Source organism: Podarcis vaucheri (assembly GCF_965113315.1).
Source record: "Podarcis vaucheri genome assembly, chromosome: 3".
Classification (NCBI taxonomy): Eukaryota; Metazoa; Chordata; class Lepidosauria; order Squamata; family Lacertidae; genus Podarcis; species Podarcis vaucheri.
In genome coordinates, this window is record NC_138761.1 from 7,585,904 (window position 1) to 7,657,992 (window position 72,089).

General features: G+C 43.7%; 6 long non-coding RNA genes across 6 annotated transcripts in view; 4 read left to right on the top strand and 2 right to left on the bottom strand.

The window, feature by feature from the left end:
* Positions 1-909, top strand: part of LOC309529018 — a 2,196-nt gene extending 1,287 nt beyond the window's left edge. Inside the window, exon 2 of the long non-coding RNA XR_014218035.1 lies at positions 646-909. This is a non-coding gene — a long non-coding RNA (uncharacterized lncRNA). The remainder of the gene's footprint in view (positions 1-645) is intronic.
* A 10,378-nt stretch (positions 910-11,287) lies between these two features.
* Positions 11,288-13,694, top strand: LOC309529661. Its single transcript, XR_014218263.1, has 2 exons — positions 11,288-11,545; positions 13,438-13,694. It is a non-coding gene; the product is annotated as an uncharacterized lncRNA (long non-coding RNA).
* A 1,749-nt stretch (positions 13,695-15,443) lies between these two features.
* On the bottom strand, positions 15,444-15,852 carry LOC309529019. The gene is made up of 2 exons (XR_014218036.1): positions 15,770-15,852; positions 15,444-15,736 (listed from the first exon to the last, which is right to left on the bottom strand). It is a non-coding gene; the product is annotated as an uncharacterized lncRNA (long non-coding RNA).
* A 6,099-nt stretch (positions 15,853-21,951) lies between these two features.
* LOC309529657 lies at positions 21,952-25,637 on the top strand. The gene is made up of 3 exons (XR_014218259.1): positions 21,952-22,186; positions 23,956-24,081; positions 25,384-25,637. It is a non-coding gene; the product is annotated as an uncharacterized lncRNA (long non-coding RNA).
* Positions 25,638-36,795: 11,158 nt separating this feature from the next.
* LOC309529252 lies at positions 36,796-39,141 on the bottom strand. The gene is made up of 3 exons (XR_014218143.1): positions 38,912-39,141; positions 37,517-37,642; positions 36,796-36,987 (listed from the first exon to the last, which is right to left on the bottom strand). It is a non-coding gene; the product is annotated as an uncharacterized lncRNA (long non-coding RNA).
* A 1,960-nt stretch (positions 39,142-41,101) lies between these two features.
* LOC309529656 lies at positions 41,102-44,398 on the top strand. The gene is made up of 3 exons (XR_014218258.1): positions 41,102-41,337; positions 43,028-43,153; positions 44,203-44,398. It is a non-coding gene; the product is annotated as an uncharacterized lncRNA (long non-coding RNA).
* Positions 44,399-72,089: the final 27,691 nt, after the last annotated feature.

The window sequence follows — 72,089 nt, forward strand, 5'->3', positions numbered from 1 at the left end:
CTCGCTGTTCTGGCTTCGGGGACAGCCTTTGAAGCCTCTGCAGGGCAGCGGGGTGAAGGCACTGTGGAGGCTGTGCGCAGCTAACCCCGAAGTCTTTGGAGCACAGTGCGAGTTCTCGCTGCGCTCCAAAGGCTTCAGGGATAGCCACCCGAAGCCTTTAGAGTGCAGTGGGAACTAGCGCTGTGCTCCAAAGGCTTAGGGTTCCTTTGCTGAAGCCAGGAGAGTCCTGCTGCGCTCCAAAGGCTTCTGGCGGCTATCCCTGAAGCCTGGAGACTGAGAGGGGTCGGTGCGCACCGACCCCTCTCGCTCTCCAGGCTTCAGCGAAATTAACTCGTAGCCTCCGGAGCGCAGAGGGAGCGCTCCCTCTGAGCTTTGGAGGCTTCGCTTTGCTTTCACTGAATCCAAGGAGCCTGCATTCGCTCCATAGTATGCACAAGTGCACAAGCATTTCCCCTTAATTTTTGGAGGGGAAAAAGTGTGTCCTATAAAGCAAAAAATATGGTATATTATGCTCTAATTTGGAAAACCTTACAGAAAAGCAGTGTCCGCTATGTTAAAGTGAGATAAGACTAAGCTAAGCTAAAGAGAGGAGAGCTACCTGATAAGCATGTTAAGGTCTCTTGCCTTTTCTTTTTTTTCCTGCAGAAGGTGTTCCCCGCCCAAGAAATGCCATGGTATGCAATGCTATGGGAGGAAATTGCCGCCCCGGATGCTATGCCAATGAGAAGTCTGTTGGAAAATGCTTTGCAAATATGTGCTGCTGTGTGGGATACCAGTAGAGAGCCTGCTCAAGAGAGATGCAAGGAAGACCAACAGCGTACGATCGGAACAGAAGAAGAATCCACCTCCCAATCAAGATGGATTAATGCTAAACCTCTCTTTTTTGATTAAAACTGAGTTTGCTTCCAATTCAGTGGCTATCTGGTATTTCATTTTTCCTCAAAGCATTTGATCACTTATAGCTATCACTAGCACCGAACTACCATTGTTGCTGTAACTACTACTACAAACTCCCCCTGTGCCCCCAATTATCTGAAACAGTCACAATTTTATTGATTTCTTGATTTGATTTATCATCTGGATGTGAACGGGATCCATGCCGAAGCCCCGTTCACATCGAGAAGCAAACGTAACTAGCGATGGCACGTCTGTGCACACGAAAGTCGCTTTTAGCTACTTCTGCACATGACGTCATTTTGAGCATCTGCACATGCGCAAGTGGCGAAACCCATTACTTCCAGGTTGCGGCAGAGCGCAACTTGAACGCGCTCATCCCGAAGCATATTCAACCCAAGGTATGATTGTCTTTCTATGCCGCTTTTCATTCAGAGGAATCACAAAAAGCTAATAAATAAACAAATAATAACAACAACATTTATTATTTATATACTGTCACTCTGACCGGGTTGCCCCAGCCACTCTGAGCAGCTTCCAACAAATTGAAACATGGTGAGACATTAAGCATTAAAAACTTCCCTGTGCAGGGAAATAATATATTGCAAGCTGATAATGGAACATGACAAATATCACTTAAATCATCTAGAACATTCAACAAATCATCAGTAAAACAATTACAGGTTAAAGCACTATTAGCAAAACAACTAAAAAAAAAAAAGCAAAGCAGCACAATTACAACAAAGGTTATATTATGGGATTCACAAAGTGTTACAGCATTCATAACCAATAAAGCAATCTTAACAACAAGGGGAAAATAGCAATAAAAAAATAAACTAAGCACTGTTGAATTCATACACTCTTATCAACTCTCATGACTCATAATATTCCGCTCATTAAAATACACATCTTTAAAAATGTTTGTTTAGGTGTTTCTATACCACTATATCATAAAATAAAACATGGTAGGACTCAACCCAATGTCTTCAAGTTACAAGAAATGAGAACTCGACTAAGCATTATTTTTGAGAGCCAGAGCAGTTCAACAGTGGAACAGTCTCCCTTGGGAGGTAGTGGACCCTCCTTCATTCAAGGTTTTTAAGCAGAGATTGGATGGCCAAACTTTCCAATACAGTATTTCTTTCATTTCTTTCATTTCTTTCCTTTCTCCAACCTGACTATATTCCTCTGGACAGCATCCTCCTTTTCAATGCGGTGTCCAGAACAAGACAAGGTTAAGGGGTGATATGATAGCCATGTTCAAATATATAAAAGGATGTCATATAGAGGAGGGAGAAAGGTTGTTTTCTGCTGCTCCAGAGAAGCGGACACGGAGCAATGGATCCAAACTACAAGAAAGAAGATTCCACCTAAACATTAGGAAGAACTTCCTGACAGTAAGAGCTGTTTGACAGTGGAATTTGCTGCCAAGGAGTGTGGTGGAGTCTCCTTCTTTGGGGGTCTTTAAGCAGAGGCTTGACAACCATATGTCAGGAGTGCTCTGATGGTGTTTCCTGCTTGGCAGGGGGTTGGACTCGATGGCCCTTGTGGTCTCTTCCGACTCTATGTTTCTATGATTCTATGATTCTAAGGCACAGCACCCAAGCTGCATAGAATACAAGTGTACAGTTAGTGTAGAACAAAGTGAATCTATGTAAAGAGATTAGACTATTTTAGTAAAAGGCAATAGAGGACATATCAGATATTAAACTGATAAGAACAGATACTACACTTGATCTTAGCCAAAAGGCCGAGAAGCGATGAGATTATACAATTTTAGCCAGCAATCTCTGGCACCTGTTCAGCTAAGACAACTGGAAAATCTCACCTGTGCCACTGCTGATTCAAGTTTCCCTGATCATGATCATACATGTGTGTATACCTGTGAAGAGATCCAAGATTTAGAACCTCAAAGCCAAAGTGAGAGCATTTGGGTCAAAATTAAGGGAGAGAAGAATAACAGAGACCTCATTGTGGGAGTTTACTATAGATCCCCAAGCCAAACGGAGGACATAGATGATGCCTTCCTGGAACAGATGGCCAAGCATGCAAAAGGAAGGGAGATAGTAGTAATGGGGGACTTCAATTACCCGGATATTTGTTGGACGTCAAACTCAGCCAAGAGCATAAGGTCAAACAGATTCCTCACTGGCCTTGCAGACAACTTCATTGTCCAGAAAGTGGGAGAAGCAACAAGAGGAACAGCCATTTTAGACCTGGTCCTAACCAATGTTGATGACCTGGTTAGTGGGGTAGATGTGGAAGGATCATTAGGCGCGAGTGATCATGCTCTTCTGAAGTTTACTATACAGCGGACAGTAGCAGCCAAGCATACTAGGACTCAATTTCTTGACTTTAAGAAAGCCGACTTCATAAAACTTAGGGAAGTGCTGGGTGAGATCCCATGGACAGCAATACTAAAAGGAAAGGGAGTTCATGATGGCTGGGAGTTTGTTAAGACGGAGATAGTAAAAGCACAACGTCAGGCAATACCAATGAGACGAAAACATGGAAGGTGCCTAAAGAAACCAGGGTGGCTATCTAAAGAACTTTAACTGAATTAAGATTAAAAAAGGATGTGTACAAAAAATGGAAAAGGGGGGAAACCACCAAAGAGGAATTCAAACAAATAGCCAGCACGTGTAGACACAAAGTCAGAAAAGCTAAAGCACAGAATGAACTCAGGCTTGCTAGAGAGGTTAAAAGCAACAAAAAAGGCTTTTATGGGTATGTTCGTAGCAAAAGGAAGAACAAAGAAACAGTGGGGTCACTCAGAGGAGAAGATGGTGAAATGCAAACAGGGGACACAGAAAGGGCTGAACTCCTCAATGCCTTCTTTGCCTCAGTCTTCTCCGATAAAGAAGACAATGCCCGACCTGAAGAATTTGAAGCAAATGATTCAGCAAAGGAAACACAGCCCAGAATAACTAAGGAGATAGTACAAGAATATTTGGCTAGATTAGATGTATTCAAGTCTCCAGGGCCAGATGAACTGCATCCAAGAGTATTAAAAGAACTGGCAGATGTGATCTCAGAACCACTGGCAGTCATCTTTGAGAATTCCTGGAGAACAGGCGAAGTCCCGGCAGACTGGAGGAGGGCAAATGTTGTTCCTATTTTCAAAAAGGGGAAAAGAGAGGACCCAAATAATTACCGCCCAGTCAGTCTGACATCAATAGCAGGGAAGATTCTGGAGCAGATCATTAAGCAAACAGTCTGTGAGCACCTAGAAAGGAATGCTGTGATCACCAATAGTCAGCATGGATTTCTGAAAAATAAGTCATGTCAGACTAACCTGATCTCGTTTTTTGACAGAATTACAAGCCTGGTAGATGAAGGGAACGCAGTGGATGTAGCCTACCTTGATTTCCGCAAAGCATTTTACAAGGTGCCCCATGATATTCTTGTAAAGAAGCTGGTAAAATGCGGTCTTGACTATGCTACCACTCAGTGGATTTGTAACTGGCTGACTGACCGAACCCAAAGGGTGCTCATCAATGGTTCCTCTTCATCCTGGAGAAGAGTGACTAGTGGGGTGCCACAGGGTTCTGTCTTGGGCCCGGTCTTATTCAACATCTTTATCAACGACTTGGATGATGGACTCAAGGGCATCCTGATCAAATTTGCAGATGACACCAAACTGGGAGGGGTGGCTAACACCCCAGAGGACAGGATCACACTTCAAAACGACCTTGACAGATTAGAGAACTGGGCAAAAACAAACAAGATGAATTTTAACAGGGAGAAATGTAAAGTATTGCACTTGGGCAAAAAAAATGAGAGGCACGAATACAAGATGGGTGACACCTGGCTTGAGAGCAGTACATGTGAAAAGGATCTAGGAGTCTTGGTTGACCACAAACTTGACATGAGCCAACAGTGTGACGCGGCAGCTAAAAAAGCCAATGCAATTCTGGGCTGCATCAATAGGAGTATAGCATCTAGATCAAGGGAAGTAATAGTGCCACTGTATTCTGCTCTGGTCAGACCACACCTGGAGTACTGTGTCCAGTTCTGGGCACCACAATTCAAGAAGGACACTGACAAACTGGAACGTGTCCAGAAGAGGGCAACCAAAATGGTCAAAGGCCTGGAAACGATGCCTTATGAGGAACGGCTAAGGGAGCTGGGCATGTTTAGCCTGGAGAAGAGGAGGTTAAGGGGTGATATGATAGCCATGTTCAAATATATAAAAGGATGTCACATAGAGGAGGGAGAAAGGTTGTTTTCTACTGCTCCAGAGAAGCGGACACGGAGCAATGGATCCAAACTACAAGAAAGAAGATTCCACCTAAACATTAGGAAGAACTTCCTGACAGTAAGAGCTGTTCGACAGTGGAATTTGCTGCCAAGGAGTGTGGTGGAGTCTCCTACTTTGGAGGTCTTTAAGCAGAGGCTTGACAACCATATGTCAGGAGTGCTCTGATGGTGTTTCCTGCTTGGCAGGGGGTTGGACTCGATGGCCCTTGTGGTCTCTTCCAACTCTACGATTCTATGATTCTATGATTCTATGTGTTTTTTTTTTCTTTTGTATGTTAAAAACAATCTTTTGCATTTCTAGCTTGATTTTGCATTTGTAGCAGCTCCTGCTGAAGCACCCATTGCCAGCCTTTCCCCCCAAGCTTTTCCCCAGAGCCCAGAACCATCACAACAGATATTGTTTAGCTGATTATGGCAAGGCCATAGGAGCCAACTCCTAGGGGCCAACGTGTTTTTTTTGGCCCCCGACAATAAAATATTTGAGGGGGATGGGTCCCCCCAAAGTTAAAGTGCATTCACAAGCAAATGGGGTGCGCGCGCTGTGCCATGTGATTGATTATACAGAGCGGGACTTACCTGGGCTCCCACAATGTTTTATTCAGGTTAGAATAAAATTTAGAAAAGGGTGTGTCAGCTGACTGGTGGAGAGATGAACAGACAAATATCTGGAGAGCGAGAGGGTTATTAGAAATACAGTGGTACCTCAGGTTAAGAACTTAATTCGTTCTGGAGGTCCGCTCTTAACCTGAAACTGTTCTTAACCTGAGGTACCACTTTAGCTAATGGGGCCTCCCGCTGCCCCTGATGCCGCGTCGCCACCGCACCATTTTTGTTCTCATCCTGTAGCAGAGTTCTTAACCCGAGGTACTATTTCGGGGTTAGCAGAGTCTGTAACCTGAAGGGTCTGCAACCTGAAGCATCTGTAACCCAAGGTACCACTGTAGTGCAAATGCAAAGATTGCAACATTGGTCAAAAGGCCTACAGATTGGGGACAACATCAAAGAGAACTGTGTTGCTAAAGATGAAGTAATCTCAAATTCAGCCTTATCTCACACACTTATCTAGAGTGCACCTTCAAAAACAATGGAACCCGTCCCATTAGGGCAGCATTCTTGGCTTCCCACCTGCATATATAGGTATGAACTCTGTGAAGGCATCACATTTGCTTGTTCATCCTTGGGACTCCTTTCAATGGCACACAAGTCTGAGAAGAACCATGAAGTTCGTCTGTCTCTTCTTTGCCTTGGTCTTCCTTGGCATTTCACAGTCTGATGAAGCCGATGTGCAAAAGCAATGGAGAAAGCCCTTGGAAGACTTGCGTGGCCTTCAGGGCCAAGACCCAGTTTTGCCAGCTGACGATGATGAAGCTTTGAAGGATGAAGGTAACTGTAGCATACATAGGAGATTGCAACATACATGGTGGGCAGGACAGCATTTCATCGGGAGGTGTTCAGTCTTTCATTGAACTCCATTGGAAATACTTCTCTTTGGGTGAATCACACACTAATGGCAGTGTTTTCAGTGGTGATCAGTAGGCTGTACATGCTCTTGGGAATGGTCTGTTTTTCTATGTGCAAAAGAGAGAGAGAGAGAATAGCATAAAATACTGGGGTAAAGTACGTCTGAATATGCACATATGAATGAAAACAGCCTATTAATAAAACATCTCTTAGGGCCTTCTGGCAGTTCCTTCCCTGTGAGAAGAGAGGTTGCAGGGAACCAGGCAGAGGGCCCTCTTGGTAGTGGTGCCCGCCCTGTTGAACACCCTCCTATCAGATGTCAAGGAAATAAACAACTATCCGACTTTTAGAAGACATCTGATGGCAGCCCTGTTTAGGGAATTTTTAATGTTTGATGTTTTATTCTGGTTTTAATATTTTGTTGGGAGTCACCAAAAGTGGCTGGGAAAACCCAGCCAGATAGGCAGGGTATTAATAAATTTATTATTATTATTATTATTATTATTATTATTATTATTATTATTATTATTATTATACAACAGGTATCATATTATGTAAAACTGCTATCACAAAATATTTTGGCTTTCCTTGCAAATATGTGTTAAGGTCTCTTGCCTTTTCTTTTTTTTTCCTGCAAAAGGAGTTCCCCGCCCAAGAAATGCATTGGCATGCAATACTATGGGGGGAAACTGCCGCCCCGGATGCCATGCCAATGAGAAGTCTGTTGGAAAATGCTTTGCAAGTATGTATTGCTGCGTGGGATTCCAGTAGAGAGCCTGCTCAAGAGAGATGCAAGGAAGACCAACAGCGTGCGATCGGAACAGAGGAAGAATCCACCTCCCAATCAAGATGGATTAATGCTAAACGTCTTTTTATTATTATTATTAAAACTGAGTTTGCTTCCAATTCAGTGGCTATCTGGTATTTCATTCTTCCTCAAAGCATTCGATCGCTTATAGCTATCACTAGCACCGAACTACCACTGCTGCTGTAACTACTACTAGAAACTCCCTCAGTGCCCCCAATTCTCTGAAACGGTCTCAATTTTCTTGATTTCTTGATTTGAGTCATTCTATTTCTATGCCACTTTTCATTCACAGAAATCACAAAAAAACTAAATAATAATAATATTTATTATTTATATACTGTCAATCTGACTGGGTTGCCCCAGCCACTCTGAGAAGCTTCCAAAAAATTGAAACATCAAACATTTAAAACTTCCCTATGCGCGGAAATAATATATTGCAAATAACAATGGTGCAATGGAACATGACAAATATCACTTAAATCATATAGGACACTCAACAAATCATCAGTAAAACAACAACAGGCTATAAAGCACTATTAGCAAAGCAACTAAAAATAATAATAAGCAAAGCAGCACAATTACATCAAAAGTTATATTATGGGATTCACAAAGTACTACAGCATTCATAACCAATAAAGCAATCTTAACAACGAGGAAAAAATAGCAATAAGAAAATAAACTAAGCACTGTTGAATTCATACACTCTTCTCAACTCTCATGACTCATAATATTCCGCTCATTAAAATACACATCTTTAAAAATGTTTGTTTAGGTGTTTCTATACCACTATGTCATAAAATAAAACATGGTAGCACTCAACCCAATGACTTCAAGTTACAAGAAAAGAGAACTCGACTAAGCATTATTTTTGAGAGCCAGAGCAGTTCAACAGTGGTACGGTCTCCCTTGGGAGGCACTGGACCCTCCTTTCTTCAAGGTTTTTAAGCAGAGATAGGATGGCCAAACTTTCAAATACAGCATTTATTCCTAGGAGATCCTTTCACCAACCTGTTCCTTTGAACAGCATCCTCCTTTTCAATGTGGTGTCCAGATCAAGACACAGTACCCAAGTTGTGGCTGATTAGAGCGTGTCCAGACGAGGTGTGGGCCCCCCTGGGGGATATCATCAATTTGTCCCTTGGCACCGGGATATTCCCAGGGGAACTGAAGGAGGCGGTGGTGCGTCCGCTCTTAAAGAAAACATCACTAGATCCCTTAAATCTATCCAATTACCGCCTGGTCTCGAATCTTCCATTCCTGGGTAAGGTGATTGAGAGAGCGGTTGCTGAACAGCTTGGTAGGTTTCTGGATGAAACATCTGCTTTGGATCCATTCCAGTCCGGCTTCCGTGCTGGTCATGGGACCGAGACGGCTCTGGTCGCCCTAACAGATGCTCTCCGCAGGCAGCTGGATCGAGGCGGGTCGGGGCTGCTGATTCTTCTAGATCTGTCAGCAGCCTTTGGCATGGTCGATCACAAACTCCTGTACCACCGCCTTGCTGACGTGGGGATCCAGGGCACAGTCCTTCAATGGCTGCGTTCGTTTCTCTCTGATCGGGGACAGAGGGTGGCGCTTGGGGGGGAAGTGCCATCGCGTCACTCCTTGGTGTGTGGAGTACCTCAGGGTGCGATTCTCTCCCTGATGCTTTTTAACATCTTTATGCGCCCCCTCGCCCAGCTTGTCCGGAGTTTTGGGCTGGGTTGCCATCAATATGCTGATGACACCCAACTCTATCTGTTGATGGATGGCCATCCTAACTCGGCCCCAGACACACTGACCAGATGTCTGGAAGCTGTGGCTGGATGGTTACGTGGGAGCCGGTTGAAGTTAAATCCTTCGAAGACAGAGGTCCTCTGGCTGGGGCGGGACGATATGGAATCGAGGGGGCAACTCCCATCTCTTGCGGGGGTGCAATTAGTGCCAGCACCATCCGTTAAGAGTTTGGGTGTAATCTTCGATACCTCCCTCTCTATGGAGGCGCAGATTACAGCTATAACAAAGGCGGCATTTTTCCATCTCCGCCAAGCTAAGCAGTTCGCCCCTTATCTCTCTCGCCCTGACCTAGCCACTGCGATCCATGTGACGGTCACCTCCAGACTGGATTATTGTAACTCGCTCTACGTGGGGCTGCCCTTGAGACTGACCCAGAAACTCCAGCGGGTGCAGAATGTCGCGGCGAGATTCCTTATGGGGTCTTCGCGGCGAGATCACATTCATCCGGTGCTGTACCAGCTGCACTGGCTCCCGGTGGAGTACAGGATCAGGTTTAAGGTGCTGGTTTTAACCTTTAAAGCCCTATACGGCCTAGGACCCTCGTACCTATGGGACCACCTCTCCTGGTATGCCCCAGAGAGAAACCTACGGTCTGCAAATAATAACATCCTCAAGGTCCCAGGCCTCAGAGAGGTTAGGCAGGCCTCAACTAGAGCCAGGGCCTTCTCAGCTGCGGCTCCAACCTGGTGGAATGCTCTGTCACAAGAGACTAGGGCCCTGCGGGACCTGACATCTTTCCGCAGGGCCTGCAAGACAGAGTTGTTCCACCAGGCCTTTGGTCAGGGCGCAGCCTGACTCCCTCCTCTGGCAACCTGCACAGAATTTTGCTTAATCGGTTGCCATCAATTTGATTTTAACTAATTTTTATAATGAAATGTTTTTAGAATGTATGATTATTTGATTGTTTATTTGATTGTTGTTAGCCGCCCTGAGCCCGGCTCAGCTGGGGAGGGCGGGATATAAATAAAATTTATTATTATTATTATTGTGTGTAGAGTTTGTGTAGAACAAAGTGAATCTATGTAAATCCAGAACAAGACAAGACACAGTGCTCAAGTTGTGTAGAACGGAGTGAAACTATAATCATTCATGACTTGGATGCTGTGCTTCTGTTACTGCAGCCTGAGATTAGACTATTTTAGCCAGCAATCTCTCGCACCTGTTCAGCTAAGACAACTGGAGAATCTCACCTGTGTTGCTGCTACTGCAAATTTCCCTGATCATGATCATGATCGTGCATGTATTTCTTTTTTTCTTTTGTATGTAAAAAAATCTTTTACATTTCTCGCTTGATTTTGCACTTGTAGCACCTCCTGTTGAAGCACCCAGTGCCAGCCTTTCCCCCCAATCTTTTCCCCAGGGCGCAGAACCATCACAACAAATATTGTTTAGCAGATCACGGCAAGGACATGGGAGCCAACTCCTAGGGGCCAAGGGTTTTTTGGCACCCACAATAAAATATTTGAGGGGGCTCAGTCCACCCAACGTTAAAGGGCATTTGTAAGCAAATGGGGTGCACGCGCTGTGCCATGTGATCAATTATACAGAGCGGGACTTACCTGGCCCCCCACAATGTTTTATTCAAGTTAGAATAAAATTTAGAAAAGGGTTATCAGCTGACTGATGGAGAGATGAACAGGCAAATATCTGGAGAGCGAGAGGGTTATTAGAAATACAGTGGTGCCTCGGGTTAAGAACTTAATTCGTTCTGGAGGTCCACTCTTAACCTGAAACTGTTCTTAACCTGAGGTACCACTTTAGCTAATGGGGCCTCTCACTGACGCTGACGCCGCACAATTTCTGTTCTCATCCTGAAGCAAAGTTATTAACCCGAGGTTTCAGGGTTAACGGAGTCTGTAACCTTAAGGGTCTCTAACCTGAAGCATCTGTAACCCAAGGTACCACTGTAGTGCAAATGCAAAGATTGCAACATTGGTCAAAAGGCCTACAGATTGGGGACAACATCAAAGAGAACTGTGTTGCTAAGGATGAAGTAATCTCAAATTCACCCTTATCTCACACACTTATCTAGAGTGCGCCTTCAAAAACAATGGAACCCGTCCCATTAGGGCAGCATTCTTGGCTTCCCACCTGCATATATAGGCATGACCTCTGTGAAGGCATCACATTTGCTTGTTCATCCTTGGGACTCCTTTCAACGGCACACAAGTCTGAGAAGAACCATGAAGTTCGTCTGTCTTTTCTTTGCCGTGGTCTTCCTTGGCATTGCCCAGTCTGATGAAGCCGATGTGCAAAAGCAATGGAGAAAGCTCTTGGAAGACTTGCGTGGCCTTCAGGGTCAAGACCCAGCTTTGCCAGCTGACTATGATGAAGCTTTGAAGGATGAAGGTAACTGTAGCATACATAGGAGATTGCAACATACATGGTGGGCAGGACAGGATTTCATCAGGAGGTTTTCAATCTTTCATTGAACTCCATTAGAAATACTTCTCTTTGGGTGAATCACACACTAATGGCAGTGTTTTCAGTGGTGATCAGTAGGCTGTACATGCTCTTAGCCATGGTCTGTTTTTCTATGTGCAAGAGAGAGAGAAAGAGAGAGAGAGAGAGAGAGAGAGAGAGAGAGAGAGAGAGAGAGAATAGCATAAAATACTGGGGTAAAGGATGTCCAAATATGCACATATGAATGAAAACAGACTATTCATAAAACATCTCTGAGGGCCTTCTGGTGGTTCCCTCCCTGCGAGAAGTAAGGTTACAGGGAACCAGGCAGAGGGCCTTCTTGGTAGTGGTGCCCGACCTATAAAACACCCTCCCATCAGATGTCAAGGAAATATACAACTATCTGACTTTTAGAAGACATCTGACGGCAGCCCTGTTTAGGGAAGTTTTTAATGTTTTATGGTGGTTTTAATATTATGTTGGGAGCCACCCAGAGTGGCTGGTGAAACCTAGACAGATAGGCAGGGTATGAATAATAACTAAAATAATTATAATTATGCAATAGGTATTATATTATGTAAAACTGGTTTGACAAAAATGTTTGGCTTTTCTTGAAAATATGTGTTTATTAGTAGGAAGTTGATTAATTTTCATGAGGGCTTTTTAAAATTAAGATTTGCAAATGGGACTCTGGTCTAAACCACAGAGCCTAGTGCTTGCCAATGGGAACGTCAGCAGTTCGAATCCCCACGATGGGGTAGCTCCCATTGCTTTGTCCCAGCTCCTGCCCACCTAGCAGTTCTAAAGCATGTCAAACTGTGAGTAGATAAATAGGTACCACTCCAGTGGGAAGGTAAATGGCGCTTCCGTGTGCTGGTTTGGTTCGCCAGAAGTGGCTTAGTCATGCTGGCCACATGGCCTGGAGTCTGTATGCTGGCTCCCTCACCCAATAAAGCAAGATGAGCGCCGCAACCCCAGTGTCGTCCACAACTGGACCTAACGGTCAGGGGTCCCTTTACCTTTACCTTTTAATAACAGATTAATACGCAAGTAGGATTTAGACTATAATCAGCAGTAAAGCAATGTAGATATTAAGTAAGGATGAAGAAGGATGTTAGGTATAATATACGGCAGGATAAGGGGAAACAAGGAAACCATGGAGGGTAATAAATGTGCTGAATGGAACTTCATTATTTGCAGGTGGGGCGGTGCAAGATAAACTGAAATTGACAGAGTCACCCACTGCTCATTGTTGGCAATGGGGCCAATAGCATGTTCAGAGAGAAACAAAATCCCTAACTTCTCTGCAGAGTAGCCTTACCCAAACCTGCATAGATTACTACACTGGTGTAACCAGCAACACCTGTGTAGATGAGAGGAAGCTTTTGTTGTTATATCACCATCATTAATTTTATTTTTGTTAGGCACTTTTCTTACCTCATAACTCAAGTTACAGGTAGGTAGCCATGTTGGTCTGCTATAGTTGAAGGAATTTTTCTATTTCGTTTCCAGTAGCACCTTAGAGACCAACTAAGTTTGTTACTGGTATGAGCTTTCATGTGCATGCACACTTATTCAGATTTTTTTTATTTTCTCATAACTCAAAACAGTTTACAGTAAAGCCAACTTGAAAAAATACCCTATAAAAATGAAAACCAAAGCTAAGAAAAAAGAGAAAAAGCTAGACGTATGGAGATGAAATATATCAGGCTTTAATTTGGAAAACGTTTATTTATTACAGAAAAGGAGTGTCCGCTATTTAACACTAAGCTAAGCCCAAGAAGGGAGTGACACCTAATAAGCATGTTAAAGTCTCTTGCTATTATTTTTCCCCGCAGAAGTTGTTCCCCGCCCAAAAAATCCCATCGTATGCAATTCTATGGGGGGGAGATGCCGTCACAGGTGCGGTCAAAATGAGAAGTTGGTTGGACGATGCTTTTCAACTAGGTCCTGCTGTGTGCGTTTTCAGTAGAAAACGTACCTGAGAGAGATGCAAGAAAGACCGACAGCGTTTGATCGGAACAGAGGAAGAAACCAATCAAGATGAATTAATGCTGAATCTTTTCTTTTCAATTAAAATTGAGTTTGCATCCAATTCAGTGTATATATGGTGTTTCATTCTTCCTCAAAGCACTCAATCACTCATCGCTGTCACTTGCACTGAACTACCACTGCTGCTGTAACTACTTCTACAAATTCTCCCAATGCCCCAAATTATCCACAACAGTCTGTTTTCTTGATTTTTTATTATATTTCTAGGTAGCTTTTCATTCACATGAATCGCAAAGCAAATAACAACCACAACAACAATAATAAGGCCTTATTTAAATGCCGCCCATCTGACTGGATTGTCCCAGCCACTCTGGACAGCTTCCAACAGATTAAAGCACAGTAAGACATCAAACATTAAAAACTTCCTTATACCGGGAGCCTATATATTGCAAACGATAAATAACAATAGAACACCACAAATGCCACTTAAATCACATAGAACAATTAACAAATCATCAGTAAAACAATTAGTCTCTAAAACACAATTCACAAAACAACCAAAAAAATAAAATAAGCAAAGCTGCACAATTACAACAAAAGTTATATTATGGGATTCACAAAGCAGGGGTCAGCAAGGTTTACTTTGCCTGGGCCGGTTCACTCCAGCGGAGATCCCTCTGTGGGCAGGATTGTGCATGTGTGTGAGTGTGCGCGCCTGCGATTTCCGGCATCTGTGTCTGCACAGACGCCATTTCCGGTGCCGCGGAAGCGAGTCCCCATGCTGCGCTGCACAGGTTTAGCGCAGTGCGTGGGAACTTGCCGAGTGGGTGGCTTGGTTAGGGGGCACCTCATGGGCCGGTTAAATGACCCCCATAGGCCACATGTGGCCCATGGGCCTTAGGTTGCCTACCCCTGTACTACAGCATTCATAACCCATACATAACACTAACAAAATAGGAACCAAAAAATAAATTAAGCACTTTTGAATTCATGCACAAACGTTTCTCAGCCCCTATGACTCAAAATCTCCCACTCTGTTCAGCTCATTAAAATGCACATCCACATCATGCGCATGGTAGGAACTCCTTTCTGAAGGTTTATTGGGTGGGATGTGGGGCAGCACAGGTGAAACCAACTCCCCTCTGATGACAGACAAGCTGTCTCTCCCCCACATTTCTTTCTCTGGAAACCTTTCCCCTTACGAAGGCTCCAAGGGCTGGAGGGTGAGGCAAGGCAGGTGGGAAAAGATATTGCCTGATGGCCAGCACCAAGTTCCTCCCCCCTCACAGTACTTCCTCTTGTAATTATCCCAAGGAAAATGTCACTCAAAATTCTCTTTTAGGGGGTGTTGTTGGTTTTTTTTGGGGGGGGAGCAGGAATAGCATCTTTTCAATTTTTTAAAAAAGGATTTCTGTGCCACTGTATCATAAAATACAGGGTAGACTCAACCCAATGCCTTCAAAAGGAGAATCTGACGAAACATTATTTCTGACAGGAAGAGCTGTTTGACAGTGGAACAGTCTCCCTCAGGAGGTAGTGGACTCTCCTTCCTCGGAGGTTTCCATGCAGAGGTTGGATGGCGATCAGTCATGGATGCTTTCGTGTTGAAGGTGGTTGGGCTAAATGACCCTTGGGGTCCCTTCCAACTCTACAATAATATGAAACCACCTGCCAGGACTGCTTGCAGGAGCCAGGCCCTGTGACTGGTAGGGCCTCGCAGGACTGGGGGCTTCCTGAGTTTGGCCTGGAAGGACCAGGTGCTACTGCACAGGTGATGCTTGGCAGAAGACTCGTAGTGTAGCACCCTGCTTGTGGTTAACGCTTAGCTGGAATGAAATATTCAACGCAGCAATAGAGAAATTAAAATAATAATTTATTTGTCAGACAAATAAATGATAGGCACAGTGGTATATGGTTACCAAAAGCTCTGCCCACTCCAGCCCTGATGGCCAGCACTTATATTTCCTCAGCCCAGCCCCCTTGCTCTTCCTTTGGCTGCCTCTGTCCAATCAGCCTGGTTGAAATTCCTATTGGCTGTTTGCTAGAACCAATCATAAAAGATACACCCACTTCCTATTACCTTTTATGGGAGACAAAGAGCTATATTTCCTTCTATCCATAAATGGCAGACAAGTAGCCATATATCTTACATTTGCCTCAGCAAGGCTCCTTAATTACCAGATCACCTTTTGCCCTGTTGCCCCTGCACTCCAAAACAAATGGCTAAAACAGATGGCTCATGGTTTTAAATTCTATCTAAACAGAGATCTTGGGTTCACATTCTCACACACCATCAATGAAATAAGAATCCAACATAAGAATCTAACATTTCTTACTTCCTAAATCCTTTGCATAATTACATTAAGTCAATAAATTTCATACATAACATAGATAGCTTTTTAGAAGAAAAGGAACTCAGTAAAAACAGCTTCAAAAGCAGCCTCTTCAATTTACACCCTCCTTTCCCAGCCAGCTGCTGTTCCTATTAGCTCTTGCCCTTTAACCTTAGGAAAATATGGCTCGAGTCTGATGGGAGGCACATGGTATTATTTTCTGTTAAACAATAAATCTTACTATTTACCAACTCTTAATTAGTGTTTTTGCAGCTTGATTGTATTCTGTAATTTGTAGGGTCAATGTAACATTTGCTCCCAGCCTGTAATTCCCTTTTAGAACTTTGAGAAACTTGTCTCCTGGTACTGCTATAAATCAGGGGGGGCCTTTCCAGGAGAGCAGGAAGATAAACAACTGCCAAAGTACTTAGCCAGCTGCTTTATGCCTGGCATGAAACATACAAACATTTGCAAATATATCTTTAAGCTCATTTTAAAATACAGGCCTTGATCAGATGCCTCAGTAGCACCTGGTGGCAAGGGCCGGGAGGGGTATATAAGACCAGCTCTTTGCCATGGCAACATGCTACCCACCTAGCTGTGCTTTGGCTTCCTGACTCTTGGACCCTTGGCTTCCTGACTCCTGGTTTCCTGACCCTCAGACTCTTGGCTTCCTGACTCCTGGTTTCTTGATTTGTGGACTCTTGGCCTCCTGACCCCTGGACCGCTGACCCTGGACTGCTGCTTCCTGCTTCCTGACCTCTACTCCGGTCCCGATGTACCAAGCCGGGACTCTGACTGCCCGTAAGCCAGACTGTGACACCACCGCTCAGTCAAGATTGATAAAGGCTTAATGCTTCCTTTTCAATTTAAATGATGTTTGGATGCAATTCACTGGGTATCTCAGAGCTTGGTGTTGATAACAACAAGGTTGGAGGTTTGATCTACTTCTGGGACAGCTGCCATATTCCTGCATTGCAGGGGGTTGGACTCAGGGTCCCTTCCAACTCTACAATTCTATGGTTCTAAGACTTTCCCCTCAGAAGTGCATCCCATTCAGTTACATGGGACTTATTCCTAAGTAAATATTGGTATTTTACTCTTCCTCAAAGCACTCTGTTACCTCTAGTTGCCAGCCGTAATGAACTGGGTTTCTAAGGGGTGTTAGGGGTGGGGTGATACCTCTGTTGGGAGACACATATTGCTCCTTCTATGGTAGTTTGTCCACCTTTGGTCCCCCTCAGCCATACTCTGCTCTCACCTGTGGATCCTTCAAGCTGTCAATATGTGCCACCCTAGGATATGGCTTCGCCTGGGTGGCCAATGTAGATGTCAGTGTATCCGATGGGTCTCAAACCCTTGGTGGGATTGGGATTTCCCCTGAATGTGAAGATAGGCTCTGGAAGATTGAGTGGACAAGACCAATAGTGGGTCCAATGGTCAAGAAGGCGGTTTCTGTACGTGCTGTAGTGGGAAGCGAGGGGGAGATGGGGCTCATCAATCTGGGAAGGCAGCCCATGTAGGAGAAGCAAAACTCTGATCCTGAACCTCCACTGCTTTGTAGGATATCTTTGGGAGAAGAAAAGGCTAAGGAGTAACCTCAACACAAATCCAAGTGAAGTCCCTAAGATGGTTGGATGGCGACTTGTATTCCTCCTTCCGGCGACTCCTGCAGCCAAACAGGTACCAAACATATTGCTCAGCAAGGCCATAAAGATAATTAACAGCAGAACAAATTTCTGCTGCTCAACAAGGCAACCCAGCTAGATGGGCAGGGTACAACACCACCACCAACAACAACCACCACCACCACCACCACCACCACAACAACAACAACAACCTCAACCACAACCACAACCACAACAACCACAACCACCACAACAACCACAACCACCACAACAACCACAACCACAACCACAACCACCACAACCACCACCACCACCACCTCTTTATTATTTATGCCCTGCCTATCTGGGTGGGTTGCCCCAGCCACTATTTTTATTATTAATAAAATATTCCTATGTACAGGATTTGTAATGGGCTGTGTTCCACTGGATTTGAATTTCCACCCTTGATAAGAGTGCAATATGGTGTTTGAGATTACTTTATACTTAATGGCCGATTTATCTTTGACGTTGCCTTTAAATATATTGGCCCTTTCATCAGAATTGCAGCATTTATTTACCTTAACCACCTTCCTTAAACAAACCCTGGCTCCCCATCCCTTGTCCTGTTTCCTCACCATCACATTGCAGACACACCCTGATCAGTCTATTAGTCATTATTTGGGTAACTGAAGAAATTTGCCTTGTTTCTGTAATTGTACCTTTTCTAGGTTAAACAGAATCCAATCTTTCAAATATTTATTCTTAGGAGTTTCCCTCACCAACCTGACCATAATTCTCCAGACAGCCTCTTCCTTTTCAAGCTCAGAAGCAGACACTGGACCCAGGTTGTGTAGGGAAAAAAGTGTACAATTTGTGTAGAACAAAGTGAATCTATATAAATCATTCATGATTTGGATACTATGCTTCTGTTACTGCAGCCTAAGATTAGACTATTTTAGCTGGCAATTGCTGGCACCTGTTTAGCTTCTAATGAGCTAAGACAATTAAAATTCTCCCCTGGTCTGATGCTAATGCAAGTTTTCCTGATCTTGTCCCATCCCCCCACTTTGTACTTAAAAGCAAAATTTTAACGTTTCTCCTTGGCTCGATCTAGGCCATAGCTGTCAACGTTTCCCTTTTTTAAAGGGAAATTCCCTTATTCCGAATAGGATTCCTCACAAGAAAAGGGGAAAGTTGACAGCTATGATCTAGGCATGTCAAAGAAGCGTTTCAATTAAACGAGTTGTAAACTCTATAAAGGGAAATCACATTTTCACAGTGTTATAAAGCACCTTCTCTTTATGAATGTTGCTGAGTGCCTTGATTCCACACGTGTTGCAGCTCCTGTTGAATATTGTTTTGCAGGTTATCTCAAGGATGTGTCAGATGACTGATGGAGAGATTAACAAACATATAATAATAATAATAATAAATTTTATTTATATGCCGCCCTCCCCAGCCGAAGCCGGGCTCAGGGCGGCTAACAACAATAAAACAGTACAAAAGTACAGCATAAACAACACTCTAAAATCATTCATTATAAAATTAATTAATTCAAGCCACTGGCAACCATTGGGCCAGAGCTCCGCGAAGATTGCCGAGGGAGGGAGTCAGGCTGTGCCCTGGCCAAAGGCCTGGCGGAACAGCTCTGTCTTGCAGGCCCTGCGGAAAGATGTCAAGTCCCGCAGGGCCCTGGTCTCTTGTGACAGAGTGTTCCACCAGATCGGAGCCACAGCCGAAAAAGCCCTGGCTCTAGTTGAGGCCAGCCTAACTTCTCTGTGGCATGGGACCTTCAAGATGTTTTTATTTGAAGACCATAAGTTTCTCTGTGGGACATACCAGGAGAGGCGGTCCCGTAGGTACGAGGGTCCTAGGCCGTATAGGGCTTTAAAGGTTAAAACCAGCACCTTAAACCTGATCCTGTACTCCACCGGGAGCCAGTGCAGCTAGTATAACACCGGATGTATGTGATCTCGCAGTGAGGACCCCGTAAGGAGTCTCGCTGCAGCATTCTGCACCCGCTGGAGTTTCTGGGTCAGTCTCAAGGGCAGCCCCACGTAGAGCGAGTTACAATAATCCAGTCTGGAGGTGACCGTCGTGTGGATCACAGTGGCTAGGTCAGGGCGAGAGAGGTAAGGAGCCAACTGCTTAGCTTGGCGGAGATGGAAAAATGCCGCCTTTGTTATAGCTGCAATCTGCGCCTCCATGGAAAGAGAGGTGCCGAAGATTACACCCAAACTCTTAACGGACAGTGCTGGCACTAATTGTGCCCCCACAAGAGATGGGAGTTGCCTCCCCAATCCCATATCATCCCGTCCCAGCCAGAGGACCTCTGTCTTCGAAGGATTTAGCTTCAAGTGGCTCCCACGTAACCATCCAGCCACAGCTTCCAAACATCTGGTCAGTGTGTCTGGGGCCGAGTCAGGATGGCCATCCATCAACAGATAGAGTTGGGTGTCATCGGCATACTGATGGCAACCCAGCCCAAAACTCCGAACAAGCTGGGCGAGGGGGCGCATAAAGATGTTGAAAAGCATCAGGGAGAGTATAACACCCTGAGGTACTCCACACATCAAGGAGTGGCGTGATGACAATTCCCCCCCCCAAGCGCCACCCTCTGTCCCCGACCAGAGAGAAACGAGCGCAGCCATTGAAGGACTGCGCCCTGGATCCCCACGTCGGCAAGGCGGTGGTCCAGAAGTTCGTGATCGACCATGTCAAAAGCTGCTGACAGATCTAGAAGAATCAGCAGCCCCGACCCACCTCGATCCAGCTGTCTACGAAGATCATCTGTTAGGGCAACCAGAGCCGTCTCGGTCCCATGACCAGTGCGGAAGCCGGACTGGAATGGATCCAGAGCCGATGTTTCATCCAGAAACCCACCAAGCTGTTCAGCAACCGCTCTCTCAATCACCTTACCCAGGAACGGAAGATTCAAAACCGGGCGGTAATTGGATAGATCTAAAGGATCTAATGATGTTTTCTTTAAGAGCGGGCGCACAACTGCCTCCTTCAATTCCCCTGGGAATGTCCCTGTGCCAAGGGTCAAATTGATGATATCCCCCAGGAGAGCCCGCACCTCGTCTGGACACGCTCTAATCAGCCAAGACAGGCACGGGTCGAGAGGACAGGTGGTGGGCTTTCCAGCTCGGAGGAGTCTGTCCACATCAGCTGGGGATATCCGGTCGAAGTGGTCCAATACTGGACCCGAGGACAGTTGAGGGGCCTCCAGTTCCTTTATTGTATCCAAATTGGCAGGGAGGTCATGGCGGAGCAACAAGACCTTCTCTGCAAAAAAGCTCGCAAATGCCTCACAGCTGTGTGTCAAATTGTTATTTAAATTTGGCTGTCCTTCAAGGGACGTTAAAGACCTGATTATACTAAATAATTGTGCTGGGCGAGAGCTAGCGGATGCAATGGAGGCCGAGAAGTATGACTTCTTAGCAGCCTTCACGGCCATCTCGTAGGTTTTCATAAAAGCCCTATAAGATGTTCTTGAGGCTCCGTCACGGGCACCCCGCCATACTCGCGCTAGCCATCTGAGGTCCCACTTCATTTTTCGGAGCTCCTCGGTAAACCAGGGAGCCCGGTTTCTGTGGGGTCGCAGAGGGCGCTTAGGTGCGATCTCATCGATGGCTGCCTGGAGCCCTCAACAAGCTCAGTCAATGAGTCACCAGGGGGAGCAAGGTCCCGCAAGGCTTGGCGGAATCTATCAGGGTCCATCAGCCTCTGCGGGCGAGCCCAAATCGGCTCGCCACCTAAGCAGGGTGGGGATGGAAAGTCAATCCTGGCTTTCAGAGCGTAGTGATCAGACCATGGCACCTTCATCGAAGGAGACATGATCACATCTATACCTACGCCAAAGATCAAATCCAGCGTGTGGCCTGCTTGATGTGTGGGGCCCGAAACAAACTGGGAGAGCCCTAGTGTCACCATGGAAGACATCCATGATGATGCCACTCCCTCCCCACAGGCTCTGGACCTAAAGTCCCCCAATACCAATAGGTTAGGGAACTCCAAGGCCCAGCCGGCCACTGCCTCCAATAGGCCTGACAGGGTGGCTGCTGGTGTGCTAGGTGGCTGGTACACCAGCCAGACAGCCAAGCTCTCCTCGGAGCCCCACACTAGGCCAACACATTCAATGCTGGGGATCGATGGCGATGGTAGAGTCCTGAAAGGACAATCTTCCCAGATGGAGAGCAAAGGGGATTTTAGCAACAGTACAAATATGAAGATTGCAACACTGAACAGATTGGCCAACAGGTTGGTGGCAACATCAAAGAGAACTGTGTTGCTAAGGATGAAGTAATCTCAAATTCACCCTTATCTCACACCCTTATCTAGAGAGCTACTTCAAAGACAATGAAACCTGTCCCATTAGGGTAGCCTTCTTAGCTTCCCACCTGCATATATAGGCACAAACTCTGTGAAGGCAACACCATTGCTCATTCATCCTTGCGACTCTTTTCAGTGGCACACAACAAATCTTAGAAGAACTATGAAGTTCATCTGTCTTTTCTTTGCTGTGGTCTTCCTTGGTAGAGCCCAGGCTGATGAAGCCGATGTGGATCAAGGGGAAGAGCAAGACTTGAGTGGTCCTCAGGACCAAAACCCAGCTTTGCCAGCTGGTTATGATGAAGCTTTGAAGAATGAAGGTAATTGTAGCATACATAGGAGATTGCAACATATATGGTGGGCAGGACTGCATTTCTTTGGGAGGTCTTCACTCTTACATTGGACTCAATTAGATCATGGCTGGATCATGCACTGATGGCAATGTTTTCAATGGTGATCAGTAGGCTGTACATGCTCTTAGGTGTGGTCACCTCACACATTACATAAAGGTAAAGGTAAAGGGGCCCCTGACCATTAGGTCCAGTAGTGACCGACTCTGGGATTGCGGCGCTCATCTCGCTTTATTGGCCGAGGGAGCCGGCATACAGCTTCTGGGTCATGTGGCCAGCATGACTAAGCCACTTCTGGCGAACCAGAGCAGCACACGGAAACGCCATTTACCTTCCCGCTGGAGTGGTAGCTATTTATCTACTTGCACTTTGATGTGCTTTCGAACTGTTATGTGGGCAGAAACAGGGACTGAGCAACGAGAGCTCACCCTCTCGCGGGGATTCGAACTGCCGACCTTCTGATCAGGAAGTCCTAGGCTCTGTGGTTTAACCCACAGTGCCACCCGCATCCCCACACATTACATAGACACCCACAAATATGTTCCTGAAGAAATGCTGAGTTAGACCCAAGTAGTTTACCTCCTTTTCTCCAGTGTTGAAAATTTCCAGCTGGGCCTCCTAGGATTGGAGATGGACAGCCTGCTCCCAGATTTTGATTTGAGAGAAAGCAAGCAAAAAGTCCAAGAAGGAATTTAAGGTTTCAAATAAGAAGCCCAAACAACTAAACATGTAAGTCCTGATTCTGGTTGAGCTGATGGTGGCTTCTCAGCACAAGGAGGAAACAAGGGAACTGCTAAAGGAGCAAGCTGGTTTGCTCCTGAGCCTAGCCTAGTCCAGCAGAGAGATCTCCTGGTCTGCAGCTGCTCCTGTTGCCTTATCTCCTGCTTGGGAAGTGCTGAGTACAGGACTTGCAATAAGCATTCTGCAGCCTTCCTAAATGCCAGACAAATTGCTGTTGGATGCCTGGGAAGCCTTGTGCAAGAAAATTTGACTTGATGCCTTTATGGGCCCTGGAGTTGAGACTTCCTTGAAAACAGAAAGCTCCCTGCTGCATGCATTATGCTGAACATGAATGATGGTAGCAACAGGGCCAGGAAGTGCAGCATGACTTTGTGCTGTGGGTTTAAATGCATGACTCCCACCTTACTTTTGACATGCCTTCCCCTCCACATGCAAGTGATGCAGACAGGCAGCATGCTGCAGTGGTCAGTGTGTTGGGTTCAAATCTTCTCTCACCCATGAAGCTTGCTGGCTGACCTTGGGCCAGTCACTCCCCCCCCCACCCCACTGTAGCCAAGGTTTGTTGTGAGTATAAAAGAGGGGGAACCATTTACGCTACCTTGAGTTCCTTGGATGAAAATGAGGGACCAGAAATGCCATAGTGAATAATGGGGGGTGGTGTAAAGGGGCTTTCCACTGTTTGCTTCTCTCTTCCTCCACCTTCCTTCCATCCATCCATCCAACCAACCAACCAGGTACCTGCTGGCTATGGAGAAATGAAAACCAGAGAAATCAGAAAGGCAAGGTGTGATGAATGAGTAGATGGCTACTCAATGGGGACTGGTTATTACAGAGTCTGTCTGTTTCAAGATGACTAGCAATGAGAAATTTCCCATTCATCCCCAAAACAGATGTTTGCAACCAGTGTTATGCATAAAGATAACATCATTTCATCTCTGCTTTGTGCTATACTTCCGTGTAACAGGTTCCATGCAATGGGACTGTTTTTCTCTGTACAGGAAACATGCAACGGAGGAATGGTACCGGTCAATGTAAGAGTGGTGGCCATAAATACTTTGTCGGCATCTGCCCTTGTGGATCTGTGCCCCCTGGAAAATGCAGTTCTTTCGAGAGCTGCTGTAAAGGTGAAGACTGCGTTCCTCATTAAGACACCTCGTGCTTATTAGATGTTTATTACTGCAAAAATGGGGTAAATAGGTCACCTGCCTACACACAGTATCATAGAATTGTAAAACTGGAAGGGACCCCAATGGTCCTTTAGTTCAAGTCCTTGCAATGCAGGAATCTCAGCTAAAGCATTCCATACAGAAGTTAAATGGATGGCAACCAGATATTTTGGGTTGTGCTTCCCAACGGTGAATGGTGCCCATTAGGGCTGGTAAGGAGGAAAGCAGAGAGACCTACAGTATCGTACTTTCCTCTAGCTGATGTAGCAGAAAGCACAGATCAGACAAGAACAAGAGGACTTCAAGAACCCTGCCCCAAAGGGGAACCAGAGAGTTCTGTAAAAAAAAATTCATGTGGTCAGAAGCTAGACCTTTCAAGAGCTCTGTCTTGCTTCATTTCTGCCCCCACTTCCTGGGTATTATCCTTATACGGGAAGTGTTAAGAGAAACACAACAAATTTTGCCTTGTCTACAAAATTTTGAAAACATGTTCATCTCTGAAGTTTCTTGAAGTGCCTCACTTTGGGGCAATCCTACGAGATCCCACTTTCATTCTGGGATGGAAGACTGGAGCAAGCGTAACCCAAGGAGTCTGCCCATAAGAACAGCTACACGCATTTTAGGATAGTTCCATAGGAAACCACATGGGAGAAGGGGTGTGACAAATTTGCTCCCCCTGGAGGGGTGTATGGCATTGTTTTTTCTCGTGTGTGTGTGTGTGTGTGTGTGTTTGTTTGTATGGTTTATAAAGAAAAATGCAAAGATGGTTGTCATTTTTTTTTGTCAAAAATATTACCGGTAATCTAGAGGCAAGAAAGAAAAAAAGTATTTCATAAAATATGGGGGCATGTCTAAATATGCACATATTAATGAAAATGGCATACAATAGGTACCATATTGTGTAAAACTGCTTTGAAAAAAGTCTGTCTTTGCTTGCAAGTATGTGTTTATAAGGAGAAAGTTGATGAATTTTCATGAAGACTTTTTAAAAAATAAAATTTGCAAACTAGTATAGAAATGTGGTGAATGGAACTTTAATTTTTGCAGGGGGTGGAAAGTGAGGACATGAGAGAAACTAAAAAAGAAGCAGCAGCTAAATGCATGGAGATGAAATATTTCATGCTATAATTTGGAAAACGTTTATTTATTACAGAAAAGCAGCGCCTGCTATGTTAAAGTGAACTTAACACTAAGCTAAGCCGAAAAAGGGTGAGATATCTGATAAGCACCTTAAAGTCTCTTGCCTTTTTCCCCCTGTAGAAGTTCCCCTCCCAAGTAATCCCATCGTATGCAATTCTATGGGGGGGAGATGCCGTCACAAGTGCGGTCTCTCTGAGAAGTATGTTGGACGATGCTTTGCAACTATGTCCTGCTGTGTGCGTTTTCAGTAGAGAGCATGCGCGAGAAAGAGGCAAGAAAGACCAACAGCGTATGATCGGAACAGAGGAAGAAACCGATCGAGATGAATTAATGCTAAATCATTCCTTTTCAATTAAAATTGAGTTTGCATCCAATCATTCTTACTCCAGGGACTCAGTTACTCCTAGTTATCACTAGCGCTGAACTACCACTGCTGTTGTAACTACTACTACAAACTCTCCCAGTGCCCCAAGTTATCCGAAAAAGTCTCAATTTTCTTGATTTCTTAATTTGATTTTATTTATTTTATTTCTATGCAACTGTTCATCTGCATGAATCTCAAAGCAGCTTTGAAAGAGCAAATAACGGGGACTTCCGGAGGCGGCGCGAAACAAGTAATGGCGGTCCTCTTTGCGCTGCGAAGAGGGGCTCCGCAGGAAAGGGTCGTTCGCTGCGGCAAAGCGATGACCCATTAAGATAAACCACGAGCAGAGTGAGCTCGTGGCCGTGGGATCCGGCGGGCACCCAGAGCGACCCCCAAAACGAAGAAGGGACCCCGTAAGGGGCTCCGGAAGCGCGGAGGGGAAGCGGTGCTGTGGATTCATCGCTCTTTCTGCGGGAGTGAAGCCGCGCAGCTGTTGCTGATGAGCGCTGACCTTTCTTCCTTAAGTATTGGACTCTAAACCATCTACTCGTGAGTAAGAAGAGTATTAAATTTGGGACTGTAAATTGAAAATTTGGCTGAAAGCGGGAGACGAGAAAAAGGAAGTCCGTCTCCCGGTAGTGCTTAGTGATCAAAGGCAAAGGAACTGACAAGCTGGAAGCAATAGAAAGGGATTTTAAAACGGGAAGTATCATGCGTCTGGTGGAGCTAGCAACTGAAGGGAAAGGCAAGCCTTCTTTTTTTTCTCTGCTATTGTGTTGATTTTATTTGGAGACCTTCTCCTTTTGTGGACTTTAAAAACTTTAAAAACCCCAGTCCCGGGCTTGCAGGGGGAAAAGGGCTGTTTTGCGGATACATATACAAAGTCGAAATGGATACATAGAGGCATCATTGGAGGATACAATTAAATAACTGTATCTTGCACCTTCAGATAGACTATTGTGGCAACATTGAAAGGGCTCTGCCAGTGGAAAAAAGTCTTCTTTAAGGACTATTGTTAATTTATTTAACTGCAGGAACTTTAATGGCGACTGAAACTTTGTTTCTTCTTTCCTGAACTGTAACAATACTCCCTCTAGTGGAGTTTGGGATTTACAAATTCCTGAGAACCAACTTTGTTTTGACTCTCTGTGGTTTGGTTATCTACTTTGAGGCCTGTCTTTCCCATGGAATATTTGACAGCTTGACCTTGAATCCAAAGACAGGTGTGGAATGAGTGGCCCACCAAAAACAAGAGCTGCGTCGAAAGCAGGGAAAGGCCAATTTGTACAAACAACTCTGATTTCTCAGGCTCGCAGATCTTCAGTCCCTGCTGTTTTACAGGGAGCTGTACCCTCAACAACAGCTCCATCTAAGGAAGCTGAACAGCCAACAACTGAGGATATGGCAGCAGGGGGATCTGGCATTCTTTTAGAGGAAATGCTACAACAATTTGCAATTTTGAACAAAAAGGTTGATGACCAAACAGCAAAAATTGACTTAGCCACATCTTCAATTACTAAACTCTCTGAACAGGTGGCTAAGCATTCACAAGACATTGGGAATTTAAAAGACGCTACATCTGAAAATCGGAAATTGGCCGAGGCTGCGAATGAAAAAGCAGGTCAAGCAATCCAGAAAGTGGATGAATTGAAAGGAGAGGTAAGGCCGCTACACAAACATATCAGCGACCAGCAGGCCTACCTGTCTATGGTGGAACTGAGAAACAGGGAAAATAATTTAAGATTACGTTCTATCCCAGAGATTGAGAAAGAGGATTTGACCGGCTTTTTGACAGCAGAATTCTCTAAATTCTGGGGTATAAAGGAAGATACAGATTTTAAAATAACAACTGCATTCAGACTGGGAAGAGTTGCCAGGAAAGACAGGCCTAGAGATTGCTTGATTATCTTAAGGACCAAGCAGGAGAGAGACAAACTACTTGACCTACATTTTAATAAAGCACTTGAGATCCAGGACAGAAGAGCACAAATTTACAAGGATATCCCTAAACAACTACTGGATCTCAGATCTAACTACACTGACCTAGCTGGACTTCTGAGAAGTAGTGGAATACCTTACAGGTGGGAGTTTCCACAAGGCCTATCATTCAACTACAAAGGAAAGAAGATTAAAATCAAAACGAAAGAGGATAGCCAGAAGTTTCTACACGATCACGGAGAAGACCTGCAGAAGGGAGTAGCAGCCCTTTGGCCTCCACCAGAGTCTGGAAAAGAGCCAGCACCCTCGGATTTGGATAAAAAAGAAGACGCCCCATAAAGAGCAACAACAGATTGATACAGGATGTCTCTACAGCTGTATAGTTGGAATATTAATGGTGCAAATTCCCCGGAAAAACGCAAAAGGATTTTCCATATTTTGAAGAAAGAACATCTGGACATAATCTGTCTGCAAGAAACCCACGTGACCAGGTCCCATAGGAAAGTGTTAATAAACAAAAGATTAGGCCAAGAATTTATTTCATCAGACAGAGTTAAAAAGAGAGGCGTGGTGATCTACGCAAAGGAGAATTTATCACCAAAATTTTTGTTTAAAGATGAACAAGGAAGAATCCTGGCAATTGAAATACAAATCCAAGGAGAAAAAGTTTTGATACTAGGAATCTACGCACCAAATGAGGGGAAATCAGAATTTTACAAGAAGCTACATGAGACACTACTGGACTATCTGGACTACTCTAACATCATCATGATGGGAGACATGAATGGGGTCGTCTCTACCTATATGGATAAGTCACAGAACCAGAACCTGACCAAGGATGGAAGACTACCAAAAACTTTCTTCGAACTAACTGACAATATGGATTTGATTGATTTATGGAGGACAAGAAACCCCCTAGGTAAAGAAGGAACTTTCTTTTCTGAGGCCCACCTGTCATGGACAAGAATCGACCAAATTTGGACAACTAGAGGGCTGGCACCTAAGACTACAAGAGTAGAAATCTGCCCAAAGACTTGCTCCGACCACAACGCTCTGAAAATGGAAATGAGATTTACTACTGCCGATTCCTTCAGATGGAAAATGAATGACAACCTGCTAAGAGATCAAGAGATTGTAAAGAAGGCCCAAAAAGTTTTAAAGGACTATTTTGAAATCAACTTGAATACCTCGGTGGAAAAAAGAATAATCTGGGACGCAAGCAAAGCTGTTATGAGAGGGTTTCTGATACAACAGAATACGATTAAGAAAAAATTCTGGCATGGGAAAAAGGATAAGATACTAGAGAAGATAAGAGATGGAGAGAAAAAATTAAGATTGAATCCAAAATCAAAAGAGACTTTAAGAGAAATCAAATTCCACCAGTTACAATATACGAAATTGATCAACCAAGAAGTGGAATGGAAAATCAAACAAATGAAACAAAGATCTTTTGAATCTGCGAATAAATGTGGGAAACTGCTAGCTTGGCAGTTGAAAAAGAGACAAAAATTAAATTATGTTACCAACCTAGAAGTTGAAGGGAAAAATATTCAGAAACCGGGAGAAATTAGAAAGTGTTTCCAGAAATATTTTAAAAAACTGTATACACAAGGGTCCGAGGAAGCAACTGAGATAGAACAATTCTTGAAAGACAATGGCCTACCAGAACTATCTCAAGAGAAGAGATCAATCTTGAACTGTAAAATAACACAACAGGAAATCGAGGATGCCATTCAGAATATGCAACTAGGCAAATCTCCAGGCCCTGATGGACTTACCTCCAAGTACTACAGGATGTTAAAAGACTACTTGATACAACCATTAATGGAGGTTTGCAACCAGATTATGGGGGGAGGGAGGGCACCAGATACGTGGAAAGAAGCATTCATCACACTGATACCTAAAGTGGAAACTGAAAAGACTCAACTTAAGAATTACCGTCCCATCTCACTCCTAAACGTGGATTACAAAATATTTGCAGATATTTTGGCTAATAGATTTAAAAAAGTATTAAATGAAGTAATTCATAAGGACCAAGCCGGCTTTCTCCCAGGTAGACATTTGTTTGATAACACTAGGAATATTATTGATATTCTGGAACTTTTACAAACAAATATTAACACTAAAGCAGTGTTAATTTTTATTGATGCGGAGAAGGCCTTTGACAATATTTCTTGGAAATTCATGAAGAAAAACTTGGAAGGGATGGGAGTGGGAAGGGGGTTTGAGAATGGAATAGAAGCAATCTATTCAGAACAAAAAGCTAAGTTGATAGTGAACAATGTGGTGACAGAAGAACTTCATATTGAAAAAGGAACACGTCAGGGGTGCCCCCTTTCCCCTTTATTGTTTATTTCAGTCCTGGAGGTTTTGCTGAACATGATAAGGAAGGATCGGCAGGTACAATGAATACGGGTCGGAGCGAAACAATATAAACTGAAAGCATTTGCAGATGACTTGGTTTTAACATTACAGGAGCCAGAATCTAGTACAAAAAGAGTTTTGGAATTGATTCAGAAATTTGGTCGGGTGGCGGGTTTTAAGCTGAACAAACAAAAAACTAAGGTGTTAGGGAAAAAATTGACAGTTATTGAAACAGAGGGGTTTCAAAAGGAAACAGAACTAAACATTGTCAAAAAAGTGAAATATCTGGGGGTCAATCTGTCTTCTAAGAACTTGAATTTATTTAAAGACAACTATGAGAAATGTTGGTCAGAAGTTAAAAAAGACCTAGAAATCTGGTCAAGATTGAAACTATCCTTGTTAGGCCGAATTGCAGCTATAAAAATGAACGTTTTGCCAAAAATGTTGTTTTTGTTTCAAGCCTTGCAGATTGTGGACAGAGTGGAATGTTTTGGAAAGTGGCAGAAGGACATCTCTAAGTTTTTCTGGCAGGGCAAAAAGCCCCGAATAAAGTTTAAAATACTAACTGATGCAAAGGAGAGAGGGGGGTTTGCCCTGCCAGACTTAAGGTTATATTATGAAGCTGCGGCCTTCTGCTGGATGAAAGATTGGATTCTGTTAGAAAACACTGATGTCCTAGATCTGGAAGGCTTTAATAATTCGCTAGGTTGGCATGCGTATTTGTGGTATGACAAGGGAAAAACACACGGAATGTTTAAAAACCATATTGTCAGAAAAGCAATATATATGGTCTGGAAAAAATACAAAGACTTATTGGAAAGCAAAACTCCGAGGTGGATATCACCAATAGAGGCCAAGGCTCGGAAAAAAACCAATATGGAGGCCTGCTGGCCGAAATATTGGGAAATAATAGAAAACATTGGAGGTAATTGGAGGTTGGAGAGCTTTGAAAAACTAAAAGATAAGGTGCAAAATTGGTTACACTATGCCCAAATTAATGAGGTCTTTAAGCTAGACAAAAAAACAGGATTCCAGGTGGAAAAATCGAAACTTGAGACAGAGTTGTTAGAACCAAAGACCAAGTTATTATCGAGAATGTATAACTTGCTGCTTAAATGGAACACTCAGGATGAGACAGTTAAATCAGCTATGATAAAATGGGCTCAGGACATTGGTTATAATATCATGTCTGAAGACTGGGAGAGGTTAAGGACCACCGGTATGAAGTTTACTGCATGCAATGCTCTGAAAGAAAATATTATGAAAATGGTATACAGGTGGTACATGACCCCGGTCAAGCTGGCTAAGATATACCATTTGTCCGATAATAAATGTTGGAAATGTAAGGAAGCTGAGGGGACATTCTTTCACCTTTGGTGGACTTGTCCAAGATTGAAGGCCTTCTGGGAAATGATCTATAACGAGTTAAAAAAGGTGTTTAAGTACACCTTCCCCAAGAAACCGGAGGCCTTCCTTCTGGGCATTGTCGGCCAGAAGGTGTTAAAGAAGGATAGAACTTTTTTCATGTATGCTACTACAGCAGCAAGAATTCTTATTGCTAAGCATTGGAAGACTCAAGATTTGCCCACACTGGAGAACTGGCAGACGCAATTGATGAACTACATGGAACTAGCCGAGATGACTACAAGGATCCGAGATTTGGGAGAAGAAGTAATGGAGGAGGATTGGAAAAAATTTAAGGACTATCTGCAAAAGTATTATAAGTTATATGAATCTTAAGATGCCGTATGACTTGGAATGTTAGCCCCAGCAACGAAAGTGGAGTATATATGAAATTGGATAATATTTATGAAAAAATCAAAGTTTAAATGGGTAAAAATGATAATGTGTTATATTTTTAGAGTAAGTGGAAAATAAGAGATTTAAACTTAAACTGCAATTGAAAGTACAAACAAACACATGAAACAAGGTTATAATTTGCTGATAACTTTATTGTCAAGAATGCATTATGTGGGAGATGTGGGGAAGTCCGATAGAAATCTGAAATAAGTTGTTGAAATGGTTGTGATTTTTTGTTTTTTCTTTCTTTCTATTCTCTATGTTCTTTCTCTTTTCTGTTTTATCTGCAATTTGGAAAAAAAATGCAATAAAAATTATTATAAAAAAAAAATGAAAGAGCAAATAACAATAACAGAACAGAACATCACAAATCATATAGAATGATGAACAAATCAGTAAAACACTATTAACAAAACAACAAGAAAAAGCAAAGCAGCATAATCGCAATAGAAGTCATATTATGGGATTCACAAAGTACTACAACATTCACAATCTATACAACAATCTTAACAGCATTAACGAAACTGTAAAAAAATAAATAAACTAAGCCCTGTTGAATTCATACACAAACTCTTCTCAAATCTCAAAAACAAACAAGATGAATTTTAACAGGGAGAAATGTAAAGTATTGCACTTGGGCAAAAAAAATGAGAGGCACAAATACAAGATGGGGGACACCTGGCTTGAGAGCAGTACATGTTAAAAGGACCTAGGAGTCTTGGTTGACCACAAACTTGACATGAGCCAACAGTGTGACGCGGCAGCTAAAAAGCCAATGCAATTCTGGGCTGCATCAATAGGAGTATAGCATCTAGATCAAGGGAAGTAATAGTGCCACTGTATTCTGCTCTCGTCAGACCTCACCTGGAGTACTGTGTCCAGTTCTGGACACCACAATTCAAGAAGGACACTGACAAACTGGAACGTGTCCAGAGGAGGGCAACCAAAATGGTCAAAGGCCTGGAAATGATGCCTTATGAGGAACGGCTAAGGGAGCTGGGCATGTTTAGCCTGGAGAAGAGGAGGTTAAGGGGTGATATGATAGCCATGTTCAAATATATAAAAGGATGTCACATAGAGGAGGGAGAAAGGTTGTTTTCTGCTGCTCCAGAGAAGCGGACACGGAGCAATGGATCCAAACTACAAGAAAGAAGATTCCACCTAAACATTAGGAAGAACTTCCTGACAGTAAGAGCTGTTCGACAGTGGAATTTGCTGCCAAGGCGTGTGGTGGAGTCTCCTCCTTTGGAGGTCTTTAAGCAGAGGCTTGACAACCATATGTCAGGAGTGCTCTGATGGTGTTTCCTGCTTGGCAGGGGGTTGGACTCAATGGCCCTTGTGGTCTCTTCCAACTCTATGATTCTATGATTCTATGATCTCATGATTTCAGCTCATTAAAATACACATTGACATCTTGCCCGTGGCAGGAACTCCTTTCTGAAGGTTTATTGGGTTGGATGTGGGGCAGCACAGGGGCCTCTCCTCGCTCCCAGTTCTTTCTCTGGAAACAGCTCCCTTATGAAGGCTCCTAGGAGTGGGTGCTGTTGACAGTTCCTGGCTATCTGCCCAGGAAAGCAGAAATGCAGACAGAAAGAGCTTTTAAACACAGGGGAAACACCTTACGATCAAGCCAACATTGCTCGGAATAACGCACCACCGGCTCCCTGGCTGTTACTTCCTAGCAATTAGACCCCTCCTGCTGCTTATGGTGGCTGCTAAGGGCAAACCGCCTTTGGGCTCCTTGTTGTGCAACATGCAGAGCATTCCTAGTTCTTAGGGAAGGACGGGGGCTCTGGCAAACTCTCCAGAGACGGCGAGTCACTTGGCTGCTGCACAGATCTGACTCCTACCTCTGTGCACTGCTCCTGTCCTTCATCACCCATTATTTCCCAACTCCTTCCCTCTCTCCTGTCTCAAACCACCAGTCCAAAACATTATTGTCTCCCCCTTTGCCCTCACTGGAATGCTTCTGCAGTCTCCGCCTCTTCTCACCAGCAGTCCAGTCCCTGACAGGTGGAGGATGAGGCAAGGCAGGTGGAAACAGATATTGCCTGACAAACAGCACCAAGTCTCCCCCCCCACAGTACTTGCTCTTGTTATTGTCCCAAGGAAAAAGGGCACCCCAAATTCTCTTCTAGGGGTGTTTTATTTTGGGGTGGGGAGGAGTAGCATCTTTTCAATTTTTTAAAAAGTATTTCTGTACCACTGTACCATAAAATACAAGGTAGGACTCAACCCAATGCCTTCAAAAGGAGATTCTCACTGAACATCAGTAAGAGCTGTCTGACAGTGGAACGGTCTCTCTCAGGAGGTAATGGACTCTCCTTCCTTGGAGGTTTTCATGCAGTGGTTAGATGGCCATCAGTCATGGATGCTTTCGCATTGAAGCTACAGGGAACCAGGCAGAGGGCCTTCTCAGTAGTGGCACCCACCCTACGGAACGCCCTCCCACCAGATGTCAAAGAGAAGAGAACAACAACTACAGTCATACCTCGTGTTGCGTTTGCTTCAGGTTGAGCATTTTCAGGTTGTGTCCCGCGGTGACCCGGAAGTACTGGAAAGGGTTACTCCTGGGTTTCACCGCTCGTGCATGCACATGCACAGATGTTCAAAATGACATCACGCATATGCGCAGAAGCAGCGAATCGCGACCTGCAGACGCACAGACGCGGGTTGCATTCTGCTCATGTTGCGAATGGGGCTCCGGAACGGATCCCATTCACAACCAGAGGTACCACTGTACCAGACTTTTAGAAGACATCTGAAGGCAGCCCTGTTCAGGGAAGCTTTTGATGTCTGATGCATTACTGTATTTTAATATTTTGTTGGAAGCCGTCCAGAGTGGCTGGGGAAGCCCAGCCACATGGTTGGGGTATAAATAATAAATTATTATTATTATTTCAATATCTTAGACATAAATTGCCTTGAGACGGTGGTTTAGAAGGCAATTAGTAAGCCTAATATTAGTATGCTAGAATAAATCCCACTAGGGATTGCTCCCTGATAAATGGGTACAGGATTGAATGGCAGCCCTAAAAACCCACATTGCAAGCGGGATCTTTCTGGAAGAAAGGCACGCGGCATTCAGCAGTGATTATTCCTGCCGGGTGCTGCAGTGTAGGTAAGAGTGTAACCCATGTTGTTACCTTCATCAAGAGGGGTCTCTCTAATTTGCTTGCTGAAGCACACAAAGTGGGGGGAACTGAACGCCCTGGCCAGAGATGGAAAACACACACTCTTTCAATGTGTGCTGGAGTTTGCACTCCTCTTTAGCAGCTGCTGCTGCGCTGGGGCGATGGTGCGAGTAGAGTCCTCCGCTTAACTTGTGTCCGAGTGCAAGCGCCTCAGATGGGCGTCAGGGTGTGTGTGCAAAACGGAGCCACAACCTCCAGGGGGCGCGTTTTCCCTTGGGGAGCCTCCGCTGTGGGTGGGGAGGGCGCAGCGCTATGCACCCGCTCAGAAGCACGCTGCTACGTTGGTGGGCCACTGAGAGTTCCGAGCAGCCGCCTTCCGCCTCCTGCTAGGCTCGTTCCTACTCCTACTTGCGTGGGGATCTCTCAGCTGGGAAGCACGAAACCTCCACTTTTGAGAGATCCCTGCCCTGCTCCTGCTTGCATGCAAGTAGGAGCGGGATTGGGCAGCTCAGCTGAGGAGCGCCTGGCTGCCTTCAGGTGCTACAGGGGCTCTCGGATGCAGCTTTGGGCTGTCTCTAGCTCTCCCAACCTCAGCAACTATTCAGCCTGGCTGCCTTCATGGGGTTGCAGGGGATCTGATGTGGAGGTGGGGGCTCCTTTAAACTGCTCCCTTGAGGTGAGTGCAGCCACGAACCCCTCAATGGAAAGTGTGACGGAGCCTGCACCTCCCCAGCTGAGCAGCCCCGATCCAGCTCCTGTTCCCGTGCAAGCAGCAACGCTGCCTAGCAGAGCATCCCGATCCCACTCCTACTTGCCTGCAAGCAGGAGCAGGCTGGCAGTAGGGTGGCTGCGACATCCCCTGCCTGCTCACTTGCTGCCCCAGCCTAGACTTCCCTCACTGGAGGTGGAGGAGGGGGTGGTTGCTGTTGCGACTGCAGCGACAGAGGGACCCAGTGCTGGAGGGCGGCAGGTGCCTGCTGGCTTGCTGCCAGTCTGCCTCCCGTCACTCTGAAAATGGAAGTGTGGCAATCAAAACGAAAGTTATACTAAGAACAGAGCATGTTCTGCTTCCAAAAAAAGTTCGAAAACCACAAGACTCATTTCAGTGTTTGAAGTGTTCAGGTTCCAAGTACATTGATACCTCAGGTTAAGAACTTAATTCGTTCCGGAGGTCCGTTCTTAACCTGAAAATGTTCTTAACCTGAAGCACCACTTTAGCTAATGGGGCCTCCTGCTGCCGCCGCGCCACTGGAGCACGATTTCAGTTCTCATCCTGAAGCAAAGTTCTTAACCTGAGGTACTATTTCTGGGCTAGCGGAGTCTGTAACCTGAAGCGTATGTAACCTGAAGCGTATGTAACACGAGGTACCACTGTAGTTAGAGAACAAAGCTGTTCAAAAACCGAGGTACCGCTGTATTGCTCCACTCTCTCTCTCCACATGGATGCGCCAACCGCCCCTTCTAAACTAAAACCTTGGTATTCAGGTTAAATTGCTGTGTTGACACTTCACAATAAATAAGTGGATTTTGGGTTGCAGTTTGGGCACTCGGTCTCTAAAAGGGAGTCCTAGGGGGTTGGACTAGATGACCCCAGGATCTCTTCCTCCTCTACAATTCTATGATTCTAAGTTTCTTTCCAAAGAACTTTGAATGGCCCAATTTTTACTCCCTCCCTCCCTCCCTCCCTCCCTCGATATGCAGTATAGGCTTTTTGAATTGCCTGTTTCAGGGAGCTAATTTTGTGGGGAGCCAGGAACTGGGCTAGAGATTCTGATATTTTGCCAACATCATACTGCTGGGATTTCTTGTTTTGGAGTGGTGTTTTGATTGGTTAGTTGGCTTTTAGTCTGGCCAGAAGCATGCATAACTAGATCTCTTAGGGTAATGAGTTATTTATTATGAAGGAATAAGAAAGCACATGTGCTAAAAATGTTTGTGTTGATTGTTTATTTGTAGTAGTAACAGCTGAAAGGAAGATATTATTGACTTAGCAAGGATAGACTCGCACCATGCCAGATTCCTTGAAGCCCAAATAAACAGAGATGATTACTTGATATTAAATTTCTTCCACCGATGATCAAATAATGGTCCAGCTTTGAAATCCCTCCCAGTTACTTCATTTTGCTAAAGAAAAGAGAAAGAAGAGGTGGTTTAGTCATGATCACACATATTGAGAATACAGTCATACCTCTACTTATGTATCTCTCTGGATACGGAATATTTGGGTTATGGCCACGGCCTGTATACTTCCGGGTTCTGTAGCACATGCATGAGCAGCAGCATGCCTCTATATACAAAATTTTTGGGGTGTGAATGAACCCCCAGAACGAATTAAGTCTGTATCCGGAGGGTCCACTGTATATAGTGTTACATATATGTGCTGGATCAGTTCCAGCAGTCATGCTCATGGCAGGCCCATTGAAATCAATGGGACTACACTGAATAACATTGGATATCATCCTGTAATTAAATAGCTGCCCTTCACCCGATGGTCAAAGGGTGAATTACAGCAACTAACACTCAGAGCTCATCCACACTTGCACTTGTCCCATGGCTAGGAAGAGTGGGTCTGAGAGGTTTTCTGCTAAGCGTGAGATATCTTAAAGGTTTTCTGCTAAACGTGAGATGTCTTAATGAGGAACACAGACTTCACCTTTACAGCAGAGATATGAAAAGGTGCATTTTCCGATGCGAGTAGTTCCACGAGGGCAGAGGGCTAAAAAGCATCTACCACCAGAACGCCAACACTGCCTTGTACGATCCTTCCGTTGCATGTTTCCTGCACAGAGAAAAACAGTCCTGTTACATGGAACCTGTTACACGGAAGTCTAGAAGCATTCACACATGAAACAAATAGACTCTGTAATAACAAGTCCCCATTAAGTAGCCAGCTACTCATTCATCACACTTTGCCTTTCTGATTTCTCTAGCTTTTGTTTAGAAGATATCTAAAGGCAGTCCTGTTTAGGGAAGTTTTTAATGTCTGATGTTTTAATGTATTTTTAATCATTTGTTGGAAGCCGCCCAGAGTGGCTGGGAAAACCCAACCAGATGGGAAGGGTATAAAAAATATTTATTTATTTATTTATTTATTTATTTATTTATTTATTTATTTATTATATGCTCCAACAACCTCTTTTCCATCAGACCTAAGAAAGAGCACCCCATTCCATTGTAACAAGCACAAATGAAACTGATCCATTGCATATCCCCATCACACAGTTCAAACTCTAAAGAAACAAAACCACACAGGGAAGAACACACTAGGTGATATCCTATTTCAGACAATTATCTGAAATATAGCCTTGATATTCAGATATCATCAGTGGCTTCAACCATGTTTGAAGGCAGTACATCTTTGACGAGCAGATGCAGGGGACAAGCTAGCCACCCCGCTAGAAATTTCCAGTGCTAGAGAAAAGGAGGTAATTGTTGGAAAATTCCATTCCACCTTTAGTTACAGACATGGAACTGTTGCGTGTCACATGTCTGTTTACATTCCAGCACAGTCTGCTGGCAACTTCCATTGTGTGTATAGCTTTTGCTTTTCTCTGTCTCTCCAAAAAGACAAAGGGAGAGACAACATGTTCCTTTGTCCTAATTTATGATTAAAAAATCTGTAGTTGTAGTATGCTTCCACAAGCCTCACACCTATTCTGTGTGTGCAGTTTCCTCAGCTGATAGTGTGCCCTGGCTTTGAAGCCTGGGTCGCTGATTTACGCCACAGCAGAGGCTGATGGGTCTGTGCAGGGGATGGCTGGAAGGATACGACCCAGCTGGGGCTAAAGAGCTTGCCTTGTGACCCTCTGCATGCCGACAACAACTACCTTGGTCTAAGTCAGCATTCCTTCCAGAACGTATTAGAGAGTTTCAATGTAATGTCCAAGAGGACCATGCCTAAGAGCATGTACAGACTACTAATCACTGTTGAAAATACTACTAATAGCTCATGATCCAGCCAAGGAGAAGTATTTCTAATTGAGTTCAATGAAAGAGTGGACACCTCCAAAAGAAATGTAGTCCCGTCCACCATGTACATTACAATTACCTTCATCCTCCAAAGCTTCATCATAACCATCTGGGTTTTCATCCTGAGGACCACTCAGATCTTCTAAAGCCTCTGCCTCTTGCTTCTCTGCTTGGTCCAGATCTGCTTCATCTCCCTGGGCAATGCCAAGGAAGACCACAGCAAAGAAAAGACAGATGAACTTCATGGTTTTCTAAGACTTGTTCTGTGTTGCTGAAAGGAGTCACAAGGATGAACTGGCAATGGTGATGCCTTCACAGAGTTCATGCCTATATATTCAGGTGGGATGCCAAGATGGCTGCCCTAATGGGACGGGTTCCATTGTCTTTGAAGTAGCTCTCTAGATAAGGGTTTGAAATAAAGATGAATATGGCATTTGAGATTACTTCAGACTTTGCAACACAATTCTCTTTGATGTTGCCCCCAATTCTGTAGGCCTTTTGTTCAGTGTTGCCATCTTTGCATTTGCACTGTTGCTAATAACCCTCTCGCTCCCCATATGCTTGCCTATTCATCTCCCCACCAGGCAGCTGGCAAATCCTTGCCATAATCTATGAAACAATATTTATTGTGATGGTTCTGGGCTCTGAGAGAAAGAGAGGCATGTGTGTTCTGGACACCATGCTGAAACGGAAGCTGTCCGGACTAGGATGGCCAGGTTGGTGAGGGGATCTCCTAATAAGAAATATTGGAATTCACACCCCTGATAAGAGTGCAATATAACACCACATATGGGATTAGAGATGAATGGCCGATTTATCTTTGACGTTGCCTCCAATTATATTGGTCCTCTCATCAGTATTGCAGCACCTATGTACCTTAACCTCCTTCCTAATAACCCCCAGCCTCCCCATCTGCTGATTTGTTTCCTCACCATCATGTGGCTGAAACATCCTGATCAGTCTATTAGTTTTTCAGGTACCTTGTTTGTCCTTCATCTTACCTTTTCCAGGTTAAACAAAGTCCTATCTTTCCAATATTTTTTATTAGGAGACCCCTTCACCAACCTGGCCATCCTACTGTGGACAGCTTCCTTTTCAGCGTGGTGTCCAGAACTAGCTACAACACCCAAGTTGTGTAGATCAGAGTGAAACTATAACCAGTGCATTTTTTCCCAGGGGGTACTCAAAGGTACGCAGTACCAGCACCTCTTTTTTGTTCTTACTCACTGTAACAACTTCATTGCAAGTTTGTTGTTTAGTCGTGTCCGACTCTTTGTGACCCCATGGACCAGAGTATGCCAGGCACTCCACTCTTCCACTGCCTCCTGCAATTTACCAAGGTTCATGGTTCTTACATTCCAGGTTCCTATGCAATATTTTTCTTTACAGCATTGGACTTTCCTTTCACTTCCAGGAATATCCGCAACTGAGCGACCTTTCGGCTTTGGCCCAGCCACTTCATCAGCTCTGAATCTACTTGTACTTGTCCTCCGCTCTTCCTCAGTAGCATGTTGGACGCCTTCCGACCTGAGGGGCTCATCTCCCAGCGTCATAACATTTATATGCCTGTTGTCTTTGTCCATGGAGTTTTCTTGGCAAGGGTACTGGAGTGGCTTGCCGGTTCCTGCTCCAGGTGGATCACGTTTGGTCAAAACTCTCCACTACGACCTGTTCATCTTGGGTGGCCCTGCACGGCATAGCTCATAGATTCTCTTTGCCACGGCAAGGCAGTGATCCATGAAGGGGTCATTGCAAGTACCAAAATCTATTTTTATGGAGGGGGCGGGAGAACACTGAGTATAACGATTCATTATTTCTTTGTCCCTTATTATTTCTTTTGTACTTAAAAGCAGACTTTTACATTTCAAGCTTGATTTTGCACTTGTTGCAGCTGCTATTGATGCACCCAGTGCCAGTCTTCCACCTCCCTCTTTTTCTCAGAGTCCAGAACCATCACAATAAATATTGTTTCATAGATTATGGCAAGGATGTGCCAGCTGCCTGGTGGGGAGATGAATAGGCAAGCATATGGGGAGCGAGAGGGTTATTAGCAACAGTGCAAATGCAAAGATGGCAACACTGAACAAAAGGCCTACAGAATGGGGGCAACATCAAAGAGAACTGTGTTGCAAAGTGTGAAGTAATCTCAAATGCCATATTCATCTTTATTTCACATCCTTATCTAGAGAGCTACTTCAAAGACAATGAAATCTGTCCCATTAGGGCAGCCATCTTGGCATCCCACCTGCATATATAGGCATGAACTCTGTGAAGGCATCACCATTGCCTGTTCATCCTTGTGACTCTTTTTGGCGGCACACAACAAGTCTTAGAAAACCATGAAGTTCATCTGTCTTTTCTTTGCTGTGGTCTTCCTTGGCATTGTCCAGTCTGATGAAGCTGATCTGGACCAAGCAGAGAAGCAAGAGGCAGAGTCTTTGGAAGATCTGAGTGGTCCTCAGGATGAAAACCCAGCTGGTTACGATGAAGCTTTGGAGGATGAAGGTAATTGTAACATACATGGTGGGCAGGACTGCATTTCATTGGGAAGAGTTCACTCATTGAACTCAGTTAGAAATACTGCTCCTTGGCTGGATCATGAGGTATTGATAGTATTTTCAATGGTGATTAGTAGTCTGTACATGCTCTTAGGCATGGTCCTCTTGGACATTACACTGAAACTCTTTAATATGTTCTGGAAGGAATGCTGAGTTGGACCCAAGTAGCTACCTCCTTTTCTGCAGCACTGGAAATTTCTAGCAGGGCCTGCTAAGATGTGAGGTGGCCAGCTTGTCCCCTGCATGTGGTCATCAAAGATGTACTGCTTTCAAACATGGCTGAAGCCACTGATGAGTGGTCTTCCATGATATCTGATTTTCAAGGCTATATTTAGTGGTACAGCATCTCACAGATAATTGTCTGAAGTAGGATATCACCTAGTGCATTCTTCCCTGAGTGGTTTTGTTTCTTTAGAGTTTGAACTGTGTAAGGGGGATACACAATGGATCAGACACATCTGTGCTTGTTACAGTGGAGTGGGGTGGTCTTGGGTCTGAGGGAAGAGAGGTTGTTGGCCTATGTTGAATCTCACAGAGCTAAGCCCGCACTCAGAGAGCCATGTGCAACCAGAAACCTGCTCTGCGCCCTCTGCTGTTGATGTGACAGAAAGCAAAAAGTCCAAGAAGGAGCTTAAGGTTTACAATAAGCAGCCGAAATAATGAAACATGCCATGTAAGTTCTGGTTCTGGTTGAGAGGGTGGTGGCATGGCGGCTTCTCAGCACAATGAGGAAACAAGGGAACTACTGAAGGAGCAGGCTGGTTTGCTCCTGAGCACAACCTAGCTCAGCAGAGAGATCTCCTGATCTGCATCTGCGTCTAATGCTTGGTAACTGCTGAGCACAGGCCTTGCAGTGCACATTCTGCAACACTCCTAAATGCCAGACAGACGGCTGGGAAGCCTTGTGCAAGAGAATTTTATCTGATGCCATTATGGGCCCTGGAGTTGGGTCTTCCATGCACACAGAAAACTCCCTGCTGCAAAAGAGCCTGGAAGTGCAGTGTGACTTTTTGTTGTGGGTTTAAATGCATGACTCCCACCTTACTTTTGACATGCCTTCCCCTCCACATGCAGTGGTGCAGTGGTCAGAGTGTTGGGTTCAAATCTTCATTCAGCCATGCATTTCTCTGGGTGACCTTGGGCCAGTCACTATTTTCTTTTCACTGTAGCCAGCCTCAGAGTTTTGTTGTAAGGATAAAAGAGGGGGAACCATTTATGCTACCTTGAGCTCTTTGGATGAAAATGGGGACAGAAATCCTATAGTGAATAATGGGGGGAGGGTAAAGGGGCCTTTCCCCTGCTAGCTTCTGTCTTCCTCCAGCTTCCATCCATCCATCCATCCAACCAACCAGGCAACTGCTGGCCATGGAGAAATGAAAGCCAGCGAAATCAGAAAGGCAAAAATGATGGATGAGTAGCTGGCTACTCAACACAGACTTGTTATTACAGATTCTGTTTGTTTCATGCTGACTAGCAATAAGAAAGGCTTCCATTCGTCAAATTTTCCCATTCATCTCCAAAACAAATGTTCACCACCAGTGTAATGCATAAAGATAACATCATTTCTGCTTTGTGTGAATGCTTCTAGACTTCCGTGTAACAGGTTCCATGTAACAGGACTGTTTTTCTCTGAGCAGGAAACATGAAACGGAGGAATGGTACCAATCTATGTGAGAGTGCCGGTGGTAAATGCTTTTTCGCCTTCTGCCCTCGTGGATCTATGCGCATTGGAAAATGCGGCCGATTCCGTCGCTGCTGTAAAGGTGAAGTCTGCATTCCTCATTAAGACATCTCACGTTTATTAGTAAATGTTTATTACAGCAAAAGGGGGGTGCACAGGTCACCTGCCTGCACATAGAATCATAGAAATGTAGAGTTAGAAGGGATCCCAAGATTCATCTAGTCCAACCCCCTGCAATGCAGGATTCTCAGCTAAAGTATTTCATTCAGAAATTATATGAATGACACCTGGATACTTTGGGTATGGCTGCCCAGTGGTGGATGGTGCCCATTGGGACTGATAGGGAGGAAAGCAGAAAGACCTACAGCTGCTGGCACCAAAGCCAATGGCAGGCAGCCCCAGCTAATTCTCATTTGGTCCCCATCTTCCTCCTCTCTTGGTTCTACTAGAGCAAAATCAAGCAGCAGGAGGAGGAGGAAGCAGACAGTCAGGGCCAACATCTGGACTGACTGCAAGGAAGTAGGTACGGCAGGTGGCATGAAGGCTGATTGAAGTCCAACTGAGGCTTGTGAGGAATACCACAGGTGGCCCGGTAAACCAGCCTTCTCTTGTGCTGCCTGAAATAGACTCTGGCTTTTGACACCTGAGATGTACCTTCTCTTTATTTATGGTCGTAAATTGTTTTAAAATGGTTTCAACCCTGAGGGTTTATCAAACAGAGAAATTTGGGTTTTCTCCCAGTTGACGCTTGCTCTGATTGCACCAAAGAGCAGGTTTTCCCTGCGAATGGTGAAGGGCAAGGGGAAAACCACGTGAACCCGTGGCTAGAAAGTGTGGGTCAAGCAGAATGTGGGTCTTCCTAGGTATGGGACAAGTGCAAGTGTGGATGAGCTCTGAGTGTTAGTTGCTATAACTCACCGTTGGACCATCGGGTGAAGGGCAGCTATTTAATTACAGGATGATCTCTGATGTCATTCAGTGTAGACCCATTGATTTCAATGGTCTTGCTATGAGCATGACTGCTGGAACTGATCCAGCACATATATGTAACACTATATACAGTGGACCCTCCGGATACAGACAAGATGTGTGGCCATTAATAAAATTACCTCTTCCTTCCCTTTTCTTTAGCAAACTGAAGTAACTGAGAGGGATTTCAAAGCTGGACCATTGTTTGTTCATCCACGGAAGAAATTTAATTTCAAGTAATCATCTCAATTAATTTGGGCTCCAAGGAATCTGATATGGCACGAGTCTATCCTTGCTAAGTCAAGAATCTCTTCCTTCCTTTCGGCTGTTACTACTACTAATAAACAATCAACAGAAACATTTTTGGCACATGTGCTTTCGTATTCCTTCATAAAAAAATAACTCATTACCCTAAGAGATCTAGTTATGCATGCTTGTGGCCAGACTAAAAGCCAACTAACCAATCAAAACACCACTCCAAAACAAGAAATCCCAACAGTATTATGTTGGCAAAATATCAGAATCTCTAGACCAGTTCCTGGCTCCCCACAAAATTAGTGCTCAGCTCCCTGAAACAGGCAACTCAAAAAGCCAGTTTTGCATATGGAGGGAGGGTTAGGAGTAAAAACAGGGCAATTCAAAATTCTTTGGAAAGAAGTTGTCTATTTAAGCCTGGCTGTATCCCCTTGGGAGATTGGCCCACTTAGAATCATAGAATTTAGAGGAAGAAGCAAACCTGGGGTCATTTAGTCCAACCTATCAAATACTATCTGGTTCTTCTTACCGGGGGGAGCCCAGGGCATAGCAAAGATGCCCCCATTAATTTGGGAGAGGAATAGCTAAAGAAATAGAAACTGCTCTCCTTTCATTTCAAAAAACGAATACAAGCTTTACACTGAGCAGCTTAGTTTCTGCTGGTTGTTTTTGTATTCAGGGAGGGAAATGCTTCAGTTTTACATTTCAAGGCAAATCTCCCTCTCTAATACACTCTGTGAAGTTACAAATAGTTCTGGAATGCTTTTTTAAAAATTTTCAAACAAAGAAGGAGATTAAAAAAAAATCCTTCACAGCTCTGGTTTAAGAAAAGAAAAATCACACGGCATTAAAGCAACCTCACCTCTGGAAAAGCTCTTGGACTAGAGGAGCACAGAGGCTCAGACAAACACAGAGATACAGTGCACAGGGAAGTAGAGAGTGCGTAAAAATAGAGCAATGGAATGACATAAGACTTTGTGGGTCCCTGAGTTCAACTGGAAACACTTTATTAACATTGCAATTGACTGAATTGGTCCAATTCTTCAGCCCCAGCACAGAACAATTGCACACCCTTTGTAAATTACCGTAATTCCAGAGATTAAATTTATCCACTTGGTGGCAGCAAGGAGGACCAAATAAGGAGAGCTAGCCTCTCATTTGCTTTTCACTTTTTCCTCTCATAGTGCAGACTACAACCAGTATTGCCACAGCTGTATCGGGTCCATTTATACTGGCCACATCTGGCACAAACGATGCAGGTTAAGGTGGCGGTGGGACAAAAGGCATTCAGAAAGTGCTTCAGTAAATATTTGTACATATTTTCTTGCAAAGCGTGTTCTCACTAAAAGAGAGCACGTGTTGCGGATGGGGCCGAACAAAACTCCACTTGGTTGCCAGGCAGTATTAGATTCAAGGGGCCTGGAGCAGATTGGAGGATGGTGTTACTGGGGTAAATTTGATGTTGCCAATTTAGGGGTGGGATCAGTGGTTATTTAAGCAAGGTCCACAGCTTTCTCTTTCTCTTTCGCTGTGGACATCGGATCTCCCGCCCGCCCACGCTTGCTTGGGCTTGCGCCTTGACCTTGCTCTGCCTGTCATGGGGTCGTTCGCCTTGGTGCGGGGGCCCAGTAGGAATTTTTCCAATTGGCTGATTAGTGTGTGCCTTTTGGGTTTTGCCTACTGCTTAGCAAATCGTCACAACTTGTAAGGTTGGCGGTTAGGCATTGGTTAAATTGGTTGGTGGAGGGGTATGGATTGGCTGTGCCTGCCCCTCCAATGCTGCTGCTGACGGGTATTCCGTTAAAGGAATTCTGGGGCTTACCATCCCTTCGTCCAAACCCTTGGAGCAGGGTGCGGGCCGTGTAAGTTCCCAAGGAACAAGCAGGGAATAGCTGAGGGTCTGTGTCGCAGCTCCAGCTGTCCCTGGTCTTGTTCCTCCACACGCTGACTCACGGGAGTCAGCGCTGTCCCCAAGGCGGGGGGGGGGGGACAGATAGTCATAACCAATGCCTAAGCAACCACTCTCAATTTGTATGAAAATAAAGTTGTGGCCAAAAGTATGCCAAAAACCTTAAACAAAAATTATGTGTGATGTGTGAGTTATTGGGGTAGGGGTTTTGGGGGACCTCAGCACGCAACCGCTGCCTTACGCTATTTGGTGATATTGGGAGATCTACAGAATAGCCTATAATTCAGCTGAATATAAGTTGTTTTTATTTTCAGATGATCTTCTTCCATTTATTTCTTAACTTCATATTACTATTGCTGTGTTGATGCAAATGATAGATGCTTTCGGCAAAATATCAGGATACTCTATTAACTGGTCCAAATCGGAACTGATGCCAATAGGTGAAAATTTGCTTATCCATTCATTTAAGGAGTTTAAATTCCACATCTCCCCCCGAATCTGTTAAAACCAAGAGATTTAAATCAGTTAGTAACTTTTAATATAAAACAAATATACAGATAGGTTTCTTCAGACATCGATAGATGGGAGTCATTAGACCTTACCCTTTGTGGAAAGACGAATGCTCTCAAAATGAATATTATTCCCAGATTCTAAAAGGAATCCCAGTTCATATAACTGGAAAATATTTTCAGAAAATAAATTACTTGTTTAGAAAATGTGTTTGAGGTCCTTTGACTCTGTTAATATCGTTACAGAAAATGTGACTGCATAATTTTGTCCTCCAAGTTGTGTTCCCGCAAATACACATGAGATATATGAGGTCATTTGTTTCCCTTCCTTCCTGGCCTTCTGTCTTAACTTTATTTCCTTTGTTCTCAAAACCACGCTGGGAACTGTAGGACTGTGAGGGGAATAGTAGTCCCCTAACAACTTTCAGCACCCTTAACAAACTAGATTTCCCAAGATTTGTGGTGGCAATGTAATTAAGAAGGCTTGGGTGAAGTGGAAATACTTATTATTATTATTATTATTATTATTATTATTATTATTATTATTATTTTAAAAAAACCTCAAGCATAACGTCTAAAAGAAAAGAACAGTGGGTGCAAGCATTACAATAAACGGAGACTCACCTTTTACAGCAGCGATGTATTATGTTGCACGACCCAAAGCTCCAAGTTCCAGAAGGGCATTTCAGAAAGTGGCAACGCCCACCCTTTCTTCTACATAGACTGAACCTATAGTTGACCCTTTGGCCTCCTGAACAAAGAACAACAGTCTATCCAGCGTGCCAACTCAAATAAAAAAATTTGGGTCCCACATAACTGATCACATGTCATGGCACACACACACACACACACACACACACACACCTTTTGTGGGCAAAGGTGGACTGGGTGGAGGGCAACAAATTCTCTGCCCTCCCCCCTCCACCAAAAAAACCCACCCCTTTTAAAATGGATTCTTACTCCATCTCTAAATGTGAACGAAGAAAACATTTCTCCATTGCCTACAATCTTAAAATTTAGGGGCACACAAATCAAAGGGCAGCTGTTTTGGACTACCAGAAAAAAGCATTTTTTTCAAAATAACAATATTAATTAATTTAGGGAATCCCGCCGCCCAGATTATGCCTTCTTGGTTAGTAGCCAAAATGACTGTAAATAAAGATTAGACAAATTCATGGGGGGTAGATGTGTTATTGAGCTCTCTGCATGCATCTATCTGTGGCTATTAGCTATAATGGCAGAGAAGAGATGCAATGCACTGAATAAAAACTGTAGGTGGGAGTGGAGATGGATATTATTATTATTGTTGTTGTTGTTGCTGTTGTTGTTTGAATTTATGTACACGCGGGTGGCACTGTGGGTTAAACCACAGAGCCTAGGACTTGCTGATCAGAAGTTCGACGGCTTGAATCCCCGCAATGGGGTGAGCTCCCATTGCTCGGTCCCTACTCCTGCCAACCTAGCAGTTCAAAAGTACGTCAAAGTGCAAGTAGATAAATAGGTACCGCTCTGGTGGGAAGGTAAACGGCATTTTCGTGCGCTGCTCTGGTTCGCCAGAAGCTGCTTAGTCATGCTGGCCACATGACCCGGAAGCTGTATGCCGGCTCCCTCGGCCAATAAAGCGAGATGAGCGCCACAACCCTAGAGTCAGTCACAACTGGACCTAATGGTCAGGGGTCCCTTTACCTTTACCTTTACTGCCCTATACCCAGGGATCTCAGGGTGGTTCACAGAATGAAATCAAGATATAAAACCACAAAATAAATAATAGGAATAGAAACAACAACCCTCCACACAAAAACAACACATTTTAAAAGTGCATATGAAATGGAATGCAACATAATGGATTGATTATTTGAAGCAGTCTCTCCTTCAAGCCCATCACTTTAAACATCTGTAACACGGCTGGCTAATGATTAGCCCTCTAGATTTTGTCCCATCACCCCTGGTCGTTGACAATGGGGATGGGGATGATGAGAGTTGGAGTCCTCTAAGCTCTGGAGGACCACCTCTTGACCCACCCACCCCATCCTATAAGCTATGTCTGAATGTTTCAAAAATGGATGGACATCTTACCCAAAACCAAAATTTCAGAAACCAGGAACATTCCTGAAAAAACAGCAAGGAAAAGCCATTGAACCTTCATAGCTGACTCTCGCAAAGGATCTCGAGCCAGACTGCAATAATGGAAAAGAGCTCTGGGACCGTTCTGCAGTTTCTCGAATGCCAAGTCTCTGCTTATTGATAGGGCTCTGTGATATACTGACATGTCAGCACTGTTCATTAATCTTCCTGTTGTGATGCAGGTGACAGAAGAAACTCTCAAGAGGACATGGTGTGCAAGAGACAGGAAGCTAACACACAGTGCATTAATCTGACTAGGCATTCCATATTCACTGGGCTGGAAATATTGTTTCGGTGTGCCTTGTACACCAATCATGTGAAACATCAATGTAGGTTTGCTAAGTGATTCCATCCTTGAGGTGCCATGGAAAGTGCTCCCAGTCTGCAGCTGAGTGGTCTCCCTTCCCATCTCTGAAACTGCCCTAGGGGCTGGTCCTTCAGGACTGACACTAGGAACCCCCAGGTTAAAAAGGCAGTTTGCACTCTCTGTTTCAGAAAAAAAGGCTTTCCGTATGGTTTTCTCACTCTTTCAGGGTCCACACTCCTCATTTGGCAAGGAATCTGAAGTCAGTTTGGGGGATGGAAACCCTCATATGACAGAAGGTTTTGGAAGAGGTCAAGTAAGGCCGGGTCTTGGGTCCCTTTTCCTCCACACGTTCAACTTTCCAGGTGTGGTTTACCTTGGTATAGAGACTTGTAAACCCTTCTCTATCCTCCAGGAAGACAAGTGACATTATCAGTGTTTGAGGACACTTTCTGTTGGGAATCTGAATACGTGCAGCTTCACACAGAGTCAATTAGGAGTTTGGCTGACAGCCAAGACAATGTAAAGGAGTAAATTCTGCCTGGAGATACAGAGGCCTGGAGACAGCTCCCTCATTGGTCAAGCTCACTCCCAGGAATAATGATTTATGGCCTACTGACTGGAATGTGTTAGTAGAGTGTTGAGAGTTAAGAGTTAGTGTGAGAGTCGTGTGGTGAGAGAGCTAGTTAAAGATCCGTGTTCTGTTCTTTTCCTGTAAATAGTAACTTGAAGTCCACTGTATATAATAAACACCTATAAGTAACAAGTTACTGGTTCCTGCTTCGTCCATCCTGCCTGCAACAGATTGCTTTTGTGAACTCTGCGCATACTCTGCCAAGGTCTGGCTAAGGTCCTGCAACAGGTTAGAAAGTTGCAAAACACCAATACTTTCAAAGTCAGCAAAAGTTGACAAAGTCCAGACAGGGGTGTGAAGCTGCAGGGGGAAAGTTTCAACGTCATATAGAGAAGCCTGGATTTTGGGGGGTTGGTCATATCTGACATGTAGGCTTGAGGTTCCCTAATCCTGCTCTGAAAGGGGAGACGATACTGACAATCTTACAGAATGAAATGTGTTGTAAATAAAAATATGCCCTTTTCCCTTATGGGGTAACCAAGAGCCCATATAGAGTCCTTACATAGGTTCCCTATTGGTAGGAGAAAATAACAGAGGCCAACCAGAGAATATTGAGAAGCAAAGCAGCTAGTAAGCTTGATCTTTATTGATCTGTTGCAACAGGGTACTCCCCTCACACGCAGGAGAGGAAGAGGACCCAGAACAATGGCCTGCAAGGCCTTATAAAGACTTTTGAAATTCCCATTCTCTAGATCAGGACCACCCCCAGAAACATTATGCATACATCACAGAAGGGGTGTAACCTAAGACCACCCCTCAGATACATCCCACCTACATCACAGAAATTTAAATGTTGTTTTTCTCTTGTCCTTGTTTATCTCCTGTCTAGCAGGTTACTTGATTGGATTTCCTGGGGAGCCTGGCCATTCTTTTGTAGTGGTAAAATACTTATTTCCTGGGCCAGGTCACAGGCTCACACCTTATTCAAACAGACATATCCTTGAGACAGGATTTGTGAGGAAAGAGACAATGGGGTAACCTTGCAGAGAAAGGATTTGGTCAGTTTAGGAATCAAAATGGTTCCACATTGGTCTTCCTGTGTTGATCTATGTACGTGTGGTTATGAACGTTGCCATATATCTAAAACCATAAAATTCCTATCACAAATGAAACTTATAATTTGATATTTATGAATGAATAACAAAGCACACATGATAAAAAAATGGATATGCTGTGTGTGTTTTTTTATTAGTAGTAGCAGAAAGAGAGGAAGGGACGGGTGCATGCCATTGTAGATTCTTTGACATCCAGAGATTTTGACTACCATTTAAGTTTCTTCTACCAACGATCAGAAAGTGACATTTTATATTGTTTCCTTTTGGTAAAGAAAAAAAGAAGGGGAGGGAGAAACTGTTTTATTCATAGGGAGACATATTGAAAAAAAGTAGTGTCACTTTTATGTATTGTATTAGCCTTTGAAATTAAGTGAGCCAGAGAAAGATCAGCAAGGACGTTTAACTGGATATAGCCTCATGCCTCAGGGTTCTGGTCTTTGTTCCTCTAGGTCACCTGATTTCAAAGACAGTTCCAGTAGAGCCGCTAAAGTCAATGGGAGTCCATTGATTTCAGTGGGGCTACACTGAGTTGGATAGAATCCATGGATTACCAGATGTGAACATAGAAGCTGAGAATTTTGATTTCTTAAAAAAGAAACTCAACACACCTACACAAAGAGACACACTGACAGATTCATCCATTCGCTTTGGGAATAGCATAACGGCAAAAGTTTTTAGGTCTTTTCTTTTTGTGGCGGAGTAGGCGAGTATTCATATTGGTTTCTGTGCCAATTCTTTTTTGTGCTATTGGATTGCTGGTTCACACCCATTGTATTCCAGCTCTGATTTGGCTATCCTAAGTAAATCAGCTTAGGATTTACTTAGGATAGCCCATTGGACGGGAATGGGCGAATTCAGTTTGGATGACTATCATATCTACTACTGTGGGCAAGAAACCCGTAAGAGAAATGGAGTGGCCCTCATAGTCAACAAAAGAGTGGCGAAAGCTGTACTGGGATGCAGTCTCAAAAATGATAGAATGATCTCGATACGAATCCAAGGCAGACCTTTTAACACCACAGTAATCCAAGTTTATGCACCAACTACTGGTGCTGAAGAAACTGAAATTGACCAATTCTATGAAGACTTACAAGACCTTATAGAAGTGACACCAAAGAAGGATGTTCTGCTCATTATAGGGGATTGGAATGCTAAAGTAGGGAATCAAGAGATAAAAGGAACAACTGGCAAGTTTGGCCTTGGAGATCAAAACGAAGCAGGGCAAAGGCTAATAGAGTTCTGTCAAGAGAACAAGCTGGTCATCAAAACACGCTTTTCCAACAACACAAGAGATGACTCTACACGTGGACATCACCAGATGGGCAACATCGAAATCAGATTGATTATATTCTCTGCAGCCAAAGATGGAGAAGCTCTATACAGTCAGCAAAAACAAGACCTGGAGCTGACTGTGGCTCAGATCATCAGCTCCTTATAGCAAAATTCAAGCTTAAACTGAAGAAAGTAGGAAAAACCACTGGACAGGTGAGATACAATCTAAACCAAATCCCTTATGAATACACAGTGGAAGTGAGGAACAGGTTTAAGGATTTAGATTTGCTGGACAGAGTGCCTGAAGAACTATGGGTGGAGGCTCGCAACATTATACAGGAGGCAGCAACTAAAACCATCCCAATGAAAAAGAAATGCAAGAAAGCAAAGTGGCTGTCCAATGAGGCCTTACAAATAGCGGGGGAGAGAAGGCAAGCAAAATGCGAGGGAGATAGTGAAAGATACAGGAAATTGAATGCAGATTTCCAAAGAATAGCAAGGAGAGACAAGAAGGCCTTCTAAACGAGCAATGCAAAGAAATAGAGGAAAGCAACAGAATGGGAAGAACCAGAGATCTGTTCAAGAAAATCGGAAATATGAAAGGAACATTTCGTACAAAGATTACCATAATAAAGGACAAAAGTGGTAAAGATCTAACTGAAGCAGAAGACATCAAGAAGAGGTGGCAAGAATACACAGAGGAATTATACCAGAAAGATATGGATGTCTCGTACACCCCAGGTAGTGTGGTTGCTGACCTTGAGCCAGACATCCTGGAGAGTGAAGTCAAATGGGCCTTAAAAAGCACTGCAAATAACAAGGCCAGTGGAAGTGATGGTATTCCAGCTGAACTGTTTAAAATTTTAAAAGATGATGCTGTTAAGGTGCTACACTCAATATGCCAGCAAGTTTGGAAAACTCAGCAGTGGCCAGAGGATTGGAGAAGATCAGTCTACATCCCAATCCCAAAGAAAGGCAGTGCCAAAGAATGCTCCAACTACCGCACAATTTCACTCATTTCACATGCTAGCAAGGTTATGCTTAAAATTCTACAAGGAACGCTCAAGCAGTATGTGGACTGAGAACTCCCAGAAGTGCAAGCTGGATTTAGAAGAGGCAGAGGAACCAGAGACCAAATTGCAAACATGCGCTGGATTATGGAGAAAGCTAGAGAGTTCCAGAAAGACATCTACTTCTGCTTCATTGACTATGCAAAAGCCTTTGACTGTGTTGACCACAGCAAACTATGGCAAGTTCTTAAAGAAATGGGAGTGCCTGATCACCTCATCTGTCTCCTGCGAAATCTCTATGTGGGACAAGAAGCTACAGTTAGAACTGGATATGGAACAACTGATTGGTTCCAAATTGGGAAAGGAGTACGGCAAGGCTGTATATTGTCTCCCTGCTTATTTAACTTATATGCAGAATTCATCATGCGAAAGGCTGGGCTGGATGAATCCCAAGTTGGAATTAAGATTGCCGGAAGAAATATCAACAACCTCAGATATGCAGATGACACAACCTTGTTGGCAGAAAGTGAAGAGGAATTAAAGAACCTTTTAATGAGGGTGAAAGAGGAGAGCGCAAAATATGGTCTGAAGCTCAACATCAAAAAAACGAAGATCATGGCCACTGGGCCCATCACCTCCTGGCAAATAGATGGGGAAGAAATGGAGGCAGTGAGAGATTTTACTTTCTTGGGCTCCATGATCAGTGCAGATGGTGACAGCAGTCACGAAATTAAAAGACGCCTGCTCCTTTGGAGAAAGGCGATGGCAAACCTAGACAACATCTTAAAAAGCAGAGACATCACCTTGCCAACAAAGGTCCACATAGTAAAAGCCATGGTTTTCCCAGTAGTGATGTATGGAAGTGAGAGCTGGACCATAAAGAAGGCTGATCGCCGAAGAATTGATGCTTTTGAATTATGGTGCTGGAGGAGACTCTTGAGAGTCCCATGGACTGCAAGAAGATCAAACATCTCCATTCTGAAGGAAATCAGCCCTGAGTGCTCACTGGAAGGACAGATCGTGAAGCTGAGGCTCCAATACTTTGGCCACCTCATGAGAAGAGAAGACTCCCTGGAAAAGACCCTGATGTTGGGAAAGATGGAGGGCACAAGGAGAAGGGGACGACAGAGAATGAGATGGTTGGATGGTGTTCTTGAAGCTACTAGCATGAGTTTGATCAAACTGCGGGAGGCAGTGGAGGACAGAAGTGCCTGGCGTGCTCTGGTCCATGGGGTCACGAAGAGTCGGACACGACTAAACGACTAAACAACAACAACAACAAGTAAATCAGCAGAAATATAACTTATTGTATCTGATATGCTTGTCAGCGGGGGATCTCAAAATGCCCTGCATGCAAAAAGTTCCCAAGTGGTGTCTCATCCAGACACTCAGGTGTGTCTCTGTGGATTCTATGATGGAACAATATTAGCCCAAGAAACAACATCAGTCAATGCACTTCCTAACTAGCCAACCAGCCAATTGCAGGTCCAAACGGAAAGACATTATAAGGTGGCAGGGTTGTGCATTGGATTTGACCAAAGCCTGTTTTGAATGGGGAGATCCAAGTTTTGGCTGAGTTGGATTGTGACAGCCATGGATTTCCATGGCTGGGTTGCACTACCATGGTTGTCAAGGGCAGGGTTAGCATTTGGACAGACCCATTGACAGGAACCGATTTATTCTCAAATCTGTAGATTTCAGTTGGTCTGCTCTGAATGGTGATGAATATCACATTATATATTTGAGATATAGTTGTATCAGCATACTGCCAGCTTGTGCCATCCCTTTGCTCAATCAAAATCTGCCCCATTTCTCCCCCCCCTCTCTCTCTCTGCATTTTATGTCTGAAGAAGAGGCCATCATGCATTTTAAATATGTTCTCTTGCAAAGTATTCATTTCTGCCCCTATTTTATCTGAAAACAAGCATTTTCAAATGTGCTTTGCACTTTGCTACGATGAGCCAAGAACTGCATCACATCATTCAGAGTTTATTAAACAGCTATCATTTCTCCATTAATCTGTGTTTTCTTTTTAAAAACAACAACTTCGCTCCTAATTATTTCATTAAATTTTATTCATCTTAATTAAAAAAATATTAAGAATATTTAAAATACTTGGTTGGAGTGGAAATATATCTTAAACAAACAAACAAAAACTTTTAAAAGAAAGGAACATGTATTTTAATATGGAATGAAGACCCACCTTCTACAGCAGACATAGATCCAGTTGCAGGCCTCAAATCTCACAGTTCCACAAGGGCAAAACAGAAAATGGCACTGACCATCATTTTCTATACATCCATGCTTGGTATTCCTGGTCTTAAACAGTTCTGAACAAAGAATGACAGTCTTTCTTACTGCATGGAACCAGACACGTGAAATTCAAGTTGCAATCACACATGAAGTTATGAAGTTTATACATAATATTAGGGAACCCTTTCATTCTATTCATTACTTTGCCTGAAACAAAGAGAAGATATAGTACTAGCTAGTCACCATTGAGCAGAGATATTACTAGTTAGCATAGGCTCCAACTCCCTGAAGGGGGCTAAGGCACTCCCCCCCCCATGTTTCTTTAGAGGGGACTGAGCCTCTTCAATAATTTGGCAACCTCATGAGAAGAGAAGACTCCCTGGAAAAGACCCTGATGATGGAAAAGATGAAGGGCACAAGGAGAAGGGGATGAGATGGTTGGACAGTGTTCTCGAAGCTACCAGCATGAGTTTGACCAAGCTGCGGGAGGCAGTGGAAGACAGGAGTGCCTGGCGTGCTCTGGTCCATGGGGTCACAAAGAGTCGGACTTGACTAAATGACTAAACAACAGCAGCAACAACAAGCCTTTTCAAATTTAGAAGACATTCCATGTGTGACATCAGGACGTCATGCGATGTTGAGAAAGTGATGTTGAGATGTCATGTAACATCATTCAAGGGCTTTTGTGAGATATCTCCAGAAATATCTTGGTCTCTTGGCTTTCAAGAAACCTTTTACCACAGTTTCCAAAAGTTCTGCAATAATTGAATTATTTTGCTATGGAAATGAACAAAATTGTCAATTTGGGCTTCTCTCAGTTTCTCACATTTGCAATCGTAAATTCAGTTATTCATATTCTTCTGGGATCTTCTTCTTCAAAAAAAAAATATTTTAAAAATCATCAGGATAATTCAACAGCATCTTAGTTTGAATTTAGCCTGATAAGCATTTTTTTTAAAAAAAATGTAATGTTGAGAAACGTGCAATTTTTCCACATTATGATCCATCCAGTCTGTAAGTTTCACTGTGTTTGGGTACATTTCCCTTAATCCATGTTTTTGTTTTTTGTTTTGTTTTTAAAAACCTTTTTGGAGTTGAAAAAATGGATTTAAAGATCTGAAAAGATCTGATGCAGTGCTGCTTTCATATGCAGATTGATCCAAGTAGGGCATCCAAACAGTTTCAAAGCTATCTTTCTCCCCTGTCCTTCTTCTGCTCTTTATTTAGTCAGGATCTGCTATGAATAAATAGTTGGATGAGTGGAATATCTTTAACCCGGGAAAGGTAAGGTGAAGTAGAAACAAGTAAGCTCTCTTCAGATAACAGAATAAGGACCAATACATTGTGATAATCAGGGTTCGTCAGCCACATGATGTTGAGAAAACAGACCAGCAGATGGGGAGCCAGGGGGTTATTAGGAAGAGGACTGAGGTAAACAGAAACGTTGGATTGTACAAGAGATGTGGGCACAACTTCAAAGAGAACTCAGCCATGAAGAATAAAGTAATTTGAGATGCCATATATACAAATTATGTAGGCAAATCAATCAATTTTTATTTCTCCCAGGTTCTCACACCTTCAAAACTATGTTCTGTACTCCACATCATTGCATGTATGGGCAACCTCTTCCAGAAGATATTTGTAATTTTGAGGAGTTTAGTGATCTAACATGGTCATCTCTTCCTGCCTCTGCTCACTTCCCTTCTTGTTAAAGTTATTTGATGGCTGAGAACAGCCTTTTAACAGCCTTTTAATGTATAATCTGGTGGGAGGAAGAAGTGATAATGCAGGGTACCTTCTGACCTTCTTTGATGTTAGAAATTGTTTGGAGGAATCTGCGGGTATTGGAAGAGGGTGCTAGCTAATGAATAATCTGCACATAGGCAGTTGAGCAAGCCATACAGGCTAGCGATCAATAATCTATAAATCAGATGGTTTGGGAGCATACCTCAGAAGTTGTGCAACCTGAGGCTACCTAGGGGTCACTTTGCTACTTCTTGAGGGCTTCCCAGTGGCAGATCAAAGTGCTTGCTTGGCAATATATATATAATGCTTGCTGTTTAGAATAAACTTTTTAATCTTCTCACTTACTTGTGTTTGTATTGCTTCTGAATACGCCTAGCATTTGGCAAGAAACCGCATAAGTTTTATTATCCATCCATCCATCATCTATCCCTATCATCTATCTAAATCTATCTATCTATCATCTATCTATCCATCTATCTATCATCTATCTATCTATCTAATCTATCTATCATCTCTAGGTAGTTTAGGAAAATCATGGCGGATACATCTGTTATTAAGCCCCCTGAATGTATCTATCTGTGTCTATAAGCTATAATGGCAAAGAGCAGCCGCCATTGACAGTCGCAATGCACTAAATATAAAATGTAGGGGGATGAGGTACAGTGGTGCCTCGCAAGACAAAAAGAATCCGTTCTGTGATTCTCTTCGTCTAGTGGTTTTTTCGTCTTGCGAAGCAAGCCCATTGAAGGATTAGTGGATTAGCGCTATTAGCGCCTATTAACGGCTATTAGCGGCTTTTAGCGGCTTTTAGCGGCTTTTAGCGGCTTTTAGCGGCTTTTAGCGGCTTATCTGCTCATCGGATCAGCTGATAAGCGGCTTAGCGGCTTAGAAAAAGGGGGGGAGGAAAAAAACCCAGCAGGAACTCGCAAGACATTGTCGTCTTGCGAAGCAAGCCCATAGGAAATTCGTTTTGCGAAGCACCTCCAAAACGGAAAACTCTTTCATCTAGCGAGTTTTCCGTCTTGCGAGGCATTCATCTTGTGGGGCACCACTGTATATGAAATGCAGCATAATGGATTGATTGTGCCGAAACTGGTCTGCCTTTCAAGCCATTGTTTTAAAGATCTGTAGCACGGGTGGCTAATGATTAGCCCTCTAGATGTCATTGACAATGGAGATGGGGATAAGAGGAGTTGAAGTCCACTAAGCTCTCAAGGACCACCTCTTGACCACCCCATCCTAGAAGTTATGTCTGAATGTTTCAAAAATGGATGGACGTCTTACCAGAAAGCCACGTTGCAGAAACCAGGCACATTCCTGAAAAAAGTGCTAAGAGAAGCCATCGAACCTTCATAGCTGATGCTCAAAAAGGATCTCAGGTCAGACTATAATAATGGAAAATTGCTCTGTGACCGTTCTGCAGCTTTTGGAATGTCAAGTCTCTGCTTATTGACTGGGCTCTGTGATATACTGACATGTCAGCCCAGTTCATTAATCTTCCAATTGTAATGCAGGTGGCAGAAGAAACCCTCAAGAGGACATGGTGTGCAAGAGAGAGGAAGCTAACACACAGTGCATTAATCTGATTAGGCATGCCATATTCACTGGGCTGGAAATATTGTTTTGATGTGCCTTGTACCCCAATCAGATGAAACATCGATGTAGGTCTGATAAGTGATTTCATCCTTGAAATGCCATGCAAAGATCTTCCAGTCTGCCCAGTGGCGGAGGAAGCCTCTCAGGCACCTGGGGCGAACCACCCATAGTGGTGGGACACATGGCAGCCATAGGGACAGGACGGGGTGGAGCCTGTGGGTGCCAAGATGCATGGCTCGGGAGCATTGCAGGCCCTACAGTGAGTGCTGTCCACAATTTTGTCACCCCCGTCAGGGTGACACCCGGAGCGGGCCACCCCCCAACCCTCTTCCTACACCCCTGAGTCTGCCACTGAGTCATCCAGAGGCTCATTAGTCACCTCTGACATCACCAGCTCTGGACCACATGAAGCAAGCAACTCTCATGGGCCAAAGTGGCAATGAAGTTGGCAATGAAGTTATTCTTGTTGCCTTCACTTCTGCTTGACAGATCCGGTCACCTAAGTTCAGTGAGTTCCCTCTCACTTGCAGACCTAGCATGCTTTTTTCTGTCTGCCTTTGCTTAGTAAAATAAATGGCAGTGTGCCCTTTGCAGCACTTGAAAGACCCTCAGGAGAAGCTGCTTTGATTTTCTGCAAGACTTGGAAGGAGTGTCAAAAAGCAAAGCTTTAAAATTAAAAGCACCTTTCTCCCAAATCCCTTTAATTGGAGTGCCCTGGGAAAATAATTAGCTGTGATTAAAAGCTTGCCTTGCCTTTCAAAGTTAAATATGCCCCCACCTCTATACCCAGTCCTATCTGAAAGAGTATTTTCCCCTCAGCCTGGTTTTGTTTCAAAGTAATGCATTTTTTATTTTATTTTTTGGGATAGCTGAAGCCACAGAGAAACTCAGATCTCAGAGCGGTAGCAGGGCCTGATCCAGATGCTTTGTAAACAGTGAGAGCCAAATCAGGTACATGAGAACCCACCCCAAACCCACCTTGAGATTTGGGGTATACCTAAACATGAAGCACCCCTGAATAGTTCTGAAATGTCAAAGTGTTGCCTCTCTGTGAGGATCAGAACGTTCCCTTTATGCAGCCCATAGGAGGATCACTGACATCACTATTTATTCCAGTAGTTCTCATTGGAATCCTCCTTGATTTCATTTTCCATTTCAAGAGCATTCTAGTATAGGTGAGCTAGAATACAGCCTCAGTACTAAATGAGTCCTACCAAACAGTCATTTCCAAATTCTGCCCCAACCAGTTTATGATTCTCTGAGCATCACCAGTTTCCCTTTTTTGACCTGTGCAATCTGTTGTATATTATAGGGTAAATATGTTGGGGATCAGACCCATCCTTTGCCTTTTATTCCCTGTCTTTTCTCTGAGGCTCATTGGTTTGCCACCTCAACCAATTACTTGAAGACTGCATCCAGAAAGCTCTCTTGTTTTAGCTTCTCTAGCTCAGCTCTCTTTGCCCCAAAGGAGCAAATCTGTACTGTGAGAGCCAGGATCTCACAACTCCAAGCAAGCACACATCCTTTAAGAAGGATGTTGACAAGGTGGGACATGTGCAGAGGAGGGCAGCCAAGATAATCAAGCCATATGAGGAACAGTTGAAGGAGCTGGGTATGTTTAGCTTTGAAAAGAGGAGACTGAGAGGAGATTTGATAGCCATTTTTTAATATCTAAAGGGCTGCTACATGAAAGATAGAGCAAGGTTGTTTTCTCCTGCTCTGGAAGGTAGGACTTGAACCAATGGCTTGAAGCTACAAAAAAGGAGATTCTGACTAAACATCAGGAAGAACTTTCTGACTCTGAGAGCTGTTTGACAGTGGAATGGTCTCACTCGGAAGGTTGTGGATTCTCCTTACTTTGAGGTTTTTAAGCAGAGGTTGGGTGGCCATCTGTCATGGATGCTTTAGCTGAGATTCCTGCATTGCAGGGGGTTGGACTAGATGACCCTTGGATCCCTTCCCACTCTAATATTCTATGGTTCTATGATCCACAACTTAATTATCTACTAGCTTTTGAAAACCCAGTTCTTGGCTAAGATCATGTATCCAAATGCATTTGGAGATGCATGTTTCCAAAGTGTGTACATTTAGAGATGCACATATAAATGCAGGACTGTCCTGTGGATTTTCACAATAAACAGACTGGGAGATTTCCGTGACATATTGTGTTTATTCCCATCATTTTATTCATTCATTTTCAGAAGGAGGGCTTCATTAATCAGCGATCAGTGAGCTCACTTCTTCAGTTGCTTTTTCTGGAGGTCAAATAAGTGATTTTGTCACAAAAGATAATAAATGATGCTGAAGTTAATGAGAAGAGTCTTCTCCAATCAACTACAAATCTGCAGAAAGATAACAACAGAAAGATAATTAAATGTTTCATTTTCTTTCCCTGTTAAATCCCTTGTTGTTTGCTTTGAAGTCAGTATGGGAACATGATCTTGGGGAGGAAATTGAAATTCTTTCTGGGGTGCAGTGATGGGGGAAATTGGCACAGTTGTTGGCAAGTTAGTCCAGTTCTGTGCCACCTTTCCATATTTAAAGGCAATAACTCACCAGCTGCATCAAAAGCACTTGTCCTTTATATTGTCATGGCAGCCCACCCTACTAGAAAGAGGATTCAAATTCACTAATAGATAATTGACTCAAAAAGGCTGTGCCATAGAAATAACTAATTTTATTTTATTCAGCTGAAAGGAGAGTATTTATTTAAGATGTATAATCTCCTCCTTGACTGGGAAGTCGAGGAGGAAGAGGTTAAATAAGTTATGGTCCATTGGGCAAAGGATTTTGGACATAACATCTATATGAATGAATGGCAACAGCTCTGGAGAGAAGATATAAAGTTTACCGTATGTTATAGCTTGAAAGAAAACGGGATGAAAATGTTTCATTGATGGTACTTGACCGTGGCCAAATTGGCCAAAATGTATTTAAAAAATCTCAAACTTTTGTTGGAGATGTAAAAAAGGGGAGGGCACCTTAATGCACATGTGGTGGGACTGTGTGAAGATATGAGAATTTTGGGACAGAATATACAACAAACTTAAAAAGATCTTTAAATTATCCTTTCGAAGAAGAAGAAGAAGAAGAAGAAGAAGAAGAAGAAGAAGAAGCCGCCGCCTTTCTGTTAGGCATTATGTTCATTGAAATAAAATAAAAAAACCCTTTAGGACCATCTTTATGTATGCAACCACAGCGGCCAGAATTCGGGTAGCAAAAAAGTGGAAAGGTGACTTAATTCCTACAAAGCTTGACTGGCAGGTGAAGATGATAGAATACCTGGAACTTGCGAAAATGACTGGGAGAATAACCGGAAACTCATATCAAAAAGTGAGCAAAGAATGGACAATATTTAAAGAATATTTCAAACAATACTGTGAAAATGCAAATCTCCTGACAGGTATAAATTGTATCTTGAATATTAAAGAAAATTATAAACGTTAAAAAAAATATCCGTATGTAATAGATATAATAGGAAGTGTTTATAGGTTTAAAATATTTAGAAAGCACAATGAAGTGATTAGGAAGTCAAAATATGTGTGATGTTAGATATGTATCTAACATTTAGTTGTCATTGTGGTATTATTTTTGTCTGTGTTGTATTTTTTTGCAATAAAGATAATAAATTTGGGGGGAAAGAAAAAAAGAAAAAGAGAGAGTCTTTGAACCTCTTTTGTTGACCACCAGCGTTACATTTTCCATTTTTAAGTTTGGAATAGAGTAGTTGCTTTGGAAGATGATAATCAAGCATCTGCACAACATGATCAGTCCAACAAAGTTGATGTTGAAGAATCATTGCTTTGACATTGGTGATCTTTGATTCTTCCAGTACACTGGCATTAGTTTGTCTGTCTTCCCAGGTGATGTGTAAAAAAATTTGGAGACACCGTTGATGGAAACTTTCAAGGAGTTGGAGATGGTGTTTATAAGTGGTCCATGTTTCACAAGCATACAATAAGGTTGGTAGTATGATAGCTTTGTAAAACAGCATTGTGGTTTCCCTGCGAAAGTCCCCGTCCTCAAACTCTGCATTTCAGTCGGGAGAAATCTGCATTCACATAGCTCAGGCAATGCTAGATTTCGGCATCAATGTCTGCCCTTGTCGAAAGATAACTGGTATACTAGAACCAGCACCTTGAACTTAGTCCGGTAACTTATGGGCAGCCAGTGCAATTTTTTTAACCCTAGCATAATATGATGGTGATATTCTGCCCAAGTGAGCAGTTGAAGCACTGTATTATGAACCAGCTGCAATGTCCGTGTCAACCACAAACAGAGCTCTGCATAGAGCCCATTGTGAAAGTTATCAGGGATGGCTGTAGTCAGGCTGTCCTAGTTCAGAAACCTTCATGTCAGTCAGTGCTGGTAAATGGCATTCCTAACTACTGGGCTGCTTCTGACAGAGCTTGTGGGGTGGGTGTGTTCTTAAAGAAGACTTAACCTTACTTTAAGAACTAAGCTCACTCTCCCACAAGCTAGATATTCATTGTATGGAACTACCGTATATTGAAATTTTCTTTTTACCCCTTTTCCAAAATGGGACTTTATTCCCCTTCAAGCTTGACTTCTAGGCTAATCCAGCTTTTCAAGAAACTTCACACCCCAGGAATTTAGCTCCTATGTACTTTCAGGATTTGACTCCTAGTGCACAATGACCTGAGTCCTTCTTAGTCTGTGCTGTTTTGATTAAATGATAGAATGCATGGCTGTTACTTACCCTCTCCCTGCTTAACTCGCCTTGAGGCTTTGTCAGCTAGGACAGAGGCGCTTCAGCAGCTGGGGCTCCCTGAGCTTCTTGAAGAGAGGCAGACCTTTTTCCCTTGCCATACTCTGTTGGATTAGACACTCTGAAAGGAATTGGTTTAGGTCAGTGTGTTGTTTCAGCAACTCCATCTCAAAACTCAGTGCTAGGCTGAAAGACCAGGCTGGAAGACTGCCCTGATTTTTGTTAGGTATAATTGATTTAATTGATTGAATTCACACGGAAATGAAAAATGCATGTGCATGGATGAAAGTTTAAAATGGAAAATGGCTGCCTTGAATTAAAAGACGGCACCCATGAATGGAATTGTCTGAATGTATGCATCACTTGGGTGCCATGGAAGGAAAATAAGAAAGATTACCCAGTTGCCCTGCAGCATTTCAGACCTCCATCACATGTTCCAACCTCTGCGGAATGGGCTCCACAAGTTTTAAAACAATTAGAGTGAAAGGCTTCACAATCCTTTGTAGTAGTAATATCTAAAAAGAAAAAAAGTGGAGAATCACAACTGAAACCATTCTAATATACTGTATTTTTCCATGTATAAGACTATATTTTCTGCCATTTTACAAAAGTTTATAATTGGGGGTCATCTTATACATGGAATGTTTAAAATATTTATCTCTTAATTTTGGGCTTAAAAAATAGGGGTCATCATATACATGTGGGCGTCTTATACACGAAAAAGTACGGTATTTCATGCAACAGTATACACATATACACTCCATCTAAACTGATGCACATATTCTGGAAAACTATATGTCTATAATTTTACATATAAATTATTGAGCTATTTTTAACAGTAATGCATAAACGGCTTGAACATGAGTAGACGCTCGATGCAAGTGGGAGTCCGATAAGGGCAGAGGTTTCCAGATTGGAAACCGACTAATTCTCTGCAAAATAAGGCATTTTCAAATGAGTTTTTCCACTATCTCTAAATTTAAATAAAGGAAACATTTCTCTATTACCTATGATCATAAAAATTGGGGACACTCAATTAAATCAGTGGACAGTGGTTTTAGGACTGGCAGGAAACAGTAGACAAATTCATGGAGGATATAACAGTCATGGAGCCCTTGGCATAGAATCATAGAATTACAGTGGTATCTCGGGTTAAGTACTTAATTTGTTCCGGAGGTCCGTTCTTAACCTGAAACTGTTCTTAACCTGAAGCACCACTTTAGCTAATGGGGCCTCCTGCTGCCGCCGCGACGCAGGAGCACGATTTCTGTTCTCATCCTGAAGCAAAGTTCTTAACCTGAAGTACTATTTCTGGGTTAGCGGAGTCTGTAACCTAAAGCATATGTAACTTGAAGCATATGTAACCCGAGGTACCACTGTATAGAGTTGGAAGAGACCTTAATGGTCATCTAGCACAACTCTTTGCAATTCAGAAATCTCAAGTAAAGCAGCCATGACAGATAGCATCCAACGTCTGCTTAAAAACCTTAAATGAAGGAGAGTCCGCCACCTTCTGATGGAGTCCGTTCCACAGTCAAAACTCTTACTATCAGAAAGTTCTTCCTGATGTTTAGTCAGAATCTCCTTTCTTGTAACTTGAATCTATTGTTTCATGTCCTACCCTCCAGACCCCTGATCATCTTGGTCGCTCTCCTCTGCACACATTCCAGCTTGTCAACATCCTTCTTAAATTGTGGCACCCAGAGCTGGACACAATATTCCTGGTGTGGTCTAACCCAGGCAGAATAAAGGTAAAGGGACCCCTGACCATTAGGTCCAGTCATGATGGACTCTGGGGGTTTGCGCTCATCTCGCTTTATAGGCCGAGGGAGCCGGCGTTTGTCTGCAGACAGCTTCTGGGTCATGTGGCCAGCATGACTAAGCCGCTTCTGGCAAACGAGAGCAGCACATGGAAATGCCATTTACCTTCCCGCCAGAGCCGTACCTATTTATCTACTTGCAGTTTGATGTGCTTTTGAACTGCTAGGTTGGCAGGAGCAGGGAACGAACAACGAGAGCTCACCCCGTCACGGGGATTCAAACCGCCAAGCTTCTTATCAGCAAGTCCTAGGCTCTGTGGTTTTACCCATGTAATCAAGACGAATTATAAGAGTGAGGCTCAGGTCTCTCCCCCCCCCCACATGAGACGACTCTGGAAGTTAATTTATTAAGATTTATTGGTTCAACAAAAAGCCCCAGTTGGAGCTCCGCAAATTTCAATCTTCCTTCGATTCCACTGTTGCCAGGAATGAGCTCCGCCCCCTTCTCCCCCAACAGGAAAACCCCCACCTCCCCTTCCTGTACTTTTCACACTACTCAGCTAATGTCATGAGTCTACGCGATCGGGGGTGATTCCCCTCTCCCTATTTCTGTGTCTGTGTCACCATCTGAGCCTTTCCTTCGACTAACTGCTTCTCCCCCCCCCTCCTGTAGGAATCCTCCTCCTCCTTCCTCTGTGCCTGCTCTTTTGCAGGGCGATGAGTGGCATAGAGTGAAGGATAACAAATGGATCATGTCCAAATTGTGGATTTGTCCCTCCTTCAGTCCCGTTGTTTTAAACACCTGCAGCATGGTTAGCTAAAGTGTAGCCCTCTTGATTTTGCCCCATCATCCCTGAGCATTGTCAATGGTAGTGCAGATGACAGGAGTCCACTAAGCTCTGCAGGGCCACATCTTGACCATCCCAGTCAATATTTCATGTCTAAATATTTCAAATTTGGTTATGTCTTACTTTTCTTCCCTGCAGAAAGCAGGAACACCCCTGAAAGGACCACAAGGGAAAGCCAACAAACATTCATAGCTGATACCTGACAAAGATCTCAAGTTAGACTGCCAGAAAGGAAAATGACAACAGAACTCTGTGACAGTTCTGTGTCTTCTGTAAGGCTAAAAGTCCTCTCATTTATTCAGCTCTCTTATAAATGATGCCTAAGCACTGATGCCTAAGCACTGCCTGTGGTGGAAGAATAGCTATCATATCTCCACTCAGTCTTCTTTACCAGGTTAAACATACCAAACTCCTTCAACCGTTCCTCATAAGGCTTGGTTTGCAGACCACTGATCACCTTGGTCCCCCTTCTCTGCACAGGTTCCAGCTTGTCAATATCCTTCTTAAACTGTGGCGACCGGAACTGGACATAGTACACCAGCTGGGGTCTGACCAAGTCAGAATAGAGCGGCACTATTAGTTCCCTTGATCTGGACACTATACTTCTGTTATTGCAGCCTGGAATAACATTTTGTTATATCGCTGCATCACACTACTGACTCATGTTTATCTTGTGGTCTACTAAGATCCCTAGATTCTTTCCGCATGTACTACTGACAAACCATGTGCCCCTCATCTGATATTGGTGCAGTTGATCATTCCTCCCTAACAGTAGAAGCTTACACTTGTCCCAATCTCTTACGGCCATACTGAATCTTGATTCTGTCTTCTGCAGCATTAGTTATCCTCCCAGTTTGGTGTCAATTGCAAATTTGTTGAACATCCCCTCAATTCCTTCATCCAAGTTGTTCATAAAGACAATGTACAATAACAGGCTCAGGAGAGAACCCAGCAGAAACTGACTTGTCACTTTCTTCTCGGACGATGGGGAACCTCATCTTACCAGCTTCTCCACAAGAATATCATGCAGAAAGCCATCAAAAGCCTTGCTGAAATCAAGATATACTATGACATAGCATTCCCCTGATCCACCAAGCGTGAAACTCTCTATAGAAATAATATTCATCTGGCATTGCTTCTTTTTGAGAAACCCATGCTCATTCTTAGTAATCAATCTATCAGGGACTGTTGGCTATAATGGTAGAGAGAAGCCCCCACAGAGAGATGATATACATTGAATACAAAATGTAGCAGAATGAGGTATGGAAGTCAACATAATGGATAGATTACTCCCCAAATGTGAACTTGTCACTCCTTCAAGCCCATTGCTTTAAACATCTGTATCATGGCTGGCTAAAAAGCAGAGACATTGTTGCCAACAAAGGTCCATATAGTTATAGCTATGGTTTTCCCAGTAGTGATGTATGGAAGGGAGAGCTGGACCATAAAAAGGCTGATCGCTGAAGAATCAATGCTTTTGAATTATGGTGCTGGAGGAGACTCTTGAGAGTCCCGTGGACTGCAAGAAGAGCAAACCTCTCCATTCTGAAGGAAATCAGCCCTGAGTGCTGACTGGAAGGACAGATCCTGAAGCTGAGGCTCCAGTACTTTGGCAACCTCATGAGAAGAGAAGGCTCCCTGGAAAAGACCCTGATGTTGGAAAAGATGGAGGGCACAAGGAGAAGGGGACAACAGAGGACGAGATGGTTGGATAGTGTTCTCGAAGCTACTAGCATGAGTTTGACCAAACTGCGGGAGGCAGTTTCTGCTGCTCCAGACAAGCGTACACGGAGCAATGGATCCAAACTACAAGAAAGAAGATTCCACCTAAACATTAGGAAGAACTTCCTGACAGTAAGAGCTGTTCGACAGTGGAATTTGCTGCCAAGGAGTGTGGTGGAGTCTCCTTTTTTGGAGGTCTTTAAGCAGAGGCTTGACAACCATATGTCAGGAGTGCTCTGATGGTATTTCCTGCTTGGCAGCGGGTTGGACTCGATGGCCCTTGTGGTCTCTTCCAACTCTTCTATGATTCTATGATTCTATGATTCTACTTATTGCTCTTATAGCTAACCATCTAGCTAAGGGACAATCATGTTTTGCATTGAGAACAAATAACATTATAAGGTATAAGGAAAGCTTGGATGGAGAATGGACTATCCTGCTACTTCAATGATTCTGTGAAGCATATCAGCTGCATCAGCTCCCTCCATACCTAATCCAAGATCAGGACAAGAGGTTCAACTCTGCATGGCAACTATGACATTGCTCCAATAAATTCCCATAACCACTCCCCAAATTAGTAAATTCGAGATATGGTCTGCTCACGCATGGGATCCCTGTGCCTTGCTGGAATGTTGATCTTACCAGCACACGCTCCCTCTGCATGGCTGAATCTGCTCCCTACTATAGATGTTGCAAGTTGCATTGGGTTGCCTAGAGCAAAATAAATTGACTAACAGATTGGAGAAGATCAATCTACATCCCAATCCCAAAGAAGGTCAGTGTCAAAGAATGCTCCAACTACCACAGAATTGCACTCATTTCACATGCCAGCAAGGTTTTGCTTAAAATTCTACAAGGCAGGCTTAAGCAGTATGTGGGCCGAGAACTCCCAGAAGTGCAAGCTGGATTTGGAAGGGGCAGAGGAACCAGAGACCAAATTGCAAACATTCGCTGGATTATGGAGAAAGCTAGAGAGTTCCAGAGAAACATCTACTTCTGCTTCATTGACTATGCAAAAGCCTTTGACTGTGTCACCCATAGCAAACTATGTCAAGTTCTTAAAGAAATGGGAGTGCCTGATCACCTCATCTGTCTCCTGAGAAATCTCTATGAGTTAGAACTGGATATGGATTAAATGATTGGTTCAAAATTGGGAAAGGAGTACGGCAAGGCTGTATATTGTCTCCCTGCTTATTTAACTTATATGCAGAATTCACCATGCAAAAGACTGGGCTGGATGAATCCCAAGCCAGAAATAAGATCGCCATAAGAAATATCAACAACCTCAGATATGCAAGTGACACATATGACCTTGATGGCAGAAAGTGAGGAGGAATTAAATAACCTTTTAATGAGGGTGAAAAAGGAGAGTGCAAAATATGGTCTGATGCTCAACATCAAAAAATCCAAACTCATGGCCAGTGGTCCCATCACCTCCTGGCAAATAGAAGGGGAAGAAATGGAGGCAATGAGAGATTTTACTTTCTTGGGCTCCATGATGGTGACTGCAGTCATGAAATTAAAAGACGCCTGCTTCTTGGGAGGAAAGTAATGACAAACCTAGACAGCATCTTAAAAAGCAGAGACATCACCTTGCCAACAAAGGTCCGTATAGTTAAAGCTATGGTTTTCTCAGTAGTAATGTATGGAAGTGAGAGCTGGACCATAAAGAAGGCTGATCGCCGAAGAATTGATGCTTTTGAATTATGGTGCTGGAGGAGTCTCTTGAGAGTCCCATGGACTGCAAGAAGACCAAACCTCGCCATTCTGAAGGAAATCAGCCCTGAGTGCTCACTGGAAGGACAGATCCTGAAGCTGAGGCTCCAATACTTTGGCAACCTCATGAGAAGAGAAGACTCCCTGGAAAAGACTCTGATGTTGGGAAAGATGGAGGGCACAAGGAGAAGGGGACAACAGAGGACGAGATGGTTGGATAGTGTTCTCGAAGCTACTAGCATGAGTTTGACCAAACTGCGGGAGGCAGTGGAAGACAGGAGTGCCTGGCATGCTGTGGTCCATGGGGTCACGAAGAGTCGGACACGACTAAACAACAACAAAACCAAGTTAATTAATAATAATAATGGTTCTTGGTTCTCTTGGTCCTCTGTTACAAGGCCTAGTCCACCTCTTGGCGATCCACCCCACGGTGGGCATTCTCCCTATTCACTCATTTCTACAAGCTGATTTAATATTCAGGTCATATGTCTATCATCAATCACAATGTAATTATTTTCTATCAAGTGAGAGCTCTTAGAGAGAGAGTTAATCTGTCAATTCTTCTCCCAGAAGTGTATATCTCTCATGGACTGGTTGGATGCAGAGGAGGGGGGGCAGCTGTGGAACCCACAAGGGATGAAACATGGATCAGTGGCTATGATGGCTAAGTAATGCTTCAGGGGATATGATACCATTTTTCCAATTCAGTGAATCTTGAATGCATCATGAGGTTAATGTACTGTACAGAACTTCTTGAACAGCAAGGAAAAACCAGCAAATCAGTGTTGCTTGACAAGGATCTTGGTTATTAGTGGGATCTGAACCACATTGAAACCATATTTCCAACTGGGTGAATCGTGAATGCATTGCCAGATTAATGTACTCTGCCACAATTTCCTCTCTCTGGAATACCACGGCCTCTGGAAGGGTAACACAGGGAAGGCATTTTGTAATTCATTGTGTAATGCCTAGGGCTCCGATCACTGGAGATTTTGTAATCCCTAGAAGGGTGCGCATTGCCTCTTCATTACGTCTCAGGTTGGGGTACAAGGAGCATCCACCTTGACCTTCTCAGAGCTATGAAGACCATATAGTTTTTCAATGTTGTGCTTGCTCTGCTAATCATTCCCAATCCAGGCAAGAAATTACTTGAGGAGAGGAATGAATAATATCACCGTGTAGGGCCAAAACGTATCCCAGATTCTTCGTCCTCTTCCATTTTTGTTTCCAAGTTCTACCTTTCCATATGCAGTAGCTCTGCACCTCATGTAGGTGTTTGCTTCCAAGGGTAAAGCACATGTGCAAAATTTTGCATATAGACAAAATCTTTTGATTCTGCCCTCAGCTACCTAACCTGCCTTCCGTAAGGTAGCTTATGAGGTGGGGAGAACCCGACACACGGCAGGCTGAAGATGCCTTTCCAGGGAAGCAAGGTGAAGAGCTCAAAAGTTCTTTTTACACTGGTCTGCTTGGGTTTACTTGTTGCAAAGTAACCACTCAGCTTTAAGCAAAGGCCTATCATCATGCAGCTCTGGGACTGGTAGGGATGCTCTTATATGGTGTCACAGGATAAACTGACTTCCTGTGACATCTCACAACAGCATCCTCACCTTGTCCTTTACAACTGAAACCGTGCAGGTTAAATGCACATGTCATGCAATTTTCAACAATGGCAGAGGCCTGAGTACACTGGGTACCAGCGGCAGGTTTGTGTGGGGATTATGGTAGCTTAAAGTTGGGTTTCAGTACAGCAAGAAGGAGTCTGTTGTATTCCTTTTCTTTCACTGTGCAGCGATCCCTCTTGTTGTTCTGGCTTCTGAGATTCAGAAATTTTTTTTTTCTTCCTCCAAAAACTAGGTGCATCTTATGGTCTGGTGCATCTTATAGAGCGAAAAATACAGTTTATATATTTTAACTTATAGTGTTATTTACTAGATTCTATTTTACTAACTATCCAGCTTGAAGTCTCATGTAGGTGGAGAGGCAGATAAAGGTCATTTGTCGCTCTGTGACTACAGGATTCACTGAGGTGTCAGACCTAAATTTGTGCATGTATGGTGCTGTGCCCGCATACTGTGTAATGAAGGAATGTCCTCTCATCTATTCAGACATTGGAAGTTGTGGTAAAGACATTTGTTGCTGTTATTCTTGTAAGAATAAAGATCCTATTTTAAAAAATGCTTAGTATTGCTGTGAACAGATACCTGGATCTGATTTCTGGCCCAGTTTGTAATTTAGATTGTGCCAGATTCTGGACCAACCCAGCCCATCCTGTATCCATGAAATGAAAATTTTGGAAATCCTATTGACTTGTGTTGGGAAACCAGGGAGTTGAAGGAGACAGTGGTAAGAGCACAAGTTCAAAAGCCCTCCCTAGATTCAAAAGATCTAAGTAACTACTGGCTAGTTGCTGGTCTCTCCTTATTACGCAATGTTCTTGAGTAGATGATCATGGACCAGATCCAGACGTTCTTGGAGGAAACTGATTTTCTAGATCCATTTCAATTGCGGTTGAGACCTGGTTTTGGCACAGAAACTCCCTGTATGCTGATCTCTGTCAGGAGAGAGACAGGGGAAATGCGTCCTTGTTCATTCTCCTCAACCTCT